Genomic DNA, 67,987 nt, shown 5'->3' with positions numbered 1-67,987 from the left:
GGTTTTTAGCCTACCAGCTTCTTGTGTAATCTGGGGATCGCATCTTCATCTGAAGAGCACTTCAGGCAGTGGCAGCACTTGCACTGAGAAAAGTCAGACTTTGAAAATTCACTCAAGTATGCTCGAAATAAAATGGGTAAGAAGTGGAATTTATAAAGAAAATGCTCTGAAAATTGGCTTGGTGTGAGTGAGTTAAGATAATATTACAAGCCTGTCTGAATGTGCTTACAGTTTTGAGAAGGCAGCCAGGCTAAAACTGGGTGGAGGGGTGACCTGGTTTGAATCGGGGCCCCAAGATAATCACCTGCAGTGATCCTCGTGGAAATTAACAGTTGTTTGCACAGTGTCAGCCCATAAACTGTGCTTTATATGGCAGAATCCCTCAGTACTGGGGTTTTCCAATTCCAACAACATAATTTGGACTGAAGAGGTCTAGCTGGTACAGTGCTAACAGGGCTGTGATAAATGAGAAACCATCTGTGTGCTGTGTTCAAGCTTTCAGCAAGAGAATTCTCCTCTGACCTAAATAGGATTCCTGAAAAGAAACTTGTTTATTTCTAAATGGGTTCTAGCTTCATTCACTGGAGCATGTGTTTGTGTGTGCGTGCATGTTTTGTTTCCCTCGAAGGGTTCTCCATCTGCATAGGCAAGGATTTGCCAGGTCATATGTTTCTTTGTTTAATAGTAAGCCAACAGCAGCAGTGCTTGCTTCCAGTATGTCCTAAAGAGGAGGCTGGTGCACAGCCAGCTGTCAAGGATCTGTGGGGTTTACAGCTCTTGGGATCCCTCAAACTGTTGGGGTTCAGAAGGGTGGCTTTGGGTAACTCAGACTGGCTTTGAGCTTCACCCAGGTTGCAGAGATGTTACTAAGCATAGCGCATGTAGGACAGCAGCTTGTTGCTGAGAGCTGTTTTGTTCCTAGGTGTTTAATCCGTGTTGTTGGGCTCTGCTCTTCCCTTGGGGCAACAAATTCCATGAGGACTTGTGCACAGCATGTTTGCTGCCTCGTGCTTTAATTGCATGTCCTGCTGAACAGCAGCCCCTGAGCAGAGTCATTAGGCACAGATGTCTGTAACTAGCCAGATTTTGGATTGACCTTGCAAAAAGTGCCTTCTGGGACAAGAGTTTTTAATTTTTTTTATTAGACACGTGAATCCTTTTCTTTTTAAAGTCAGCTGAGCAAAATGTGGTCATCAGCATAGTTTTAAACTGCCTAAGCAGTGTTTTTCCAAAAAAAAAAAAAAATTAAAATAAAAGTTTGCAAGATGAAGAAGACATGTGTTTGAGCTGTTGCCTTATCTCTTTGCATGTCATTTATCCATCTGGCTGGCTGCTGCCCAAAGGAGCTTTCAAGGAGCAAAATGAAGAATGTGTCTATTCTGGCATCAGTTGCCCCTTGAGAAGTTTGTGTATTTTCCTTGTGGTTTCCTACAAAGCATCTGGGCTGGGAGTCACGTTGCCTAACTGCAGCTATGTTGGAGCAGGATGTCCAGTTGATAAATTACTTACAGAGAGTCCTTCTAGAGTCAACAAAAAGAGGGAGAGAGAAAGAGAGGTAAGAAATGACCTCAAGAGGTTTGAGTTGTCATTGAAATGATCATCTGCTTGTCCCAGGATGGATGTCTGGAGTGGAGGTGAGTGATGAGTGAAGGGTGCCTTCCTGGCTGTTCAGAAGTTGGAAGGGAGTGCTCTACATTGACATTGTGATCTACTGCAAAGTGGAGCAGAGCAGAAAACCAAGTCCTTTGGGCATGTGAGGCTGAGACATCAAAAAAGCTGAAGGGCTGCTGCTTTCTCACGTGACTTCTCTGTCGTGGTACAGCCAAGAAAAGCTGCCATGCTGCTAATTAGGGCTTCAAAGCCCATTTTTCTCCCATATACAGACCACGTGACAATAGTGCCTGGTTTTTCCTAAACAGAGTGAAATCAGTGATGTGTTTCAAGTCACATTCAGAATTAAATGTCCTTTTTAGTCAAGGCTCTCCCCTCTATAAGCTTCTCTCATTTGGCTTTGGGTACAAACCCCACAAGTGAGGGATGTCATCCTGCTGTTCCACGGGCCTACCCTTGGTCCAAGGGGGTTGAGCATTTCTCAAGGAAAATCAAAGCATTCCTCCTGTAAGCAAAACACGCTGTGATGTCCAAGATGCAATCAACTCAATGGGACTGTCAATGCAACAGCTGCTGGACTTTCAAACGGGTCTGTGAGTCGTTCCCTTCATTTAAGGTCTTCTAATTTATGTCTCCTTCCTCCAGGTGACCCCACTTGGTCTCCTCACTCCTCTGCTCCATCACTGGCAGTTAAGCCTTTACAACGAGGCTCACGTTTCTCTTGCAGTCACTAAATTCAGCAAGTGTTTACCAAGAGGTTCTTAAAATCAGGAGGCTCTGCAGCACTGAGTACATGAGGAAGAGAGGGGACCCATCAGTGAGAGCTATGACCTCTCACCCTGCTCTGCATTCTCTAAATCTAGCAGCCTTCTTGCTCCCTCTTTCACAGAGTCAGTGAATCAAAGAATGGCTTGGGTTGGAAGAGACCTCAACAATCATCTAGTTCCAACCCTCCTTGCCACAGGCAGCTCATTAGTAAGATGAAGGCTGGCTAGAGAGCACGGATGGGAGCAATGATGGTAGTTTCCCAGAAACATTTGATTGTGTCATGGGGAACATCCATGTCCCCAGCTGCACATTTCTTGGCAGAACCTTGAACGTGGCAGCAAGAAATATTTTGGATGGGGGGTAGTTGGAAAAGCTGAAACGAGTTTCCAATGCTTCTTCACAGGAGGTGCCCATCATTATTACATGAAGGAGCTGAAAAAATGGACAAATGCAGCACACCAGGAGCGCGTGCAATGAGTGGATGCTGAAACTGTAAATGGTTAGGTGATGGAAAGATGGAAGAAATGTCCTCGGGTTTGCACCTTACAGGTTGACCGTTTTTCCCTTCCTCTGTCCGTCCTTGGGGTGACACCACTGGTTTCTCCTCGGTGTTGCAACGATTTTCAGCCGCACGGCGTCACAAACCGAGGGAAGGTGATTCTGTGCTGCCATCTCGTGGCTAAAAAAAGACTTCTCGAGGCTCAGCCCTAATGCACAGAAACATAGACGTGTCGGTCGTCAGGGGGTTCTGTTTCTGGTCGGTGAAGATGAAGGGCCCAAAAACAGATGATGAATCATGGAACCGTTAAGTTTGGAAAAGATCAAAGATCATCAAGTCCAGCCCCGACCCATCCCCACCATGCCCATAACCATGTTCCTCAGTGCCACATCTCCGTGGTTCTGGATCACCTCCAGAGATGGTGTCTCCACCGCCTCCCTGGGCAGCCTGTTCCTACTCTGGGGTATCTGAGAACAGAGCTGGAAAGCAAATAAAAGATGCTGGATGATTTCCCATCTCTCAGAACCCATATCTGTGAGATTTTTTGGCAGTACTGCAGGCTCCATGGGGGCCTAGTGCCAGTTTCTTGGTGTCTTGGGCAATGGTAATCTTCACCTGCTTGACCCGCAAGTCCCAAGGTTGGCATCACTGCATGTCTGGCATGATCCCTTGTAGATATAATAGCAATAACCCTGCAGCATTGGAGGGTCCAATGGTGATGTGCTGAGTTTGTCAGATTTCCCTGCGTTGTGGGACGTGTGAGAGCTGGAGGATCCCTATGAATCTATTCCCTTTTGGGAAATACTCTATGATTCTATGGTTTTCTCGTGGGTTGCATGGGTGACTTCCACAGGGCAATGTGCAAAGTGTTTGGCAAATGAACACTGCTGAATGGTAAAGCAGCAGCATGAGGAGTGCTGCAAAAGCTGGAGGAATTGATTCTGTGATTTATGGGGGGTGGAGATGGCAAAATAAATACATTGGCAGAGTGAAGCGTGCATTGTTTGGCTGGGCAGAAGTGAGGGCTGAGCCAGAGTGCGTCCAGGGAGGGCTTTGCAGGTGCTCAGGGTGAGGATGAGGAGGACTTGGGGCTTTTATGAGTGTTGTGGGTGAGTGGCAGAGCCGGGAGAGTGAGCACAGAACTATCAGAATGGGAATGTACCAATATTTTCTAAAGTGCTCTGCCGAAAGTCACCAGTTGAGGGCCGTAAATCTCCAGGAAAACCTCAGTGTGGGGAAGCCAGTGCAAAATTCTCCCTCCCTGTCCTGGCGCACACCATCTGAAACAAAGCTGGAAGCAATGAGGTTCCCTGCTTAACTGACAAGCCAACTTCCATGTCTGAAATGGTGCTCCAGACCTGAGGATAATATCTGATAATACCAGGCACCTGCTTGTGCTCATCAGTATGCCTCCAAATCATTGTTTATTCCAGATCATGCTGCTGTCTTCTGTTTTCATTGGATTCTTCACCCAGGCTGAGATGTGTTGTGACCCTCTGTTGCTGTGACTTCCACAAGCTGGCAGCTGTGCTCCTCTCCCTTCCTGCACTGCTGCCCTTTTGATCCACACCAGAGAATCAGAGGGTGGTTTGAGGTGGAAGGGACCCTTAAAGGCCATCTGGTCCGACCCGCCTGCAATGAACAGAGGCACTCACAGCTCCATCAGGTGCTCAGAGCCCCATCCAGCCTGACCTTGGGTGTCTGCAGCAACCTCCAGCAGTCACTGACAGAGATCTGCTAGGACATCCGTGACCTTGTGCTTCCGTCTTCAACTTTTGGGATGCTTCAGTAATACGGTTGCTCTGGGCTTGGTTCAATTTACAGTCAGAAAAAGGGCCTTGAGCAAGGACGTTGGTTTGGGGTGATTTCTGGAGATGTGGCACTGAGGGATGTGGTTGTGGGCATGGTGATGGTGGGTTGGGGTTGGATTTGGTGATCTTAGACCTCTTTCTCATCTCTCATGGTTCTGTGATTCTGTGATTTTGAAAGGAAGGGTGAAAGTGTACAGCCAGCTTTCTTCCTTCAAGGAAGCTCCTTTTGTCTCATTATGTCTGACATACTTAATATCTCCTTTGCTGGGAGAGATTTGATCCATCCCTCTAATTTCTGCCACCCTTTCAATTAAAACCTCAGTTGAATCCCCATGTAGCAGCCTCTGGTGGCACTGCTGGGAAGGGCTGGGTGATTTTCAGTGGCTGAGCCAAAGGAAACTTTCCTGCTATGACTATTGAGCAGCAAAACTTTGCCATCCTTAAAGACAGGGGATATCAAGCTGCCTGCTGTCACAATTGGCTTTAAATGGGACAGGCTTTCAGCACAATCAGGTTGGAGGAACGGAGGCTTTTTCCTGTAATGCATTTTTATTCCAGGTTTAATTTTAGGCTGAGTGTCTCCTCTGCCTGAATCACAACACGGCTTATTGTATGGCTCTTTTAACCAGGGAAGACTTCCCATAAATCCATCTTCTGTCCTGCAAGGCCTCATTTCCAGGTGGAAAAGCTGTATATGAAATAACACAAAGCCCCACTTTGTGAAAAGTGCCAAGGTGTTCCCACCTTCAAATAACTATTACTCTCCGATAATCTGCACGGAAATGAGAAGCAGTGGGGTGAGAAGATAGATAGCCAGAATATAGATAACAATGCGTCAGAGATGGATGGAAAAGTTGGATTTGGATAAAGTGACCCTTTAATTATCTAGGCCTGCACTCTGAGTCACAGTGTTATTTGTTTGAAGTGAAAACTCTTGGTATATATATATCTCTATATATTGTACTCTTCATGTATGCACTCTTTATAGATATATATTTTATAAATATAAGATTACAATGACAATAACGTAGTTCCAATTATGAATTATAATTGCAATATACATACACAATATACTGCCAGGGTTCTCCTGGGACTGCCAGCACAGAATCACAGAATTTCAGGTGTTGAAGGGGTTTCAAAAGGTTATTGAGTCCAACCCCACTACTAAAGCCTACAGTAGGTTGCACAGGTCGACATCCAAATGAGCCTTGAATATATCCATAGGACAACCTATGTCATTACAGAGCCCCTAAAGCAGCTGCATGACCCTGAACTAATCAGGTCAGCTCCAAAATGCAGTGGTATTGGGTGGACTGTTGGACTACATGATCTTGTTGGTCCTTTCCAACCTTGTGATTCTATGATTCTATGAAACTCATTTTCTTCCAGGTCATCTTTCCAAATCTCATGGTAGCTGTGTACTCTCCACCTTCCTCCCTATTCCGTTCAGCCTGAGCATGTCACTGCATCCTTGCCATGCAGTAGAGTCACTGCAGCCACACTTGTTGCTTCAGGGCAAGTATTTCCACTGGGAAATGCAAGGATGGGAAACAAGGAGCTTTGCTCAGCCAAGTGAGGCTCATTGATGTATACCTTGAAAGCTGAGACGTAGGCCTACAGCAGCCCACCTCAACTGGGGACATGGGTTAGTGGGCATGGTTGGACTTGTTGATTTTAGGCAGAAGAATTAAAGAACTCTCTGCCCAGACAGAGTTTATTAGATTTGTGCAAATCACTGTGTATCTACCAAATTTTGAGTTTCCCCCAATGACTTACCCAATTCTTTCCTTGAGGGGAAAATTTGAGCATTGCAGACTCATAGAGATGCTTTCTCTTACTCTCTGGTGTACCTCAAAGTGACTGGAAATGGGAGAAAGTGGGTTTTGAGAGCTCTTTTAATGTCATTAAGACAACAACAACAACAAAATCAACACAACGCACAACAGAATTCCTTCTAATCTACACAGCCCTTTGTAGTTGTTGGACAAAGACTGTATTTCCCTGAAGATCATAAAATGTAAATTATTTATGGGGAGTTTCTAAAAGTAAGCCCCAAGTACAGAAATTGTTTCACTGCAGAAGCTTACAGTAAACTGCTTGATTCTGTTTCAGTATGGAAGGTGGAATACACAGACCATATACATATCATAGAATCATAGAATAACGTGAGTTAGAAGAGATCCATAAGGATCACTGAGTCCTGGCTTCCTCTGGATCCATGGGCTTCCATATGAAGGATGAAGGTAGCTGAGATGGAAAACAACTTTCAAAAAGTACTCTCTTTCCGATCGTTCCTGAGTCAATGGTAGTTGAAACATTGCCCCATACAAATATTTCAACATGGATTCCAGATATCAGCTGGCTCACACTAGAATTTCCCTGCTTGATAGAACTTGAACTTTTGATTTTAGAGTAAAATAGGATAGGGGCAGACAAGAGAGCTCTCTGTCCCTGTAGGCTGTTGGAGAGAAACCCAGCCATGAACTGTAAAATGTCATTTAACTTGTCACAGGAGGACTTTCCTGGGTGCACCTGGCCAGACATTATAAAGCAGTTTAATAGGACGTGATTGACTTAGTAAGGAAAAGATCATAGTCTCATAGAATCATTAAAGTTGGAAAGGCCCACTAAGATCATCAGGTCCAACCATATGCAAGGACTGGGATATAGGGAAGGATACATTTGTACTCAAAAAGCCTTAAGGTGTGACTGGGGGAATTACAGCTCATCCTTCTTTATGATTGTCCTGGGGAAATTAGGTTGAAATGATATTTAAAAACGGGACAATGAGATTCAGAGAGATAGCTGATGATGGGAGAGCATGGGCCCACTGGCTCACAAGGAGGAGCTGTGACTCAATGGCCATGCCAGGAAAATGGTGGCTGAAGGAGACCTGCTCCACATTGTATATTTGAATATCCAGAAGGTTTCTAACCAGGTCAGAGTAAAGGCCCTCCAGAGGAAGGTTAGAGGTTGCAGAATGAGTGGGAAACTGTTCTTGTGGCTCTGAAGTTGTCCTAGGAGAAAGTAAAGAGAAGGATTAAAAAGGCAGTTATGGTACAGTTGGTGCTCAGTCCCACCCGTGCTGTGCTGGTTAATGTGCTGATACATGGTTTGCAAAGAGAGGCAGATGGATCTGCTGATGGCACAGAGTTAATTTAGGTATTCAAAAGCAAGGAGGAGCTCCAGTAATGCATAAACAAGCCAAGGGAATTCACAGCATAACAGGGGAGACTAAGCCCTGCTAAGCTAATGCAGAAGAAAGGAGAAATCAAGCAAATCATGCACAGGACAGGATTCTCAGATAACCTGTGTCTGCTCAAAAGTGACACTTCTGCATCAGAACAGACAGTTCAATACAAACCTGTTTTCACTCTTTAATTGCAGTCAAGAAAGCCAACAAAACAGCAGGTTTTATAAAAAGTGGGATGCTGACTAATGCTGATAGGGCCTTCATATAAAAATCAATGAGTAGTCTTAAAAAAAAAAAGCCAAAGTCATTCAGTCTTAGCTGATATCTGGGGCATAGAGAGATTGGAGTCTCAGGGAGAGACTAGAAGACATTTCCAGTATTTACAACACAAATTAGGGTAGATTTTGCAAAAGCATATGAAATAATGCAGATTGTTTAATGCCATGTGAGGCTGAAGACCACAAGAGGGATGGGAGATGGTTGTTCTGCAGATTTTTGTTCTGTGGTTATGTTTTTCTTCATTTGTTTGTTGTTACCATATCCCCACCGTTCTGTCATGGTAGAACTCCAGATGGGCACTGGAGATGGTGCTTCCTTGGATCCCCATGGTTTTGTTTGCCTCAAGTGCTGCTGTGACCAAATGAGACTTAAACATTTTATCTGTCCCTTTCCCAGATAGTCAGAACCATCTCAGCTTTGTCCCTTCGTTTAGAATGACCTCATCCATGGGTTTGGGCCCATGGGTATGATGAAAATGTTGAAATTGCTCTAATATACCTGGGGAATTCAACCCAGTGAGGTAACTTGGGCTTATTTGTTCTGTCCATGCCCTGTTAGGTCTTCAACAGATCCTTCAGTGGCACGTAGGACCCAAGATCCCAGATCCCAGCACCACTCACCTCTGGTCTCTTCACACCTCTTGGTTGGACTCCATTGCCATGAGGGCTGCAGCTGTCAATCCTACAAAATGTAATGAATTCTTCTGGGTAAACCACATAATGGGTCTGAGACATGTGGTGAGCAGGAGTTGACATCTTTATTACAGTAAAGGTGAAGTTAGACTGTGTGCAGGAAAAAGGGATATGGGAGTGAGATTTCTTTTTCCCCAGTCTCTACATGGATGAAGGATATTCACACAGGATGGCTTTGATTGGAAGAGACCTTAAAGTTCATAGAGTTCCAACCCTCTGCCACGAGCTGGTTGCCCCCGACCAGATCAGGCTGCTCAGGGCACCATCCAGGCCTTGAATGCTTCCAATCTGACCACTGTCGAGATCTGTAAAGGGAATAGTGAGAGAAATACTGATGGGATTCATCACACTTCTTGTTCAGAAAGAGATCAGGAATGGCCAGAACCAAGAGAGGCAAAGCACGAGGGGAGATGAGCTGCAGGATCAGTGGACTTGAACAGAGGAATGCTTATTGACAACCACTCAGGATAGTAGGAGTAACTGCGTGATTTATATTTATTTCCTGTAGAGTGGATTTTACCATCTTAGAGCAGAACATTTTGTGGTTAAGAGCTGCATTTTGGGCCTTTATTGAAGTTCAGCTATTTCAAATCAGAGCAATAGCCTTTCAGTAACTGCAGCAATTTTCTTCTTAGCTCAGAGTCATTAAGGAGGAGGATAAAAAGAAGAGGAAGAATGTGATAGATGAAATTATGTACCTCAGCAGTATGAACAATTGATGTCACACGAGTTGTGTTAGATTGGCACCATTGGAGTGGGAGATAATGGAAAATAAAACACTGCCATTTGAATCCAAGACAAGAAGGGAACTGAGGGTCTTGGAGCTACAAAGCCAAGGTGTACGAGGTCACGACACCAGAGCCCTCAGAAATGGGATAACTGATGAAAGGAGCAATGCTTGTGATTCAAGAATGGCCCATGGGTCTGGAACCAGCTCAGGGCACTGCGAAAGGGCAACACATGGTTAACGAGTTAGTAACACTAATGAAAGTGTTTTTCAGAACTGGGCTCAGCTTGGGACTAAGAAGGCAGAGGTGTAGTGCCCATGTGAGCTGATCCCTGCCCTAGCACAGCTGAGTGAATAGTTTGTGTTTACCTATCTTGAAAGCAATGATTTCCAAAGAGAAAAAAATAGGGAGAATTTATGGAGGAAAAGAGAGAGAAAAACAACTTTTTGTAAATAGCCGTGTACATACCTTTATAAGAGCTAGAAAATATGACTGTGCTTTTATCATAAACTTCAGCTGCAATAAATAGACCATTTTATGTATCCACTGGGGAGGTCTGATGAAGATGAATTAGCATAAAAGTGACTCAATCTCCCTATGTCTAGATTTCTCTGATTACACTCCATTTGTTTTCTGCTTATAATGACAAGCTACTTTCAGTCATCAGCAATGTTAGCACACAATTTTTTTTTCCTAGCTGATGATATTTACATGTCTTTTGTTTTGGAAGGAGTTCAGAGGAATCCGAAAAAAGGCTGGCATTTTTTGGTTAACTTTGAGTTTGAATATCAGGAGGAAGTTCTTCTCCAAAAGAGTGGTGATGCACTGGCACAGACTCTCCGGGGAGTGGGGCAGTCACCATCCCTGGAGGTGGTCAAGATCTGCGGAGATGTGGCACGATACAGTCAGTGGGCATGGTGGGGATGGGTTGGGCTTGGACTTGGTGATCTTAGAGCTGTTTTCCAACTTCAGTACTTCTGTGATTCTACGATTCTCCATTATCTGGTTACATTCCTCTCCTCTCCCCTGGAATTCTCTGTATTGTTAGTCTCAAATAGCAAATATCAGGGTATTAGGGTGGGAACATCCACCCCTTGGTCATATATTGCTTGACCTTGGTTCCTGCTTTGTCACTGGCCCTCCTGTTCGACCTTAGGAGGACATCTAGAATGAAGCAACAGGGACTACGATTTCCCTTGATATACACGAATCAAAACCAGGACTTGACCTTATATTGTGAAAGTTTTTGACATTCTGGACAGCAGCTAATATTTCTCAGTGGTGTATCTTTAAAAAATACACCCAGCCAACTCCGAGGCTGCTGGAGGGGTGTGTGTATGGCCACACTGCAGCTTCAGCTGTTTTCTCCATGGCTTCCATAGCTTCTAATCATGACCTCCTGTTGCTTCTCCCTCGAACAAAAGGATTGCTGCAGAGCTCTGCCCTCGGCTTGTCATGCAAAAAAGGTGGATTTCCTCACTGGGTTTAGCCCAGCACAACTGGCAGCCTGCAGAAAAAGCCAATCCCGAAGAGAAGACCCGTAAGCTTTGCACATATGTGTTCTGTTTTGCACAGAATTATAGGTTTGAGGAATAAATAGCAGTAGAGGACTCTGTTTTCAGACCTAATTCAATGCTGGGACTGCCTCAAGGCTTGCTCAGAGTGCTCAGGATCCCGTTCTATCATTTCAAACATCTCCAGTAATGAAGGGGGCACAGCTTCTTTGACCTCTGGCTAAGGGCTCAGATGCTCTTGCAGGGAATATATTTTTCCTTAATATCTAAAAGGAATTTCCTTGTTCCACATAAAGCCCATCGTCTCCCATGTTTTCCCTCTCTAACTGCAGTTGGGTGTACTTCACCTATGGTGTATAGATCATCATGTTCAACCTCACCACCTCTTCTACAGTGAAGGATTCCTATCCTATTTAGCCTGTCTGAAGTTTTTTTTTTTCCAGACCTCTGGTCATTAATTCTCTCCCCTTGAACTTTTCTGAGTCTATTATATCTTTCATCAGAGTCTGTGGCCTTAGTTAACATGACTGTTTCAATTCTCATTCCACCAGGGATATCATTAAGTGCATAATATCATCATGTGCGTGGCACGATGATATTTTTCCTTTATTCTCAGTTCTTTTCCTAATAATTCCTAACAATGTTCTGGCCTTTTTGACCATTGCTGGGTACAGAGCTGAGGTTCTCATTTCAGCTATTCACAAAGATTCATCATCTCTTTGCTGAATGCTAATGACTGCTTTTGAGTGCATGACCACGTATGCATAGTTTTTTCCTCATCTATATCATTTTGCTCTCATTAGAGCTATATTCATCACCTGGCAATGCAATATCATGAGATCTCTTCCACAGGCATTTAAAATTACTGTTGACTACCCTGAATAATGAGGGATAACTACCAACATGTTTACATCTTTCCCCAGATCTCTTTGGAATACTGTGACCAGTATGGGCTCTGTATAAATAAGCTTATTCCCAGTTATGGTTTGGGGAAATATGAAAAAACAAAATCCATAGCTGCACTAGGTAACGAGTACCTAATGTGTCTTAAAAATATTACAGCCCCTGCACCTCTTTAAAAGGCAATAACTGACAGGGGGAACAGGAACCAAAATAAATGGAGAAAGATTTGGAAATATCTTTAAACGAATTTGGAATCTCTCAGCTGAGTGCTGCTGAACAAAGGAAAAAAGGGTTTCTTGCACTGCAGCTCAGTGTGAGAGAGGCTCTTGGTTTGAGAGTCTTAGATCAAAAAGAGCAGCAAAAACACTATCAATTGTTTTAAAATAAAAGGAAAAAAGATAATAAGATTTATCCTTCACATTTGTAGAAATCATAAATAATTTGGGAAGGGAAGGGAAGGGAAGGGAAGGGAAGGGAAGGGAAGGGAAGGGAAGGGAAGGGAAGGGAAGGGAAGGGAAGGGAAGGGAAGGGAAGGGAAGGGAAGGGAAGGGAAGGGAAGGGAAGGGAAGGGAAGGGAAGGGAAGGAAGAGAGAAGAAGAGAAGAGAGAAGAGAAATCTTTGCATTGAGGTTCATTTGGGTCAGCAGCAGGAGGTTCAGCACAGTTTTCTCCTTTCACCAAAACAGGTGCAATATCTAGGCAATATTTTAAACTCAGCAGGAATTGCCAGGCAGAAAAATGTAGACCAAGCAGTTTATTATGATAAATTAACCTGACCTCCTCTATAGAAAGAACAGGAGAACAAATTTTTGCATCAAGCCCATTATTTCTTCCTGAGCTAAAACACACATTCTAGAATTATTATTTTTTTTTACTCTCTCCAAAATTTTGCATGTTAAAACCTCACACATTGATGGAAACCCTTATTATTTATTTAATTTTTCAGGATTATTATGTTAAGCTCCAAAGTCCACTGAATCTGGCAACCCTTATCAGAAGTATTTACAGAGAAATACTCGAGTTCTTCAGCTTTTTGTAAGTGCAGTTTCAAAGAAAGGAAAGCTAAAGAAAGAATGTTGATTCTTCGCATGAAATGTTGAGTCTTAAACTTGTCACATCAAGTCAAAAGCATCATCTTTGTTTAAAACTCTTTCTTAATTTTGTCAGGACCATTTGGATCCTGAATTTGAATCTAATCCTATCCTCCGTGATCCTCAAAGTTCCTTCATTCATAATTTCTTTAGTTTTCATAATCACAGTCTCTACTATATTGCCTATGTCCAGATTAAAAATAGAGCCCAGAGCAGGACCTGGGACAGCGGTCCTTATGGATCACCTGAAGGCTCCTGAGGAATCTGGGTCAATTTTGTTTATATCCAAATGTTCTAAAGCTGGTTCTTTCTGAGCTATGGACTTACCATTGGTTCTGCATTCAGCTGGCAATAGTTTGAACCTAATTACATTTTCTTGTTCTGTGATACTGTCATATGAAACACAGAACTGTTGAAGTCAATGTAGTTGACTCGTCATCTGCTCTATGTACAGGGCAGGTTTCCTCCTTCTAGAAATACTTACATTGTTTAGTTGCAGTTTGTTTTCCACAACTGTACTGGTTGTTTCCATGTATCTGCTGGTACAGGATTAGAATTTGTGTTGCTTTTTTTTTTCCCTGTGAATTTAACTTTAGTTATTGATAGTACATTTGTGTATGCTGGTGTGGGGTCCCTTACTTAGGACTCCCCTAGGCCTGTAGAGCTTTGCTCCCAAGGTTTTTAAGCTGGAGATGTGGTTAATATCCATAGTGCAGTTCACGATGGATGACCAATTCACAAGACTAGAAAAAATCTTTTTCTAATGCCTAATGCATAGAGTAGGGAAGAGAAAATGAGAACCAGTTCAGAATGTAGAATGGTTTGGCTCAAAGGTAACTGAGAGCCCAGATTGCCACCACCTTCAGCAAGACCCATCCTATCTGAAATAACACTCAAGACAAATATTTGTCTGAACTCTAGTGATGAAGGCACCACATCCATTCTGGTTAACTAATTTCATGAATGGATTATTAGAAAAATCTTTGCTGACTTTTTGTGTCATTGAAATGGTGATTCAACGACTTAGGAAGATATGGGACACAGCCTGGGTTTGAAGTTTGTCCTATACAGAGGCCAAGAGAGCATAAACAAGTATTCAAAGTATAAAAATTATACTCATTTATGTGTTTCTATGTGATCTCTGTAGACTTTTCTATTTATACATATTCATAAATGTAATTCCATAAGAAAACATATCTATATTCTGTCATGCCTGCAAAGACTATAGTTTTGTGTAAGCCTAAAATAGGTTAGAAATAAAAGTGCCACAGCAGTAAAAGTTAAATTGGATCTGTACTATGAATCATCAGTTGAAAAAAGTTGTAGTAATAAACATGCATAAAACAATGGCAGTTTACTCACAGATTAGCATCAGTGCTGTCAAGATAGCGAGACTTTTAAACCCACAAATTGCTGTAATAAAAACAGGGTAACTCAAGGACATTTCCTCTCTCCCATATTTCTTGTGAAATTTCAATCTGTGCCAAGGCAACTTGTAAATGACAAATAGCTTTCCAGATAACTTAATGTAACTGTAGTTTCACTGTGCCAGTGTGATGCCCTAGCCAATGTAAAGCTGGGCTTTGGGCTTTTGTGGGTCTTTTATTTTATTTTTATTTTTTATTTTTTATTATTTTTTATTTTTTATTTTTTTGCATTCATCTCAGGTGTCTTTGAAAGTCTACAACTGAAAACTCAATTTCACAAGGAGAAATTGTAAAGCTATTCTTACAACCATGCCACCTCCTGAAGCCTTCTAGCCATGGACACGGCTAGGATTTGGGACCTTCTCTTTGTGAAAAAACATCCTACCACAAAACAACTCAAATTTCTGATCCATGTGTTATTCTATTAGCTTTTGTAGCACCAACAGATCTGCTAGGAGACAGCAACAGGGATTAATCAGGCAGTTTCACATCTCTGAGCAGTGGGATACAATTCAATTTCAGTAAGAATTCAGAGTTGAGTATGGAGCCTTGAGCTTTCTTCTCCATCCACAAAAGATCATCTATGGAGGAACAAAGAGATAATATCAATCACACAAGCTGGACTTGATTTATTTTTTGGTGAAATACCTGGATGCTTGCTTTAAAGTCTGATTGACATGGTTGCATCTGTTCTCTGACCCCACCATAGGCAGAACCCATTCATTGCATCAGTTTTTTAAACGTAAGAGAGACAAGAGAAGAAAGTTCAGCAATTTTCAAACTGTGAGAAACATCCTGCTTGGGACTGCATTATGAACAGGAACTGGGAGAGTTGGGAATAATAAAAGGAAGACAATGTTTCCAGAAAATGCACAGACAAAAAATTTATGCCTACTCCCCAGCCTTCAAATCACGAGATGCCTGTTATCCACTAGGACTGTACGAAAGAAATCTTTTAAGTTAGCTAAGCTTGGCTTATTGAAGTGAACAAAACTGAACATTTTGCTCTAAGACCCTTTTTTTTATTGTGCTGTGGGATTTCTAGATGGGTTACTATCTGACTTTTTCCCATTCCACTGGGGACTCTGCCTCCCAGGATGCCATAGAGATTGGATGTGGTTTGTCCTCCAGGACAGATGTTGCTTTGAATTTTTATGATACAGAGAACCACAATAAATGTCTTGTGTTCCTCGGGGGAAAAGGGGAAATAGAACTTTGTTTTCTGTGTGCTCTTTGCCCAGTATTTACTTCTGCTCCAGCTTATGCCTTTTAATATGAGCCTGCAACCATTCTGCACAATATGTTTTATGTCCTAATTCCTAGTGCCCTAGGTCTCCATAATGGAGTTTAGACTTCTGGTTCATACTTGGACACCTAACTGTAATGGAGTTGTCTTCATCCATGAGCTGATTCTCATGGAAGCTACCCAAGCAGAGCAAATATAACTGAAAAATGTTTATGTCACTTCACATGATCTACATCTCCATGGAGGGGTATTTAGATGACTGAAAATGGGAAAGAAGTAAACACCACTGCATCTATGGCTTAAGTTACTTTGGAAATCTCTGGGCAGCTCCCAGCTCCAGCAACAATCCTGTCCTCTGCGGAAAGGTTTTCAATGCCAGTCTGTTCAAGGGCTGAATTTTAATTTCTGAATGGCATTCAGCAGTAGAAGTTTTACTGTGAGGATCTAAACACAGCGATGGCAAAATTGTATGACATTGTTGACCTAATGTACGTAGAGGACTAACTCTGACTTTTCTCTCTACATGTTCACTTTGCCCTGTGGGCAGAGAAATAAAGAAACTGCAGTATGGATGGGCTAAATAATGTCCAAATAAAGAGGGCATACAAATACCTATATCAGTCTGGGTCTTTCTTGCTGGGTAACTTGTTCTCTGACAGTAGGAACTTTGTCAGGAATAAAGGTGAAGAAAAACTTAAAGTGATATTACTTGAAACATTCTCCCAGCTGGTAGCAATCTCCACCTCAGGGATTTTTTGGATCAGAGATTATATAAATGCTTCCAAAAGCCCTTGATAGACTTCTCTATCATGAAAGCACCTAATTACTATTCTAACCCCTATAAACTTTTGGCAGACTCAGTGTCTTCTTGTGATGAGTTCCGCAATGTAAGTATGTGCTGTGTGAAGAATTATCTCACTTAGTTCATTTTGAGAATTGGATTTGATGTCACTTAGTTCTTGTATTATGAGAAATGGTGAACAATCATCCATATTTGTCTTCTCCCTGACACTCCTGATTTTATCATCCTCTGTCATGTTATTCCTCAGTCATTTATGTTTTCCAGGAACATGCACTTTATTTTAATTGTTCTTCAGATAGAAACTCTGCCGTATCTTTGGACATATTTGTCAGCCTTTTCTGAACCCTTTCTAAACCAATTCTACCCATTTTGAACTAGTCTAATCAGAATATACAATAACCAAATTAGAGATTCATCATAGATTTATTTAGAGGTGAAAAGCTGCTTTTTAGGTTGTTCTTCAACTCTTTCCCAGAAGTCCTTACTATTTACTCTTCTCCTGTTACTGCCATCAGATATTAACCCGATGGTTTCATCTTGCATCCCCTTTTGGTTTTCCTGTTTGCCTTCCCTTTACAGTGTCTAGGTTCCCCACATATCCCAACCTCCACAAATCCTCAGCAGCATTTCCATCAAGATCTTCCAAGAGCTCTGCTGTGGCTGTCAGATTTTCCCCAGTGATGTTCCCATCTTTATTGGTGCCAGGCTCAGGGTGAAGGTAGTTCTGTGTGTATAAAGAGAATGGTGTAGAGGCAGAACCACCTGGGTTTGGCCACTGACAAGTACAGAAAGACAGGGACCTTGGGACAAAAGCTTAGGAGTGGGAGCTGAAGGAGGTTATGCTTATATTTTTGGGGACTCTTTGTGTGGTCCAGATCACAGATCTCACAGCCTGATGTGTTTTATTATCTTATCTGGCCTTGGAAAAGTCCATACCCAAACTCATGGTTGTGTTTGTACTTTCAAAACAGTTCCAGGCTCACCCCAGCTTTAGCTCCAGCTCACTGGGAACCAAATCCAGCAGCTCACCAAATGCTGTCTCAAATGCTGACACATCCATCACAGTCCTAGAAGGCTGAATGAAGATATACATGGTCTTTTAAGGGTTGCAATGATATGAAATGGCTGAATCAGACTGGGAGAGAGGCTGGACCAGTATCACTCTGTACTACAAAACCCTGACCCCTGACTATGTTTTAGTTACACAGGGCATACAATGCTCTCCATGGATTAAACTTGAGGTGAAGAAGAATGCCCAGCCCAGCACTGTGGTTCTGACTCTGAAGACTCATTCAGTCCTTGTGACTATGGCATGGGTCTTGCTCATCATGCCCATCATCAAAGTCAGCTAACACTTTCCTCCTAGAATCCTAGCAGGGCAGCAACCTGGCTTGTCAGTCATGCAGAAAAGAAGGAAGTCCCTTTAGAGAAATGAGAGTGGCATAAGCCAAGAGCATCTTTGCTGCAGGTTTACCAAAGGACATGGCATCTGTTTCCTTCCTCGGTATCAGCCTAACTCAACCACACACAAGCACAACCAGAATACATAGGTCAGTCATGACAATCTTGTCCTGGAGCTGTTGAGCTGCAGTCAGAGAGCTGTTTCTGAAGGACAAACAGCCTTGGGCTGTGTTCACTATTTCTGGTGTACTGCTGTTGGGTGTTTTCAGAGCTGTTTCTTCCTTCACTGCATTTTCAGTCTCTGTTATATGAAGATGCCCTAAAGTTCTGTGGGGCAGTTATTTTGTGTCCTATACTTGTTCTCCCCTTTGGGATTTCCAGCTCAGTGAACTTCCCATGATAGCCAGCCATGAGGAACTGCTGCCTGGTATCATCAGGACTCATTTTGTGAAATGAACTACCTAGAGTGAAGCTGGAGCATGTGAAATGCTATTTTAGTTCACCATGTTTCTTTCGTGTGTGTGTGTGTGTGTGTGTGTGTGTGTGTGAGTGATGATGGAATTTGAACTTTAGAAGAAAAATGATTTCTTTTTCCTAGAGAAATCTTCAACAAGCTGAGATTTCAGTTTTCATTCAAAAATTCTTCTCTGATAGAAGTTCTTTCACTGGATCTTCCTACTGAGCATAATCATAGAATCATTAACATTGGAGTAAATCACTAAGATCATCAAGTCCAACCATCAACCTATCCCCACCATGTCCACTAAAACACGTCCCCTCAGTGCCACACCTAATCTTGCCTTGGACATCTCCAGGGATGGTGACTCCATTACCTTTCCTCTTGAAGAAGAAATGTTTCCTAGCCCCTAATCTGAACCTCCCCTGGAGCAACTTAACACCATTGCTACCTGTGAGAAGAGGCCGACACTCAAGTCACTACAGTCTCCTTTCAGGAAGTTGTAGAGAGAAATAATGTCTCCCCTGAGCCACTTCTTCAGACTGAATAATCCCAGCCAGACTAAGCAATCCCATAAACAACTCAAATCTCATAAATCATGCAAATCCCACAAACTGTGCAATAGTTTTCCCTCTTCTTGCTCTCCTTCATTCCCATGGGTCATGGCTGCATCCACATCCCTCCTGCTACAGGAAGTACCTGGGAGAATGCATGGCTTGGTCCAACTCCTTTATCCTTATGTGGCATGAGGCAGACAACATTCTCCTCTGACTTGCTGTTGTCATAAATTCTTGTGTGTGGGAATGCTAATCCTTGTGGAATTAAAAAAAAAGTCTTTGTGAAAAAAACAGTGGCTGGTGGTATACAGGTTTTACTTCTTCCCTCCCTCATCCCCTACAACCTCTGTTTTAAAAATCAGACACGGCAACATTTCACAACGATGTTTTAGACAGGTTTGTGCATGTATTTGGTACAAATAAACAAAAATATGTGCATTCTGTTTCATAGAGCTTACACCAATCCAACATTATTTGAACCACAAAACAGAAATACTCTGGCTAATAAATATGTCTGGGGATGAAAAATAAAAATCTATACATAAAAAATGTCTGCTAAAGAAAATGTACACTTATATACACACTGTAAACAATAGTAATGCAACCCAACTTCTGTCCAGCTCAGTCTGACATTGACCTTCCTTCTTCCTCAGATGGGACTCATGAGAGTCTACTGCTCTTCACCATTCAACACTCGACTCATTGAAGCAGCAAGCTCTGACGATGCAATAATGGCACAAAGCCAGTGCAGTGAGGTGATTGCTACTGGATAACAAAGGGATGAGTGCTTTGGGAAATGGCCTGCTTGGAAAATTTGGAGAAATGAGGTCTTATCCTCAGCTGGTCACACCCCTTGTTGGTCCACAAAAATCAGTGGGATCAGATAAAATTTATCTCCTGAAGTCTGAGCTCAGTTTTTCCAAGCTTGGAGTTTAATGGAATCAGAGGGAAATGCACAAGCTTAAATGCTTAGGTCACATTTCATACCACATTGTCCTTTTTCCCTTGGAGCACAGGCAGACCCAGTCTCCCCTAAATGAGGGTGTACAGAATCCAGTCCCAATATGGATTCTTCTGATGCAATATCCTAAATGAAAAGAGTGCTCTGGCCTAGGTGAGAAATGAGTATTTTCTCTTAATGCAGAGTACTGGAACTCAAGATTTTTCTTACAGCACCTTGTAGAGTATCTTCTGGGGCCTGATTAAACACCCATAGCTGCAATGAGGGAAAGTAAATGGGCCAGAGTGTGGGCATTGTTGTACGTGTATGCATATGTGTGCTTAAACAGATTTCATCCTCCTTTTCTATCCTTTAAGTCTTTAAAAGATTGGGATTGAGAGGCAGAAGAACTTCAGAATAGTCCTTCTTTCCCTTCTCTATATATTACATATGCAAAAGTAATAAAGAGTGTATGTTTATCAGTATGGCCACGGAGGAGCACATTACTCAGTGCTATGGGTGTCTGGCTGGATTCCCACTGAGGCTGCGCAGCAGCACTGAGGCAGATCTGCTCCTGAGCATCAGAAAGCATCTAATGGCAAATGCCCATTTTCCCCTTTCATAGGCAGCAATGCATTTATGGGTTCAGTGTAAGTGCAGTGCTGCCCGTTTGACTTGATGAAGTTAATGGCTGGGAGGAAAATATTTGGTCAAAATCTGCAGTAATTCATCCAGTTCAGAGTCCATTGCATTGAGTAAAGGGCAGAAGGGTACTATGGGTTCTGGGACAGGGTCTACTCTGGGTGTCATCTCTCAGCATGGGATTAGATCTCCTTTAAAGCAGATGAACAGCAGAAAGGAAGTCACATTCTCCATGCCATGCCTGGGAGCTCTTCATCTCTTTTGACAGCCATACTTAAGATGATTAGGTGGATGTGCAGGAGGCATGTTCACAAATGACTCCTGGAAAGGTTTGGGGGACAGTGCTGATGTGGATGAGTTTCCATCCAGGATGTACTCAGCATTGTCTCCACTCTTGATCTTCATGTTCCCATTCTTAATTCACCTTCAGATTCAGATTTTGCCTCCACCACCTATGTGTCTCTGCCCATGGCTAAATCTTATAGTCATTATTTGTGGAAACTCTTAGGCTTGTTGACAATCTGAAACTTGATAAAAACAATGCCTAGAATAAATGGCAAGGCAAGGTTATCTGAGCAGTTCAGCTTGGGGTCTGTGAGCTTGGAAGTGGGCTATCCTGTCCCAACTCCATCCTCCCTGAGGTCCTGGGAGGTGACCATGGTGCCTTCCTGAGGAAAGGGGACTGTGAGATTGTGAACAGGGCAAAATAAAACCCCAAACCCTTAAGAACACAGCTTTTGTCCACACTAATCAAGGGTAAATGCTGCTAAGGCTTTGATGTGTCAGGAACAAGTGAAGCTGCCTGGGAAAAGAGTCATGAGCATAAAGTAATTGAATCATCTGGGTTGGAAAAGGCATTCATGAATACCAAGTTCCACCATCAACCTGACTGAGTCCCATCACTGAGCTATGTCCCTTAGTGCCACATCCATCTCTTAAATACCTCCAAGGATGGGGACTCCCCCACTTCCCTGGAGTGCCTGTTCCAGTGCTTGACCACCCTCCCCATGAAGATATCCTTCCTAATATCCAATCCATAACTTCCTGGTGCAGTGTGACTGTTTCCTCATGTTCCAGTATGATCCTGACTGGGGAGATGATGCATCCATGTGAGTATCCACTGCACATCAGCTCCATTTAAGTTCTGGTTCTTATGAGTAATGGAAGCAGGCCCAACACACCTCTGCTGAGCCATAGCTCTGACTGAGTGTGGACATGAGCAAAGCACCTAGGATACATTTTTACTCAGTGCTGTTTGACATAAACAGCATGTGAGAGTAAGAAAGGGAAAGAAAAAGACTGGGCATGGCCAACATCAAAAGAAGTTGCCTTCTCTGTGTCACATCAGGATGCTTGCTGGAACAAGGTGGGCTCTGTGTTTTTTCACTGAAAAGAGAAATGAGAAATGAGTCACTGGTTGGAATTAGAGAAGAAAGACCGGCACATCCACTGGATCAGTGTATACATCTGGACTGTTCCTCTGTCCTATAATCAGGTGACACGATGGCTGGAAGCCTCTGGGCATTGCAGACATCATGGCTGAGAGACAAGATTCCACAGCCCTGCTTGGGAGTACTGCTTTTTGCTCACCCAGGCAGAGGGCTGGTCCAGAGCTCCTGTTGAGACTCATAGCCCTGCAAGCTCCCAACCCTGTTGTCTAAGGGAACAGCTGCCAGCTCCTGCCAGCATCTATTCTGGATGCCGCCTCTGAATGGAAATGTTATCATGTGTACTAAGGCAGAGTTGGCACCTTTTGGGGTTCAATTCTTCCAGTAGTGTTGTTTTTAAGGCAAAGGAGATATCTTGTTTTCCCTTAATTTGACAGCTTCCTCCGAAGTACAAGATAACCATCTCATTTGAGGAAACAGGCCTTTTCTGAAGGCCGTATCCACCCCACACTTCCCCCTCTTGCCACAGCTCATTACAATGGGATATTCTACTGGCTCTTATTTGAGGGACCCATAATCCCATAGAAGGGATAGGCATCTCTATGGATGACACTCCTAAAACCTTTGGGCAACTGCATTTTATACCTGATTGCTGCTTCCAGTCTGCCTGAAAGACCCACAGATGGTACCCCTTTGTGTTTCTGCAAGATACCACTAAAGAAACCATTGACACCTGTCCCAGTGGCTTCAAATATCTGTTTCTCTCAGCCCACAGCAGTCTGTTAAATCATAGGTTTGATAGTCAATGGTTTCCATAAAGTCATGAGGGATTCCAATAGAGACAGACTCCACCTCTGTCTTGTAGGTGGCTGTCACTCCTCCTTTGCTGGACCCCCCTCGGATTTTGTTAGAAAGGCTGTTCATCTTCTCTTTCAGCTGGGTGGATGCTGGTTTCTGGAAAGGAGTGAGCATTTTCCAGCCCTTGAAGCTGAGTGTTCGTCTCTTGCTAGCTCTCTCCTGCAAGGAGGAGTTAAATATGAACGAGCTGTTCAGGGTGCTAATCCTGGGCCTCAGGTCTGTCTCAGAGTCCCTCACGGAGCTGTTCACTGAGGCCCCTCGCCAGTGGTGGTCGTAGACACGCCAGATGGGCCGTCTTCTGCGGTGGCATTGGCACTTGAGCAGCCGGATGAATGCCCGCTTGAACTCCTTGCTGGAGCAGGGGTAGATGATGGGGTTCACACAGCTGTTGAAGTATCCCAGCCAGAAGATGACCTTGAAGACCATTTCTGAAGGCTTCAGAGATGGGAAGAAAGAACCTTGGAAAAGACGGGAAGAAATAAGGTTAGCAGAAGTGGAAGGACATGGCAGCACAGTGTAGCAAGGCTGGTGGACAGTCATTTCTTGGAAGGTGAGCCCTGAAAGAAAGCTGGAGGTGTGTTTCTGGTATTAGGTCCTTGTCGTGCAAAGTTATTGCTACCGAAGAGAAGATCTGGGCACTACAGTACTGGAAACCATAGAACATGAAGATGGATAATACTATGTCCTTGACCGGAGCCTCCCAGGCTCCACTGCAACAGGGCTTGTATCACTGCCCTGCTGTGAGCTGATGCAGGAGAGCCAAATCCATGAGTCATCTTCCACATCTCGAAAACGAGATGCTTTCTGAGATCCTATAGCAGTGTCTGAGGGTATCATTTTGGGGATAAGATTCAATGGTATGGGCAGGTAGACCCCGAAGACCACCCAGTTCTAAACCCCTCTGCAGGCAGGGTTGTCCACCACTGATTCAGGCACTAGGTCAGGTTGCCCAAGGTCCCATCCAACCCTGAACATCACTTCTGCGATGAAAGTTCCCACTGGTTTTCCTGAAAAAAGCTGAAGTTTTCTTTGCAGCCAGAAGATGTCAGTGTTGCTCCCATATGGCCCCATCCCTTAGCATTACCCACTCAGATCCGAAATAACTTTCTGACTCAGCCTTAATTTCTTTTAATTTTAGCTCTGGATGACAAATCATGTCACCATGTGACTGAGCGTTAATTTGTATTTTAGTAAATAACATTAGCTCTGGATATCATTATTATTTTCCCTGTGCTCAAAAGCCTGGTGTCAAAACAGTCAAACAAGTGCCAGATATTCAGGACTGAGTCTCTGAACTTCCACAGACTGCATTTAAATTCCCCACATTGCTTTTCATTTTTAATTTTAATTTTTTTTTTTTTATAGGGAAAAAAAATCATCCAGGAAACTCAGAGCTCTGATTTCAGCAAAGCTTTCTTACATCTGTCCATCCAACAATGCAGAGTTTGTGGCCAGACTCAGTCTGTAATGGGGGCTCAGTAGGATGTGTGGTCTCATACACAGCGGGGTATGTGGGCTATCCCATCACAGAGATATCTCAGCATTTTCTGATGATTAGAGAAGGGAAAGAACACACACAGATGTATGAATTAAATATCTGCCAAAGGCCAACTCAAGCCATAGGGCTGGAGCACATGTTGGCTGTCAGTATGTGCTGGGGGTGGCACTCAGTAAGGATAGCAAGCAGGCCTGGTGTCCCTGTGCTGAAAAGACCTGGGGCTGTCATGGAGATGAAAGGCATTTTCAGAGTAATGAGCAGCTCCCGGTGGTGTAGTCCATGGTTTCAAACAGAGTGATTGTGCTGGGGTTTGCAGAAGCCTTGCCCCTGCTGCGGCTGCATTTGAGTAAAGGATTTTATTCCTTCTGGGACAGTGCTGGGTTTAGAGGTTTATTGGCTGCTTGACTCACAACACTGAATTCTAACCACAGAAACACCATGCCAGAGTTTTTAGACCCCAGCAGTGCTCCTTCATTCCCCAGCCACCTGGGCTTTCAGTCTTCGCCTTCTCTTGCACCCCCAGCTACCCCAAGGATCGTGATGTAATAACTCCATCCTGATGCAACATGGACCAGTGGTAGGTTTCTAAGATCAACACCAATTCCTATCCTTAATTTCAGGTCTTGGCAGCAATGGGTGGGTGCATTTCCTGCTGGACTCACCCATGTTCCACCCTGATGAGATCCAACCCCCAGGACCGTGGGTTCCCTGGCTTTCAGCCCTGCAGTAGTACCTTACACTATGCAGTCTTGACTCTGCCATAGCTTGCTGTGAGCAAGGGGGGCCAAGACAGGCAAAGAAATCCTTGAAGCATGAAATCTCACTCATATTCTTATCAAGGAAGAGGTTCTGTGCCTCAGTTTACCCTCTGGAAGAGGAAGACAACTGCCATCATCTCTTTCCCAGTATTACTGTGAAGCCTGTTTGCAGTGTGCACTCAGAGGAACCATGGCTTTATGCAGAATACTTTTTGTTGTTGTTGTTTTAATTGAGAAAGAGGAAAAGAAAATAAAAAGCAATGGTAACAAAGAAGATGAAAGAAGTGGATCTTTAGAAATGAAGCTTGTAATTACTGCTTGAGCTAGGCTACTTAAGAGATTGGTGTTTGCTTAAACAGCCTACTGGCTGTTAAAATAATAATTTATATCCAGCATTTAGTACTTCATTGCACAATGCAGTTTCTGTGCTATGTTCTTTGTTTTAGCATCCAGATTGTAAATGCACAAACCACAATTTCCCTGTATTTCAACTCTGGCTGGTGTTCACCCCCTAGGACCTTGTGTACATCTGAAGACAAGGGGCTCATTACCATCGTCATTACCATGCAAATAAGCATCCCCGTTGGAAGAGGCGTGTACTGTGTGCATCCATGGTTTCCTCTTTTAATCACACTGGGATGAACAGAACTGGGCAGGGAGTCCCCAGAATAGCTCTCTGGCTGGTAATCTTGTGTATGTCTTGGTAAGAACAGGGAAGCAGCTTTTCAGAAAGAGTTTTTGGGGTCTTGTTTAGGAGAAAAAAAATAATAATGACGGGAATTAGATTTTTTCTTTGTACCTATAATCACTCAATTACATTTTGATAGACAGAAAGTTTATGAATTGGGCTGTGTACTGGGGACTGTATAGGAACATGGATCATAGAGTCATGGAATCATTAAAGTTGGAAAAGACCTCTAAGATCCCCAAATCCAGCCCCAACACGTCCCCAACACGCCCATTGACCATGTGCCTCAGTGCCACGTCTCCATGTTCTTGACCACCTCCAGGAATGGTGACTCCACCATTTCCCCGGACAGAAATGTTGCTGGGATGCCTGAAATGTCCATTAAGTTCATAGTCACCTAAAATGCTTAGGAAAAAGTCAGATGCTTCCATGGTCTAGAAATAGAAAAAGGGAACAAAATGTCAGCAATGGGAGATGATACATTAGCACTTGGGCTTCAAAACTTAGTGCATATTTGGATGATCTAACTGCCAAAACATCAAAAATATAACAAGGCAATATCAAAGGCAGGACATAGATCCCAAATGTTTTAGGACCTGTGTCACAGCACTATTTTTGAATCTTGTTTGCATCTCGGTGGAGGATGCTCCCAGGCAGGGTGGGATGCAGAGCTTCATCTTCCATTGCCTGGTCAAGAAAGTTCTGTGCAGATGCGAATGAGGACTTTGTTTTCTCCTATTGCATATACATATTTGTGTAATAATGCTCCTGAGGGGGTAGTTGAAAGTCTTTTTTGAATTTTAGTTCATAAAGCATTTATGAGCATGAAGCTCATTGTGGGCTCTCCTGGACACAGTCGTTTTCTTTCTTTTCTTCCAGCCTCATACAAAGTAGATTAATTAAATTTGTCCCAAAGCAATTGTGAATTGTCAGTTTCCACTTATTACACAGCTTGCACTTCTCCTTGTTGGATTTCTGTGAAGAATAGTATTACTGATGTGGTATGGGGCAATGAGCTGGATATCAGTAAAGACTTCTGACTATGTGTGGGTCCGGGAGCCTAAAGTTCTGGACAGACTTTTACGACCTTCTCCTCCATCCACTGTCAAGAACTTCCTCTGGTCATCTGTAGGCATATCAGTGTTTGTAGAGGGTTAACATCTTCCTGCAACTGGTGGCATATCTTGGGGTGATGGGGGAGTTCACTGCCTTCCTAGGATGGATCCAAGAGCTGCTTAGCGAAGGGAGGAGAACAGTATGTTCACAGTGACTCTAGCATTTTCCCTGGAGGATGATGGCGTTAGGATATTGAGTGGAATTCCTCAGGCCTGTGAGCCTTCCAGCTGTGGCCCGACCCCATAAACAAGCTGCAGATAAGCAATAGCTTCTGTCACGCCAATGAAAACCCTGGTAAGCTGCTTGTGTGCATCTCTGCATGTAGGCATGTCTGTTTGTTTGAACTTTGGCACACTGATCCTGCTGGGAAGAAAAGCTTGGAGAAACTACCCCTTTCCTACCCATAGCTGACATTCTTGGCAGCATTGTTTTGTTCCATACTGGTGGTTGGATAGGCTCTTTCTGGAGAGCTTCAACAATGCCAAAGCCCATGACGTATGCATCTGGAATACAAGGTCCCTGTGGCAGAGAGGACAATATGCAATGTGGTGGGGCTCAGGGAACTCTTGTGGTAGGGCTGATGGCAGAAGAAAAGTTGCAAAGATGGAAGATGCCATCCATGGGGGTTTCTAGGAGCTCTGGAGAACCTCGGTGCTTTCAGTAGCCATATCAAATTTGAGAACTGACTGTGGTTTCCCCATAAGCAGGTGAATAATGATGCATCAGAACCTTATTCTTGTAATTTACTGATGTAATCCAAACATGTCCTCTCTGGGCTGTGGTTTGCTCAGTGATGTGGTTGATGCCCTGTTTCTGAAGACTATTAAAGCGAGGCTGGATCAAGCCCCAGACAGCCTGATCTAGCTGTGTTGTCCCTGTTTGTTGCAGGGAAGTTGAACTAAATGACCTTTGAAGGTCCCTTCCAACTCTAAGGATTCTATGATTTTATGATATCTGCTAAGCTTTCCTCTAAGTTACACCAAATCAGTAGAAATTTGGCTGAAATTGTCCTTTTTTTTTCCTCTCGGAGCTCTCACTCGGGCTCTTCCCGAAGCAAACTTGTGAATATGGACCACCAAGGCAAGCCTTTGCCATGAGAATCTTTCCAAGAAAATTTGCCTGCTATCTAACTCATCTATCTAAGCTTAGGCATATAAAAGTGTCCCAAGGCTCCTCTTGCACTCAATGGCTTAGTTGACAGTGCAAATGCTATAGATGGAGTAATCCATCTCATTGTGAACTATTAGCCCATACTGGCCAGGTGGATCATTCTCAGTTTCCTCCAACTGGACCTAAACTCTTAGCTCATGGGGAGATACCACATTATATAAAGGCAGATCAAGGTGACTTGGGATGAATTTCATTCTTAGTGTCATTGGTATCTCCTGGTCTCCTGTCTTAGGAAGTCTTGCAGTCTTTCCATGCATTAGTTTCCCTCCTGACTCCCATCATTGGGACTGTTTTCTCAACAGACCTCCCATAGTGACAAAGGCTGGCTCGGTGAAGAGTCACACACACACATTTGCCCAGGGAAATGCTGGAGTCGCTGTCTCTGGAGACTTCAAGACAAGGGTAGATGTGGCACAGAGGGACATAGTGGGAATGGTGGGAATGAATTGGCAGTTGGACTAGATGAGATCTGAGGTCCTTTCCAACCTTAATGATTCTATGATCAGCAATGATAGGATCTAGCAACAGAAACCTATCTTGTCCGAAGTGCTAATTTGCTTAGAGTGCTCCAGCTCAATCCCTTCAGATACATCTCATCCAGGCCACAGTTTACTCCATAGATTGCTCTCAAAAGGCCACCAGGACTTCACTGTGAAGTCCCCCAGCAATGCTGCAGCATGCTCTGTAGCCTTAATCATTTACATATGCCTTTATGCCACATCACAGGGCATACAATGCAAAGCATCTGTTTAAGACTGAAGATCCACTTTGGTGGGCTGTTCTTCCAGAGACCCACAACTCCTGCAAGAGATTAATTATTTTGAAGGACCTCTGGGAAAATGCATGGGGCCTAGGAGAGGCTTTGGGCCAGAGACTACGAAGTACAGGATCATAGAATATCCTGAGTGGGAGGGCACCCATAAAGATCATCATCTTATGCTCATGTTTCCACACAGGACCACCTCAAACGCAAGCTCTAAGTCTGAGAGCATTGTCCAAAAACTCCAAAAGCTCCAGCAGTTCAGGGCTGTGCTCACTGACCTTGTTATCTTATTCCATGCTCACTGCCCTCTGGGGCAGATCCTTTCCCTGACTCCCACCCAACCATCCCCTGATGTCAATCCATGCCATTCCTTTGGATCCTGTCACTGTCACCAGAGTGCAGAGATCAAGTTTTCAAAGTAATGTACAATGAGAACAGGTCTGGACCCAGTATAGCATGAGAAGGCACTGATGCTTTGTTTGGGGCCACACAACTAAAAGCAGAAGAAGACAATCTCCAGAAAGATCTTATGTTGTTAGCATTCTTATTCCAAGGAACGGGACACCCCATGCTAGCACCATGCAAAAAGATTCATTAACTTGAACTGAATGTAGTGCTTTCCATCTTTAATTAGGGATCTATAAAGATGAATGTCTTGCACAAGATAATAAAGGAATGATTAATTTACCCTTAGGGACTATGGCCTGATGCTGCACAGAGTTTGCTCTAAAGATGTATTGAGTCTTGAGTCTGTAGAAAAGGCAAGAGTGGATTCCCATCCATGATTTCCAGCTCTGTGGCCCTGTGGCATGATTATAAAACCATCCATTTAAAGTATTTCTGTCAGCAGGATTAGAGTTTTTCCCTACTTCCTGATATCTAACAGGAGCTTTGTGGACCTAAATTGGACAGAGCCAGGCAGAGCAAAGGCAGAGAGATTCTGAAAACGTATCTGGGGTTGAATGCTGCAAACCAAGATCATTTCTCAATTTTTAAAGCTTTGAAAAGTGGTTAAGAGAACATTTTTGCAAGAGAATGAGGAGCAGGACTGAATGTCTGCTTCATATTTTGTAGAAAACAGTGTTGACCCATTTGCTGTCTCATGCCTGCAATGAAGTCAGGACCTGGATTACTGTTGACCATCAATCCCAGGTCACCCGATGAACTTGCCATCAGAAGTACGTAGGAGGATAGGTTTTAAAAATGAGTCACAGGATTAATAAAAAGACAAAGATGTTGGCTTTTTTTTTTTTTTTCAACTGGCTCCTAGTACAGACTCCCTTACAAGTAATATTTTTGCAGCATCTATAATGCTTGGGAAAGATAGATGTATATCCAACTGCCTATTCCTTAATGATTCACAAAGAACAGCCTGACTCCAGCCCCAAAGGGAACTTTAAAATAAACCCTAAAATTATGAGACTCAGCAAAAGGACGTAAATAAAATTAGGAAAATAAAACAAAACAAAACAAAACAGAAATACGTCTGAAAGACTCACCAATTTGGCAAATCCAAAGGGAAATATAAGGAAGAGTTTTATTTGCTTGATGTAAATGAGGAAAAATAACAATAATGAGTCTCCAGAGAGAAAGAAGAAGTCAGGGTAACTGAGTTGCATGTCAAGAGCTCATCTTTGACAATTGGAATTCACTTGCTGATATTACAGCAAGCACAGCAGAGACCACAGTGAAATTCTTGCCTGCATGGTTAAACAGAGGAAACAAGCTTGGAGCAGCCTCTGAAAAGAAAATTTCCATCTGGCTCGGGATCTGAATGAACACAATGACCACGTGGTGTTGCTAGGTTCACTCCAGGGCAATTCAAAAATCATTGTGTTATTCAGAGAGGAGCACACCCGTGGCTCTCTGTTGTGCAAGTGCTGGAGCATCTTGAGCACGATGGTCTTGCTGCATCTGAGCCTGGCAATCTCTTCTGTGCACGATAACATCTCGAACACACTTTCGGGTAATGCAGCCAGTATGACCATCCCGTGGGGGAGGGAAGGATTTATGGACAAGCTTTGTAAAGCAGGAGTAGACATGGCCTTGGAAGTGGAGCACTGCGAGTTTTGTTTGTTGGACTAGATGACACTTAAAGGTCCCTTCCAACTCAAACAATTCCATAATTCTATGACTCTATGGACAAAACTCCAACTGCAGGCACAAATAATTGAAAGATGCTATTTACTCAAGGCCTGTGTGAGCAATCGGATAGCATCATGTGTATGATGCCCATCTGTAAAAATTCTCAGCCATGGATAACACTGTCCTAAACCTCTGGCTTGCATGAAATGCTGTTCTGGTGTTCCATAACACCAAGCTGCATGTGGTTAACAGCCTGCCAGCTATGTCCTTAACTTCCTTACATTTGCATTGCTGTCTCACAGGTGTTGTTGGTTAAAGATAGGAGGTATATGGAATTTTTATCATCCCATTATGTCTTCCTTGGCTTACTCATACAACTGGTGATAAGCAGCTGTGATCCTGATATTTCCCAAGGAAAAAAAAAAAAGCATAATATGGGAAGTCAGTATGAGGCTACGTTCAGTGTGGGGTTGGTCAGGAATATATGCTACATATTCCAGTCCATTCAGCCCACCTGCAAAAGGAGGTGTTTGTTTCTAACAAAAATTTTCTACTTCTTTGCATTCCCAACTGGCTTCCATTGGCAATCCAATGGATCTATTTCTTAGCCTTTGTCAGCAGAGGCTGCCAATAGTCTTCACACTAATGTAACATAGGATCAATATTAGGAAGTATTGTATGACCTATTTAGTGGACCATTCTAAAAAATCGACAAGAATTTATAACCATCAGTACTGTCATTTAGATAGATGAAAATATAGTACAAAGGTGGCTGCCAACTCAATTAAATGCGTACTGAACTAAGACTAATGCACAGTAATGAAGGGAGAGAGATGATGAAAATGATTCTGGAGGGATCTACTAAAGATTCATCACAATAATCTACTTGAGGAAACCTGAGATACTACCATGAATGAAGTGATGACAAACTTCCCAACAAGGTGGGTAAATCAGTAGACACACTGCATGACTTAGCTCTCTGATAACTTGTTTGATGGATATGTTTCATGGAATGTCACCAAAGATGTTTGGAAATAGAATGCAAAAATGTTCCTTCAGCCCTTGCCACAAAGCTTTGTTCTTCAGCATCTGTAAATGGTGAATCAGTGTAGTACAGGGCTTTAAGCTGGTTCTTCTCCAGCTTTTCCGAACCAGAAGCAGTTAATCCTCATCACTTTTTGTAGACTGTCTGGCTCCCTTTTTATCCATTTTTCCATTAACGATTTATCAAGATTTCATGGACCATCAAGGTCTGGAGGCCACAACCTAGAAACTACTGTTCTAGACTATTGGTTCTTGCATTTATTGGTAATGCTATGGCTCTTTGCGTGAAGTGCTGCAACTGACTTTCTCTATGCAAATCCTTTTATCAGTGTTGAGTGTTTTCATAAAACTTCATTTGCAAATAATTATTGTCCCTCTGTGGGTTCCACAAACAGAAGCCTGGCTTCGACCCATCTCCAAGACAAAATATCCGTTTTCTATCAAATTGTCTCCTTCAGTATTGTCAAAACCATTGAGAGTGTGTATTTTTTTTCCACTAAATAGAAAGCTTGGGAAATCCTGGAGAAAAGAAATGGAGAAGATTGATTCCCAAGCAAGTCATCCGAGTCTTGGAAAAATCACTGTGTTTGCTGGGTCGGTCCCAAGACTACTCTTTGTTTTTCCAACTCAGAAGTTCTTTTCTCTGCACTTGGTTTTCTAAGAATGTGAACTCACCCGCCCCGTCCTGTTTACAAGCTCGTAAATATGTAGATCAGATTTGGCTGCGGGGTAGGCTTTGGAAGGGCTGAATCCTGCTGGGAACACATGGCATTTTATGTACACTAAGGCCAGATCTGAGCTGCACAAAGGAAAATGTCAATTTTTCACCGGGCCCAACCCAGAAAAAATTCTCCCCTAGAGCAAAAATTGTGAGTCCTGACTTTAACTTACAGCGTGCAGTGAGAAGCCATCACCTTGAGTGGGTAGGCATCACCAGGACACAAACAGAGAAGAGATGATTGACCTAAAAGGTGAAAAACTGTTTTCACCTGACTGTTTGTGATGCTTATGGCTCCAAGCATGGAGAACTTGGTAGTGGCAGCATGCCAACGTTTGGAAAATGCGCTATTGAAGGAGGTGTGGGAGCTTCCTTAGCGCGTTTCCACTGTGCCAGTCCCAAGGACATTCTGTTTATATCAGAATTGAGCAGACAGCACGTCACCAGCCATAGAGCCTGGCACAGCACCACTTGCAGCCCGTGTCCCTTCTCGGAGTCACTGGCCGTGAAAGATGCTGAACAGCATCCTCCAGAGAGCTGTGAGCTGTGATGTCATGGAGGAAAGGGTGGGGAAGAAAGGCTGGGGGAGGCTAGTATTTTCAGCTTTCATGAAAAACCAGGACCGGTTGTGTGGGCTCAGGAGGGGTTATTCAAGACCAGCCAGCCAAATTCTTGTTTCTTGTCAAACTTGGTGTGGAAAATCCTACACATGCCCGGTTTCCGCACCAAGCTCCAAGGCACGGCCCTTCTGCAGTTAGACTGTGTGGCAAAATCTGCAATTATTCACTGCTTGCTGTTCTTTCCGACTTTATTTTTCTGACAAGAAGGAAAACTTTATAAAAAGTTTGCATTTTCTTTTTCTCCCCAGCCTGAAATTATTCTGTGGAGATAGCAAAAAGCTGCTCTGTATCACCCAACCCTAAACACCAACTTTCAGCTGATATCAAGCTCTAAAAATATTACACTCCCCAAGCAGACTTTTTTTACCCCCCAGAAAACAATGGGTCACTGTAACGGGGCTCCAAAAATACCACAGAAATGCTGATAACAACATCCTCATCACTCCCAACAGTTCCTGAAGGCCTTTACTCAGAGGGATAAGTTCTCACGTGTAGAGCCACAAAGGACACCCCACAGTCCTTTCTTCTTGCTCACGTGGTGAGGATCATGTCATCTCTCTGATATGACTGGCTGTGCATCTCTTATCTGGTTATTTAGCAGTGTTGGGTTTAAGCCCTATTTCTGGGTAAAGTCAACAGGGACAGAGTGAAGGATCAGATTCTGACTGAAGGGCACTCATGCTGTTAGCAGGGACCCTGGAAAGAGTTTGGTCTGGACTTGGTGCAAGATGGACAACAGAGCCAAGGGATGTTTGTGCATGTTGATCCTGGTTTGGGACAGTTTAACAGCAGCACTAAGCATGTAGGGAATGCATTTATCCTCTATCCATTTCATTTGCCAGTGTTGTGTTGAGGTTGGACTTGATGATCCCTGGAGGTCCCATCCAACCTTTATGATTCAGTGACTAGGGGACCACACTTAGTGCTTTGTGGGAAAACCAGTTCACAAATGGGTGTGCAATAATGTCACAACCTGTCAGTGGAAAGGAGTGACAAGCCCAGAAATCCCAGATGATCATTTTCTTTTCTCACTTGAAACACACATCTGGACGTCATGGCTGAGTAGAAAGTAAAATGACATAAAACACAAAAAAATGGCTATATAGTTGACCTAACAGCAAAGCCAAACCTGGGACCAGTGCTGAGACGCTGGGAAGAATTATAATGGCAGTCCAATCATCATCAAGGTTGTTTTGTTCAAGGTTTATAGCCACAGGGAGTCTTAAGGAGCCTTTTTTGGGGGACCTTGACACACTGCCTGGTTTAAATGCCTGCACAGGGCAATGATATCTTTGCTGAGAGAAGATGAGTGTCTCAGAGAGCCTCATTACTGTGATGAGGCTCATTCTCCACTGACATGTTCCCACTCTGCCTCTGCCCTATCTCTACTTTTTTAATCTCTGATTCTGAGGGGAAAAGTTGGAAATTTGCATTCAATTTCCATTGCAATTTGTGTACATCCCATGAGATATCCACCTGCCTCTCTCTCGCCTTCTCACCAGATAAATAAGCCGTTTTGCAGCCCCTGCTCATCATTCACTGCTGAAAAGTAATAGCTGTGGGATCTAGGGTGCCTGCCCTGATGTGTCTTTGACTCTTAATTAACTCTTAGATGTGCAAATTTTGCATACTGACTTCTTGTTCCAGGGAACTAACCCTAAGTGGACTTTCCACCCCTCCTTAGGAAAGTGCAGTTTTCATGGACAGTCCCTGTCAAGAATGGTGTTAACCCAGATAATTATTATGTCCTCTTCTTCTGTCATCATGGAATTGCCATCTTCCTCTCATGAGACATTTTATTTGACGAATAAAGAACCATGCCATGTACACTTCCCTTTACTTGAGGACTTCCACCAGCAGTGTTATCTAAAGGCAAAGAATCTGGGTGCCCAATGGGGAGCTCCCAGTGTGTCCCCAAGGCTTGATGGTCTTTGAGCAGAAGTCACTTGTGTGCTTTGTGCAACAGATCTGCCCCTGGATAGAGACACTGCATTTGCTCTGAGACAAGACCCAGCTTCCCTACAACACAGATCCTTCTTGTTCCTGCATCCAGCATATGGGAGACATCCAAGGTCAGGCAGGACAGGGCTCTGAGCACCTGATGGAGCTGTGGGTGTCCCTGATCATTGCAGGGAGTTGGACCAGATGGACTTAAAGGGTCAATTCCAGCTCAAGCCACTCTGTGATTCTATGTTAAAATTTCTGAATGTGAGCAAAAGCACAACACTGCCTCAGATCCTCAAGCCTTTAGGACATAAGCTGTTAGGACATAAGCCCTCAAGCCCTCTGCTCATCAGATCCTGAGCAGAGGCACAGGTAGAAACTTTCTGTAGCTCCAGATTTTCACTCTGCTCCTACAGATCACCTTCAGATATTCAAAACACTGAAAAGAGCAGTTTTGCTGGCGGCTGGAACCATCTGCCTCAGTGTTTCTTTAGGACTATCAACTTGTACCCAAATAGCTTGTAATAGTGGGTGAAGCTGAGTCACCTGATGGTCCCTGGCATAAATGTTACGATACAGATTTCAAGAATATTTACACTTTGAGCTCTCATTCAATTCATGGCCGTCGTGCATGAAAAAAAGACATCCTGATGAACAGGAGGATTTTTTCCTCCCTGTTTCAATCCCAGCCTCACATACAGTAGTGATATTGTCAGTTCAGGAGGAGAGTTCTTGCTCCCCCCTCCACCCCAAAGAGCAGCACATGGGAACATTTTGGTGAAATGGTTCTTCAGAGAAATACATTTCTTTCCAGTAACAGTTGATGACATGATCTTGCAGCTACCTCCCTCACAGAAAGGCTGTCAAGGCTGTTGGCAAAAAGACATGTGCGATCCACCTCGGAGCAGTGATTCATGGAGTGTTAGTAATAATAACAAAAACTCGGATCATAAACAAGCCAAGAAAAGGAACAGATGAACCAGACCAAAGAAGAGTGAAAAATGGAGGGAGCTCTTATGGAAAACCATGTTCCATTTCGGTGCCTGCAATGCAGAATCGATGCCGAGGAGATGGAAAATGCTCTGAGGAGCTCTATGAGATGATGCAAAGGTCTGGAAATCTTGACTTAGAGCATGAAATTAATGGAGTGTGATCTATTGGCATTATCCAAGAGAAATTGAAGCAGCTTGCTCATGCATTGCAGTGACATACAGGGGAAGCCATTTCTGATAGCAAATGACTTTTTAATCCAGCCAAAGGCAGTAGAAAAGCTTAATGGCTTGAATTTATAGCTAGATAAATTTACATTGGAAGGAAAGCAATCATTTTTAGTAACAATGATATAAAGAAACTGGAAAAAACCAAAACAAAACAAAAAACCAAGACTAGAGACATTGGTTCTCCATTATTTGCAGTCCTGAGTGTCTTTCTAAGAAAAAACAGGTTTTTGAATAATGGGGTGAATTGAAGAAGTTATTGAACAAGGTGCTTGTGTCATCAGTAAATCACAGCAAACAGAACCTTCTAGCCTTGCAAACTGTGACTAACATTAGAAAACTCCATTCCAGAATGAGGTGGGACCTGAATATAAGTATAAAAACTGCCACGTCACTGAGGGTCTCCAGATACAGTAAGTGCAATAACTGTCTGAGAATAGCATGTCTGCTCCAAAAAATGATGGAAGTGGGAATAGCAGTGGGCTTTATTCCCCTCTGCGACATCCTTCCCTGTGTTTGACATGCACATATGCTGTGATGTCTACATTTCCGTGCATTTGCTCTTAATTAGAGGGACTGACAATGAGTCAAGCCTCTGTGTCAAGAGGTTTAATTGAGTGTAATCAAGGTTTTGCTTCTTGGGGATCATGTCAACGTTAAATTAATTACAATGAGCTGCAATGCTGGTATTTGAAAACAGTCAGGCTCTTTGCACTCTCACACCCAGAGCTAAGATCTTTTGGTATGCCAGTAATTGCCCATAGCAAACAAAGCTGGGAAGAAACAAGCACCACAGAGTGCTCTCTGGGCTCTTCCTCTCAAAAGAATGGCTGTCACTTGTTGGCACTGATGGCAATGTTTGCACATCCCTTTGGATACCATCAGCAGAGACCAGAGGCAGCTTCCAACAGGTTCATGCTGGTTCCTGCAGCATTACAGCTGCATTTCTTGTGCTGATGAGGAAATCAGCACATCATACACTAGCACTGTTGGGCAGATCTGGAGACTCAGGGCACTGGTGAGAGCAGCCTGGGATATCATTGCACTGTGCCATCTGGTACCTGATCTTCTGCTCTTCTTTAGGGACTCACAGCCCATTGGGAATGGGGATAAGGTCCTCTGGAGGCACCGAGGGAGCAGATTGTTGTTGCAGTGTTCAGTGGAAATGGGTTTTTCTAATAATATCCCTATCTCCTGACCTCTACCAGATTGCTCCTTACCCAACCTTATTTCCTTTGCTTTTTGAACCCTGTTCAATGCATGCTGTCTGCTGAGAGTCTCAAAAGTGGAATTAGCTGGCCTGAAACCAGCCTAAGTCTTCAAGGTAAGCCACAATAGGAAGGTATCACAGATTCTTTGATGTTCCCCTAGAAATGTACTATTTTCCCTTCAGGAGGATTTCTCAGCCCCTTGAAGAAAGAAGAAACAGGTTGAAAGTGTGAACATGAGTGTGGAAGAGCAGTGTCTGAGACTTGAGCTTCATATATCCTTGGGAGGGATGTGGTCATAAGACTACAAGAGATGGGGATGACTCTTATTTCAGGGAGTATCTTGGAAAGCATTGCAAAGAAATGTATTTTCCTTGGTACTAGATCTCCAGCTGGAGATGCAGTGCTGGTTGGATGGATGGTAGAATGAGGAGGGGAGCACAAGGATGTGAAAAACTGTGCTTGCTTCTCAACAATCTTCCTTTCTAGGAGTCTGATCCTCAGGTCACCCTGGCAGGATCTCTCTCTGTGGCCACTGAACCCATTTCTGGGAGAAGCAGATTCTTATGCTGAGGAGCCATCTGCAGCTCTAAGAGGCTTTGTAAAGTTATACCAGAGCCTGGCTTGACCTCTTCTCTACTGCCTGACAAGCAATCATGGCTCATCAGTGCCTTAATAAATATGCTTTATAGCAAGTGTACCTTGGATGTTGAACGCTCTGTTGGGCTAAGCATGATAATGACACACAGAGTGACCTCCAGACATTTGTCACTAGACAAAAGCAGATAAATCCCCTGATTCCAGCTCTTCCAATCATGCCTATGCTGATGGCTGCTATCTCCCAATTACATATCAGGCCATGTAGCATCACACAGAGAGACCACACTTCTCAGCATATGCTTTGACTTCAGAAGTGCATGACCCAAGATAGCAGGGAACGAGGGTAGTAATTACTGTTTGCAGCCAGAAGTTCCTTGGATGATTAAAAAAACCATTATGCTTCTCTAACTAAACCACATTCTTGAAACCAAATGGTCTTGGTGTGCATGGAATGGAGGGGATGAAGGAAATCATTTGAGCCGCTGTGCTTCTATGGGGGTCCCATCATGAGGCATGGCATTTCAACCTCATGTATCTGGAGGTGAAGACTTCCAAAGCACTGCAGAGGATTTCTGGACTCCCCCATTTTACTTGGAATGCTCAAATCACTCCATCCACAGATGAATTTTCCATGATAGTATAGCTAATTTTGTTCCAAACACTACACATAACCACGTGGCTACCTAAGGGCTAACTTACAACCAGAATTTTCACCACTCCATTGCAACCTACTTCTCACAGCCCGTGAAATCTATGTGATTCCCCACTTAGAAGTACATGGGGAGGTGCTGTATTTGACTCTCCTCTGGAAAGTAAAGGAGTAAGCTGTTCAGCAGATGTGACCTTACTCCATGCTTAGGGAATAACATGGACAGATGTTTGATGCTGCTTCAGTAAAGGAATGGGATTATCAGCTGAGAGTTCTTCCTTGCTAATGCCCATCTTCTAAACTAACTCATACCATGAGACAATCAGCCTCAGGGAAAGGATGCTCATATCTATATTGTGTGTAGGGACACTCCTAGGAGAAAAAAGAGCCATTTACAAAGACTGGGGAAGAAGAGGCAAGCTTTGCAAAAGCTGGAATTATTCAGAAGGAGTTGAATTTAGAGTCAGTTTTCAATATATAGTGTAACTTGCACTGCTGGTGAACTTTAGAGCTTTTTCCTCAATGGTAACCTGTATCTAACAGATCTTCAATGACACAGGCACTACTTGAAATATATGAGGTGACAAAAGCAGATGTACACTGGAACCAATTTTGTAGTGTCAGGGCAACCAGGAATTCCCGAGTAAGGGAAATACTCACAGAATCATAGAATGGTTTTGGATTGGAGGAATGGATTTGAAATGGATTGGAGGAGACCTTTCAGGTCACCAAGTTCCCCTCCAGACACCTCTCACCTCCCTCTAGACCAGGTTGCTCAAAGCCCCATCCAGCCTGACTCTGAATGCTTCCAGGAAGGGGGCATTCACAACTTCACTGGACAACCTGTTTCAGGCCAAATCCAGCTTCTCTGACCTGAAGTAAAGGGAGGGAATAGATCATATCTTAAGATAATTTCCAGCCTTGGTCATCTATATTTCTATGAAGCCAATGACACAAATCCCCATGATTTTAATGTGAAAAGATGGGATTTTAAGAACCAGCTTTTGCAGAGTGTCAGTGCATGCTTAGAAGCAATGTTCTCTGGAAATCCAGATGTCTGGTTTGTGGGAAATTTCAGTCTGATATTTTCTTTCTTCCCAAAACAGAAAGCAATAAAAAAATTAATGAAAATTTCCGATGAACTATAAATTAAAAAGAAATAAACAAATTCCAAGAACCTCCAATGCTCAATGTTGTTTACAAGCGATGGATCTCTGCAACCCTGAGAACTACCAGCTGAGGCAGAAATGCTTATTAATCTGTGGAGACAGTCATGCCAACAGCCAGACACAACTTGACAGATGTACACCACTGGGCAGACTCCCTCTTCTCAAGTCTTCCCAGTCTTGGCATTCAGAAGATGTAAAGTTCTTGCCCAGATGTATTCCCCAGGCTTTCCATAGTTTGAGCATAATGGGAGATCAGAGAATGGAAGTCATGTAGTCTGTAGCTTTTTCAAGCTGGAGTATCCTAATATCTCCAAAATTAACATGTTGGTACCAGGGAACCTCAAAGCACTAGAAAGCTCACTCTGGAGCCAAGGTACTCAAGGCTTCCAGGTTACTTGTGTTGAATCCAGGAGTTTTCACTGGGTTAGTACAGAACTGCCAAGATTTTCAGCCTGCTGGTTGCATGGTAAGAAAACCATGGGAACCTGGCATGAGAGTGCTGCCCTGGAGCTACCAGTAGAGACTGAAGTAGAGGTTGTTAAACCTGGAACATTTCCACCTAGTTTTCCAACTGGCATTTCCCAATGAAACCCTCCTTTGTCGGCCAGAGTCCACATGCACTACTTGGGAATCTCCTGAGTTCCTGCTTAAATGCTTCCCCTGAAGGGAGTTTATTAGCAGGAGGAGGATTGACTTTTCACACGGTCTAGTAGTGATAAGACAAGGGGGAATGGCTTTAAGCTAGAAGGAGGGAAATTTAGGTTGTATGTTAGTAAGAAATTCTCTACTCAGAGTGCAGTGAGGAAGAGAAGCTGTGGATGCCCCATCCTTGAAAGTGTTCAAAGCCAGACTGGACGCGACCTTGGGCAATCTGATCTGGTGGGGGACAGCCTTCTTCACAGAATGGGGATTGGAACTGGATGGTCTGTATGGTCCCTTCCAACCCAAGCCATTCTGTGATTGATTCTCTCATGGTCTGATTCTATGACTCTCTTACTTTGTGTAATTTCAGCCAGGAGAATGATTTGTGCTTCACAGGTGTGCAGAAGGCTGAATCCGCACCCCAGATAATATGAGAAGATCAAAAGGGAATGGTTTGCTTTTCCTGATATTGGCACTGCAGAGTGCAAAGACTTCTGCCATGGCTGCATAAAGGAAGGAGGGGTGTTGAGGTTGCACAAATACATATTTTCTCCAGTTATAACTTCTGCCTACTGGTTTTCTTTTCTTGTTTCTAACTCCTCCTTCCTCACTTACGTACCACACATACTTCCTAGCAATTCAATACAGAAAGATGCCAATCAATCACCCGCAGACAGTTAAGCTGCCAATTTTGTACCCAGAATAGCTATTTTCAGCTTTGCAAGTGGAAATATATGCAGGTCTGACCAACGTGCTTGTGCTTTGCAGCAGCGTGGATGCCATCAGACCTCTGAGCACTGCAGCTCTGACTGTTGTAAAAGGCTATACTTCCACTTCCAACCATGCTGGGTTGCACACAGAATTAAGCTGTTGATTTGGAAGAAGAGAACTGAGGTAAGCATTAGCAAACTAAGGTTTGTCACTCTTATGATTGCTGATGAGAAGGGAGGTTAAAATGCTTCTGTGCCAAGGCAATTTTGGTTTTCATTTGAAGAGAGACCTTTCAGTTGTTGAAGACTAGAACATGCCTTAACAAACAGACAATATTTTTCAGATTATCTTAGGGCAAAATTCCCCACCTGAGCTCTCAATTAAGGTAACCTCTGCTTCCCTGAAAAATTAAAGCACTGATACACGCTGCTGAATTGCAGAACATCCTACAGTGACTCTGTGGAGGTGATAGGAAAGGGAGCATGACTTCCCTCTAAGCCATATTCTCCTGGTCACAGAAATGACAGTCTCTCTGGCCCTTGCACTGGGCTATTGGAACAAGAAGAGGAAGAACTTCGGTGACATGAGATATTCCCTTGAGCACTGGCTGACAAATGTGCACAGAATTCATCCTCAGAGAAGCAGATAACCATTGGACCAACTGGGAGATTTCTCCCCAGGGTGAAGGTGCTCTCTGCTCTCCTCACTCTCTGGTACACTCATGTCATCCACATCTTCTGTCCATTCCTTTTGACCTCCCCTAGCTTGGCTCCCACAGAGACCTCCCTGAGGAACAAGGACCCCTGGTATCAATTAGCTGCACAAGACAGAAGGTCATCACCTTCTCTTTGATGCCTTGGCACAGAGAAATCCCTGGATGCTCACTTCGAGAGTGAGGAAATGGTGCAATCTGTGGATGGACTCTGCAGATAAAGTCAGGGCTCCCAGGGGAAACTGAGGAACTCCAGGATCATGAACCTGCCCTTGTTCCTCATCTCTCATGGCAGAGATGTCCCAGCTATGGCCCACATTAAAAGGTGTGAGGGTGCAATGAATATTCAGAGCCCCAAAGAAGGATTTTTAGATAACATGGAAGAACTTGGCTATGTGGCTGAGCATGACCAACAACATTCACCAACAACCGGGGCATGGTGCAGTATGAACAGATGAATCTGGAGGATGACAACCTGCTCCCTGCTTGTGCAGGATTTCTTTGGGGTGTACCTTGAGCCCTCCCTAAGTTTTCCTGTCCACAAGAGCAGTGGAACTGGGTCATTTCTATACACAGAGTGCTTTGTAGATAGAACTTGAGGTTGAATAAGTTTCTAGTGGTATGACAGTGGGCAAGGTCCCAAGACACGGAAGGGGACATGTTTTACTGCAAAGCATCTGTTCCCTGAACTATTCCTCCACTGGGGTCTTCAGCTGTTTCTCAATGGGAAACATCTGTTTCCTCCCTGTAGCTTGCCTGTGGCACACTCCACAGTGGTCTGGTCCCATTTCTCCCCCTTCTCTCCCCTGAGTATCCATGGTGCAGACGATGTGCTCACAATCCCCTTCAGCCAACACAGCACCATACCAAGCTGTCCCTGTCACAGAGCTTGGAGTATGCTGCTTTCCTTGGCCCCCGATACTGCTTCCACAGCCAAGGGCATGTTCAACTTGTGAGCCAAGAATGTCAGACTGACCCCTCCTGCCTGGGATTTGAGAGAGCTCAAGGGTGATTATTCTTTTAAGGACATCCTTTCTCGCTCTGCCACTAGGAGTCCTTTGAAAGAGACTGCTTACAGTAATTCTGGAATAGACAGATCAACAAAGGTAGATTCCAGCCTGGCACTTGTTCTCCAAAGGGAAACTGAAAATTGGGTATGATTAGGAAATGTCATGGTTGTCCATAGCAATGCCGTATGTCCACTTCACTCTCCAGTATTCTTAATCCCTTTATACACAGAGATTCCCAAGTGTTTTCCAAGCAGTACCAGGATATCTCTCTTGACACCACTCTCATGCAGCCTGCCAGAAAACAAAACAAAACTAACAAAAAGAAAAACCCATATCTGATGAGAACAGGGGGAAAAATATATTGGTTGGCTGTTTCATTCACTGAGAAGCGTGAAGATTGGGTTTAGGGGAGACATTGCAAATATTCGTGTAGGACATACTCGTAAAAGTGTTTTGGGCACAGCAGTTGAGAGAGGAATTAGATGTGAAAGTCAAATGCAGAGTTTCGTTCTTGAACCATTTATAAAGAAAACTTTTCTTTTGAGGTCAGGGAACAGGAATGCCAAAGCATGTCGTATTGGAATGAATATTTCATTTTAGAAACAAAATCAAGCCTAATCAGAACAAAAAATGAAATATGACATCGTGGACCAATTTGAAATACAGTTTAATTTTCTTTGGATGACCTTCTTTCACTAGATCCCAAACCTGCTGCTAAAAGACCATCACCAACCTTCAGGATCTCCCTTGGGTAGTTTAGTTACATCATTAACAAACTTTTTTTTGCTGAAAACACGCACATTTTTTTCTGCGTGACTCTCTTCTGTGCATCTGCTGTGGGTCACTTGTGTTATCCTAATGGTGGGCATTTGCACAGTTAAGCTCTAAAAACCATGAAATGAGAAGCTACCATTTTGCTATAGGAGTTCCAGCTCTTGGATGCTCAGGGATGCTGCTGCAGTAAAATAGGCTTCTATTAGTAGGAATAACAAATGAAATGTTCCCAAATGATCACATTCTTGTATTCGCTATTTTGTTTGTTTGTCTGTTTTTGTTCATTGTTAATGGCAACAAACAGCTCAGTTTGCTTTTCATTTGTAGGCTTTTCTGTGTGGTTTTGCAAGCATTCCCAAATGTAATAGAAACATCTGTCTGTTGGGATGCTTTTCACTCCTTACCAGTACTGGAGTGATAGAGGCACGGCTTAGCACCGATGTCAACCGTGGTGTCCTTTGGCTCTGCCAAAGTCTGCAAGACTCAAACTCCAGTTTACCTATCCAAACCTGCAAAAATATCTTTTTCATGTAAGGAATGAAAGGGAACTACAAGAAATTAAGATAACCAAGAGGAGAATGAAGTCAAGCGAAAACTTTCTCAAGCTGAAACTTTCTTGAGTGGCCACCCTAGCAACAAGTCAGGTGAAGGAGTCATTCAAGGTTGAATGGAAACAGCACTTCTGGAGGAATGTAGGCATGGGAGGATGGGGCTGTGTGGCCAGGTATAAACACAGGGTTACCAGGGGTAGCAAGACATTCCTAAATCCAAGGAAGGCTTTTGACCCTGAGATTCTTTGCTCTCTCTTCTGATGGAGCAAAAGCTTTCCCTTTCGCTTGGGTGCTGGATGCTGCTGAAGGTACATGAGCACTGGTATTGCAGGGAGTTAGCATTAGTGCAGCCCAGGCTAGCTCCCAGTGCCAGTCCACTTGAGAACTTTACTAATGGATTACTTGATGGGAAAAGATGGGAGAAATCAGATTCTGAAATCACATGCTGCTGACCCAACCTTTCTTTCCTTTCAGAAATGATTTCTCCTGGACTGTCACACTTCAAATGCAAATGGTTTTGAATAAAATTACTGGAATGGACTGCCCAGAGGTGGAATCACCATCCTTGGAGGCTTTCAAGAAAAAGGTAGATGTCATACTGAGGGACACAGTTTAGAGGGCACAGTAGCAATGGTTTGATGGTTGGACCTGATGATCTTAGCAGTGTTTCCCAGGCTTAATGACATTATGGTTCTATGAAACCCTCTTGAAGCCTGGCAAACTGCTGCATCCTCAGAGCACAGATTATTTCTAGGCTGGGAGTGGCAAGAAATAGATATGGGGAAAGAAATATTGACTCCCATATCATTTTTCTGAGGTGCTTGACCCAGTCACTATGGTGACCATGATGACTCACATCTGACAGCAAAGCAGCATTCTTAATCTGCATTTCAGCACTGCCTGAAAATGTCTCATGGCTTTGAGATGTGCCTCCAGCAGTGGCCTGGGGAGCTGTTTTCAGCTGATTTTGGCAGGTGAGTCCTTTGGAGAGCCTCTTATGAAGTGGAATGGCAGTGAACAGGACCAGCTCACGAAATGAACCATCTGGTACAATCCTGAGCACATACTTAGAGGCAGAAGGTGACATCTATTTGTTTGTTCATACACTCTTCATTAGTGATCTCTGTGCCATAATTAAATCCCAATGTTGACCTAACAGAGCATCAAACACCATGGCTGCATGGTGTCATTTGCAAAGGACAGCCACCAACAGACTGAAGGCTGTTACCTTCTGCAACTCTCCTCCAGATGGAAGGTGTGATCTCATAGAAATATAGAATAGTTTGAGTTGGAAGGGACCTTTAAAGACCATCTGATCCAACTCCCTGCAAAGAACAGGGACACCCACAGCTCCATCAGGTGCTCAGAGCCACATCCTGCCTGACCTTGAGGGTCTCCAGGGATGCACTATCCACCACCTCTTTGAGCAACCTGTTCTAGGACCTCATCACCCTTCCTGTAAAGAACTTTTTCCTTACATCCAGCCTAAATCTCTCTTCTTTTAGTCTGAAACCAAATGCCATTGCCATTGCTAACAGTAACATTACCACAAAGTACTGCTTGCCCAGAGACTCCTTGGGTCTGTGCTTTTTTGAAGGATTGAATGTGAAGTTGATCATGGGCACAGAGTATGTTCTAAATGCATCCAGATTACCTGTGATCTTCTAAAGAAGAGGAAATCCAATTGGACCAGTGGAAGAACATGAGTGATAAAAGCAAAAGGAAGCCCATTAGGACAGATGAGTTTTAGTTTGTTCAGTGCAGCAAAACAGGGGCTGTAAGGGAAGAAGACATTTGACCCCCTGTCTGCTAAGGGGAGAAATCCAAAGAGAGAACAGAATCACATGAGAAAAAGGTGATATGGTGAAAAAAAATCGAAACGATTACAGATGAGGCATGGATATATTCCTGCTGCAAGCAGTAAATTTTCTTACACTTGGGAGATGTAAGATCCAGAATGGCCTCCCCAAAGCATTGGCAACAAAGGCCATGGAATGGGACATGCATGAATTTCTACATTTGATTTTGAATGGGATTATACAACATAGTGATCTGCAGGAGCAATCACTCTTTTCCACAGCTGCCTGTAGTCTGTACACACCAGAACAAAGTATGGACAGGAGGAGAACAAGTGAAGGGAAGATGATGAGCAACAAAGGAAGAAGGTACCTGAGGGACTACCAAAGCACTCGGTGGGACTGTGGACTTGATCTGACTATATGCCTTTCAAAGACTTGTCTGAATTCTGCTGAGAGTCAGTCTGTCCTGCTTGGGGCGGAAAGTGCCTCTTTTTGGAGCAAATGATTTTTGTTCAGTCCATTAGGCTGCTAATTTAATGACCTGAGGTTTCTCCATGTGTACGCTGAGGGATATGCAGCAGAAGTGTGGAGAGTGAAGGAACAGACCTTTTCCATCTGGATTTGTGGAATAAATTGAGACGGTCACATTCAACATAAACAATCTCCACTCAGCCCCCTACCCTCACTTCCTTTAACTCAAAGAGCCTCAGGCATAGGGAAAGTTCTGTTTTCAGTGCAAATGCTTTCCCTTGTCCTATCATTGCAGCAGAAAAATGAAACCACCCACGTCCTAGTTCCCCTGAACTTTAGGGGGATCCATCCTGTAGGAGAGCAGTGGCCACACTGCCTGCTGGGGCCATCAAGGAATGCTAATGAAACCCAGGAGGAGCCTGCACATCCTGAGTGCTGTTTTGTGATCTGCTTCTCATGTCATGTAGTACACACGTAGTGAGTATGTACACATGTAGTGAGTATGAGCAAGTGAGCAAAGACTAAAAGCTGTGATGGGACAAGCTTTGTTCACATGAGAGAATAGCACGGCCTTACTAAAAGCATATCTCCTCAGTGGTGAAGCTAAACCCACCACTGACAAGTGTCTCCATATTCTCCATCTTTGTTGGCCAAATGGGTCCTAGTTGCCCAGACTGGTGCACAAGTGATGGAGCCTACAAGAGAAACAGGCAGATCACACCAGCAAAATAACTGAGATGCTCTTCTCCCGGACTCAGCACTCCTTTCAAATACTTCTATACATTTTTCTACTTTTCCTGAACTGAAACATTAGGAGTGGCATTTAGTGCTTGACAGCAATGCAACTTGACTCTTCATGGATACACTGTATTAGAGGAAAGCAGCAGTGACTTATTTGTTTTTAAGACTCAGCTTCAGAATTAGCAGGGCTCTCTCTAGGTCTTGTCTTTCACTCAATCTCTCCATAAATTTGCTTATCATCTTGGACATCCATCTTAAGGAACAAAATTGCACTCCACCTCTGGTTAGTGCTCTCACTCTCTAGACTCGCATGGACAATAGTGGGAGATGGTAGGATTGCAGAATCATAGAACCATATTGTGGCTTGGGTTGGAAGAGACCTCAAAGATCATCTAGTTCCAATCTTCTTGCTGCAGTGAGACATCTGGATCACCCACAGACACCTACTCATAGACAGCCATATGTAGATGTCTTCACCTGTGAGTCTGGTCCCATCTATCTCATTCCTTATCTGCAAACTGGCAACAATTACACGCCTTATTTATCAAATAGATGAGAAGGGGAGTAATGGAAAGGAGATATTCATGGAAGGGAACTCAAGGAGAGAGTGGGGTGGGCTGGGAGGTGATCAGATGCAAGGGGAATGGGGCTCTTCTCTCTGATTTCCTTCGTAGGATAGCAGAAGCTATCTACCAACATCTACACAGCTATTTTCGATTACTTTGCCTGAATGCTGGAAAAATAGCAGTCTTCCTATGTTGATCCAGCCTTCCATGCCTCTACATGCTCAGCTCTTTGAGAGGACAACACTGTGAAATTCCTATGATGTGCAGTGGTTCTGTTTTGTTTCCCCAAGTTCTCCCTGCAATATGGAGGGAGGCAGACAGGCCCATGGCATACTGCCTGCTCTCCTTCACAGCACATCCTCACAGCTTTCCTGTGGAAAGCATTCCGGGAACAGAAATAGCTCATGGCTATAAAACTTTTCTGGTGCTGTTTGACAAGTGTCTCAAAGAGAAATAGACTGTAAAGGCAGAGGTTCAAGAGCTGGCACCTATTTTGAATGCAGGCCCTCCTCTGTCTGCATTTATGAGAGGTTGGTGAGCAGCTGGTGGTGTCTTCATCCTTGTGTCATGTCATGTCTGTGTGACCTTCCAAATTGCATTTCTGAAATTATGTGTGGGTAGGAGTGCACATCAGATCATCCACCTGAAACTCAGATGAGAGTGCTCCCACCCAGGGCAAGAAATAGCACCAGTGACAGGTCTAACAGTTGATTTAGGGCCTTGAAGGTGGTTCTGATCCCCTGGGCTTTAGTTTCCCTCACCTTGGCCCATCCTGGCACAAAGAGATGGCAGTGTCTGACTCTGGACCATCCTTCTGCTGCAGAGAGAATGCCCATCCCTGTATTGGTCACCCTGATTTATATCCCTCCTGGCTCATTGCCGTGGGGAGAGACCACGACATGAGGATCGCCCCATTTCTCATTGCTTCTATGCCACTTATCACCCTTTCATTTTTCTTTTTTTTTTGGCTTTAGACATTAATTTCCTTCTGAAATTTCTCTGCGAGCTTTCCCATATCTAAATGGTTTCACAAAGTTCATAGATTCCACACTGGAACCAATTTCAGGGCAGCATCCCTGTCAAAGGCTGGGGCTGCCTTCTTTTGTAGCAGGGGCTGCCTGTGGCTCAGTCAGACTTTGCATAATCAGTCCTTACATGGGAGAACTCCTGCAGAGCCTCCCCACATATTTTTTTCCCCATTATGGACATCATTTGCCATATGTCCCTTGTCAGTGCCATCTTGGCTCTTGAGACCTTACATTGCCACTGTTCTGCAAGGAAATGTAGCCAGAATGTTTGGACCTCTTTTATCCAGGAGATCAGAGAATCTAGAATCACAGAATTCCCCAATTAAAAAGGACCCATAAGGATCATCAAATCCAACCCCTGGCTGCAAACAGGACGACCATGTGATCTGCTGTAGCCTTTATCTTGTAGGGAAAATCACAAACCCTAGTAGCTACAATGAATACACAAACTGCTGAGCAGAAGAGGGGCAGTTCTGATTGCAGGCACTGAACGTAGTAGATACACCAAGCTGTTCATGCCCACATGGCTTAAGGAGGCTTTTAGGGCAGGTCTGTGTTGGACAGCCTGGCTGGGGATAGCCCTGTCCTTGTTCTCTCCTGCTGGTCCCCTTTCACTGAGTGTCATAAATGCACCCACTGCGAGGAAAGGGACACGCAGCTTGGACTTGATCAGGGCACAGATTTCTCACTGCAGAGATCCCTTGCAATTTTTATTATTATTTTTTTTTCTAGCTACTGGACATGGGTAAAACTAAAATTTGCATCTCAGAGGCCTCAATGACAGAGCTGTGAATTGCTTCGGGTTGGAAACTTCCCGGGTGGAGGAAATGCCCTCTCTTTAGTGAGCTGACAGTTGGGTTTCTGCCACCAGACCTGGTGGTTCTCTGGCTCTGCTCCAGATGCATTAGCTGAGGAGAACTCTTAGAGAAAGGCTATTCATTAGGAGCAGCTAAACAGCCATATCCTGTTCCAGCCACTCCAGTAAATCCATCCATCCCTGGGCTAATCACACCCATAAATTATGGTGCAAGAAGTACAGTCTTCTGTTTCAGCATGATGATTTTTAGGCAGAGTTATAAAAGAGAAAGTAGGACAGGCAGAAGTGGCTGACTGGTGTGTCAGCAATGCTGGAGAGTTACCAAATGATTCTAGTAGGTCTGTAAGCAATGCCTCAGTATCCCTAGCCCTGAATGATGATGAACTGTGTTGTTTCCTTCCCTAAGGCCACCTGTGCATATTCTCCTTGTTCCTGTGTAGCCCTTTGAACTGTAGAGCTGTCACCACTGAGACAAGTTTGTCCCCAGCATACATTGTGTGAGAGACTCTGAATTTTACCTCTGCCAGGTCTCCTCATGAGCCTGGAGTGCAGATGGTCAATGACACTAGTGAATACCCACCACATCATTTTTGCACTGCTGTGGCAACAAGTTGCTCTGGAGGAAATAGAAAAGGGGTTGTGTAAACAACGTTTGGGGTTGTGTGTTCAGTTACAGGTATGAAGGGTTCAGAACTCTCTGGATGGAAAGAGCTTGTAAAGGCAAAGAAGAGGTGCTCATAACTCAGTGTCCCTAATGGCACTTCAAAGGAAATATTTACAGCAAATACCAATGGTGATTAACTGCCAAATCAGAAAGCATTTCTCCCATGGAAGCATCCAGCTGCTGAGCTTTAATACTGAAGGAATTCCTCATGAACTCACTCACTTGCAAATCCTCAAACCCTCCCAGCCACAATCAGTGTAATAGCAGGTATGTAAGCAAAAGCGAGACCATAAATGACATTTGGCACTTGGAAACACTCCTGTGAGGTTTGAGCATTGGGAGAGAGAGGAGACAGCTCAGCAAGCCCTCTGGTTTTGGGTTGCCTTGAAGCCCTATGATCTCAGAACTGATGGAGAGGAGAACTGCTCCCAGAGATGTGCTCGCTGGCCTCACTGCATCCCATACCAAATGCTCTTCCACCTAATCCCCTCATCACATTCCACTTCTCCATCTCCATTTCCTTCACCCAAATTAATGAACTCCTGTGAATGAGGGGCTCCACCTCAGTGACAGAGGAATGGCTGTCCTGACCTCATGGCTGCAGGAGAACCTTGTTTCTTCAGACAACACCTATCCTCATCAGTATTGCTTGAATTTGTGGGTTTATCTTAAAAACATGTTAAGTGTATACTGGTTTCCAAACACTTTATCCTACAACCTATGTAATACAACTTCTAAATGAACAGTACTAAAATGGCAAATTTAAAGACTCAAAGGATAGACAAAGTCAAAGTGCAAGCACATTTACAAAACTTCAGTTTCTAGTTTAGTTTCAAGTTTAAAGAGTTTTAACTTAAGAATTTTTCACTAGTCTCTCTGCAGTGTCCCTGCCATGCCAGCTCCAAGGAGAATTGGATTCTTAGTTGAGTAATAGTTCAACGAAACTATTTAGCATCTCCTCACTGGTTAATATGTGGCTCCTTGCTTTATAAATCACCCTACTCAGCCCTGCTCTGATGACAGAATGATTTATTTCCTCGTGTATTTATGAAGGTACTTATCTCAGTGACAAACACATATATATTTCTTAACATATATATATGTATCTTTAGGAAGACAAAGCTGCCTTAGAACCATTTTACCATCCTAGCAACAGTACAATTTGAAAATATGTCTTCATTTAGGATGTGGAGTCCTGAGCCCTTGGTCTTACAGCCCTTGGTGCTTTTGAGGTCAGAAGGTTTCGTGTTTCTGTTTTAGTTAGGAACATTAGGATGAGACGAACTGCAGCCTAAAAATACACCTTCTGCAGTATTGCCTATTTAGAAAACTGAGGAGCAATGGGCTGAAGAGAGCACTGTTGGCATCCAAAGCCAACAGTGGGAATGGAAAACTTTCCCTAATAAATATGACACTAGAATGTAGGACTTTATTTGAGAGGAGTCCAGTAATCTCAGTAGGTACTATCAGCCCTATCTACCTTACCTAGAATAAAGCACAGTAATGCTATCATGTAAAAATCCTGAATAATTGATTTGCATTGCTTCCTGAGAAAAAATGCATTCAGTTTTCAAAAAACCTTGAGCAAAACTGATGTATGCATTCATTAAAGTGAATGCAGCTCTAATTAAAGCCTAAAGGTAGTACGAACATTTTACAACAGAATTTCCTATCATGACATGGTTGCTAAGATCTAGTTAATGCTGTTCATTGTGATAAAACCAATTAAAAACAAGCTGGTTGAGGGAGATTAAGCAGCTGCCTTGCATGATCATGACAAAGAGTAATTTTTGCTACATCCCATTAACCAGTTCATGAGAATTAATGAGTAAATATTTATCCAGATATGAATTAATGTAGATAGATCAGGGTAATTGAAAGCTGCTTCCTATAATATCTTGGGCAAAGATTTGTGTGTTTAAGTATAATAAACCATTCAAACTCAGCTTAATACAAATGCATTTAATGTCACGTTGCATACTTTCCTATTGGTTCTAAAATTCCTGTTGAGAGAATTTGTAGCATTCTGCCCACTGAATCACAGTAGCTTTAAATTTTTCAAAATCTCTTTTTTTTTTTCCCTGTTTGGGGTACATCCATTATAGTAACTGCCTCCAGATGCGTCAAGGCACAGTGATATAAAAACAGACATTTGGTTCTAAATAGTTTTATTTAGTGGAGCAGTGGGTGGAATGGAAGCACAGTAACCCCATATATAGACCATGGGAGATCTGGGTCCTATTCTCAGTCACTTCATTGAGTCACTACTCTACTTTGGCCAAGCAGGGAAGAGCATATGTTTAAACTTGGGTGCCCAAGTTGTGATTTGAGGTCCAGATTGCTGCATCTCTTGTAACAAGGCAGAAAAAATGTATTACAAACATCCATCTGTCTCCAGCCTTCTACATAGTGTGATGGGCAGAAAGAGCCATGCACTCATTTGGGCTCCAAACAATAATTTTTGCTTGCAATTCCATAGCATCATAGAATCTTTAAGTTTGGAAAAGATCTCTAAAATCATCAAGTCCGGTCATCAAGACCACAGCACAAAACCACGTCACTCAGTGCAACAAACTGTTTTATATTATCTTCAGGTAGATGCAAATCACTCATAGTCAATGGGGTGTGCACACCCAGACACTCCCATGTGTCCCACTGCCTTACCCAACATGCACATCCCAGATATCATGCCACACAAAATGAAATTCTGGTAGGCTGCAACAAAGCGTGGTTTAAGGTCAAGTAATCTTTCCCTGAGACAGGTAGATGGGATGGAAGGTCTGTCCATCCCCCATGATTTAACTAATTCATTCTAATGTGGTATGAATCCATTTGATGGAAAAATCATATGGTGGAAAGCAGATGAGAAGAATTTTCTCTTTAGCCTGGGTGGTGTCCAGTAAATCAAATTGGAGCCTGGCACTGAACAGATTTTGAGCCTCTGGGTCTATATTTTGCTGGCATTTTTAAGGAACGTATGGTTCCTATGGCTCAGGATCAATGGGGAACACTTGGCAGATGGAATGGTCCCTTGCTATTGCTCTGCTTTCAGTCTTATTTGATGCTTTGATTCCAGTTCATCACAATATCCAGTCAAAAATCCTTTTCAGGTCAAAGCAGCCATCCTTCCATCCTTTGCTTTTTCCATGCCAATTCTTTCACTTCCACCATGACTCAGAATATTTCAGGAGATACAAAGCATTGTCCTTACAACCAAAGTATCTAACTGTGTATTTTTTATCCTCCTCCTCTCAAATTCCACTTTAGTTCAGGTACATCTGAGCACAGCAGAATTAAAGAAGTTTGCTTTTCTGTGGAAATGTGTGTTTTTAGTTAAATTTTTTTTTTTGTGTCTAAAAAGGAGCAGAATTCACTCTGCAATCGTAGAATCGAATCAAAGAATCATTAAGGCTGGAAAAGATCTCAAAGGTCATCAGATCCAACCACCAACCCATCAATCTTCCTTCCACGGGGAAGGGTACGTAAGTTTCCACTCATTTGCCTATCTGCCCATTTTAATGAAACTTGGGGGAATTTAATACACTGGAGACCTTTAGCACTTTCTTAAATGTGACTGAGATTGATGAAAGAGTTCAGTAGAGGGTGGGGAAAGGTTGACATGCACATAGGCATAGAACGATGATATAAGCACTGTTTTTCCTTAGGAAAATATGCTAAATGCTCTTCTACTAGAATAGAGTTAGATTCTCCTACCAGAACAGACTCAGTCTCATCTGAAATATGCTTCTACCCACACTGTACTCCCTATTATTTATTTTACAAATTAGTTTCCAAAATATGAACAATGCTATGCCCCTGTGAGCCCATCTTCTGCAAAATATTTTGTGAAAGGACATCTGCCCTCTGCAAAACAGTATCTACAAAAGTAATTTTGTTTTGGCTTGAAGAAAACTTGGTTTAACCCAGTTTATGTACCTGCCTTTAATTCATGATGAAAAGAAAAAAAAACAACAGGATACTATTTTTCTAGACAAATGTAAGTTAAGGATTTTTCTTGTACTGAGGGATCCCTCAAGTCATTCCTTGTCTGAGTAAGCTGCTGCTTGATGGGGGACAGGGTGAAGGGATCCTTAGATTGTTGACTTTGGCCTTGCATAGCACTTGCTGCGGGTGTTGTGTGTTTCTCACACTGGCTTTGATTTTATGAAATCATTAAGGTTTGAAAAGACCTCTGGGATCATGAAGTCCAAACATCAACCCATCACAACCATGTCCACTAACCATGTCCCTCAAAACCAAATCCGAAGAATAACAAACATGGGAAACTATCAACCAGACAGGACTACTCTTGTTAAAAACTGAGGAGGTACCATCCCAGCTACATACTTGATCCCAAGGGATGGTTGTTCCTCTTGGATGCTCCTTGGGTGATGATGAAGAAAGGTTTTGCCTTCACTTCTGTGGTCCCAGCTGGGGTCCCAGTTGGGATCTTTTTATGCCCCCTAGACACTGAATGGGAAGTAGGGCTGTATTCTCCTCCTTTTCTTACATATCTCTTCTTGCATCACACTGGAGAAAGGAGATAACTATCTACAGTGGTTGTATGGAGGATTCTGCTTCCTACAGCCATTGTGTAAATATCTACTGAGAGGACAGATTTAGCACCTAACTTTGTTTTTTATTAGCAGAAGAGACAACAAATTCTCTATGGTTATGTTTCTTAAAAGAGAGATCATGTGTAGATTGTCCAGTGCATAATAAAAGCTTGAGCTGATACAGCACTGAGCTTTTCCTCATGTGGGCATTTTGCATCCATTAAACTTCAAATTTGTCGGCTAGGTTATATCTCATGTCTCTATAGCTGAGATGGAGGAGGTACTGGTGAGACAACCAAAGGGACATCAGTTGTATTGTACAAAACACCCTTAAACACCTGTCCAGCATCTCTGAGAAACCTCTGGTTATGTTCCCTTGTCAGGTCTTTGCTAAGCAAATAGGCACCCTGGCATGAATCATAACCACCACACAAGATAACCAGACAAAGCAGCTTGGTAGAGGTCTACTACACACCCAGCAGAAGACACAGCCCATTAGAGCTGTCTTGTAATTAGGATTTCATCACTTGTTGAACAACCTGCAGCTTAAAAAATCTCATTAGCCATGCAAACCAGTAATTGTGTTAAAACTCCTGGAGATGGCATCTTATGCTTGGGGACATGTATCACAAACCCAAGAGCTAAATTACTCAGCTGATAAATAGACTGTGGAGGTATTTAGAAATGAGAGCTGATTTAAAGAAGCAGGTTTGCAGATTATTCAACCGTGGAGAAACGACTGAGACCACTCAGCACATACATAGGTTCTGTTACTTAAAATCTGTAGTAGTTTCTCAGCGCTGATGTGATAAATATTCATTTTGTTTAATTAAAGTGGAAGCTGAGCTGCAGAAAGATGCAAAGACGTGCACAGCCTAACATAGATGCTGGTGGCAGAGCCTGTTGCAGATGTTCTGATTACTCAGCCCACACTATGCATAGCTGGGAGGCTTTTCTCATCACTTATCCCCATTCAGGCAACAGTTGGTCAACAGTCAATGATAACTTCTTGCAAACTTGTGACAAAGAGAATAGGAAAGTCAAAATGTTTTGATGTTTTCAGAAGAAAATAGAGCACATTCGTTTCATTTTAATGTGATAGCTCATGTTGAAACATAGCTGAATGGTCACTTTGAAAATAAACTTCTATTCATCCTTTCCTTAAATTGGAACAATATGTTTAACTTCAAACAAAAGCGTTGTAAATTTCCAATCAGTGTTTCACTTTCATTACATTTATACATTGATAACATTTCCAGTTGGCTCCGAACACTTTCTAATGTTTGCCCAGCAAGCAACTGCAAAGACCATTCCACTTAACCATCTACAATCTTCTCCCTAAAGAGAATTGCTCAGTTTGCAATGAACTTCACTGATTTCTCTGAATTTCAGATCCACCTCCTGAGCTGTGAAATCAGAGATTGGTTTTTGCAGAAGTTTCTGTTCTCCTCCTAGGTAGCATTAAATGATTAGCCCACTTGAATCGGAAAATGCAATTAATAAAAGGGGGGTGAAATCAAAGGCAGCATACTTTGTAGTCACAAAATAAATGAACTTCTGCTGTGTTTATATTCTGCACATAATACGGCAGGAAGTAGAGATCAAAACTGTGTTTATAAAGAACTTGCACACTTGGAGGAAGAAAATGGGTTCACAGGAGGCACTTAAGGAATGAAGCCTGGATTTTTAGCTGGCGTAAATCAGCATTTTCCTTTTACTTCAGTGCAACAGTTGTGACTTAGAGAATTGCAGGAGCTGGTTCAAGGGTTTCAAGGGAGGACATGACATTAAAAAATATATTTATATCTATGCAAAACACTACAAAAATCTCCCAGTATCGAAAGAAAAACTGAGGTATTCTCAGATTTTGGGATTTATAGATATAGAAGCTTAACACAGCCTGAGCTAAGCCACCAATGTCCTTGCTCACACTCTGGGTGAAAACTCTGCAAAGCTTGAGAGTGTTTCCCTACTCGGACACAAGTAGTGTGGTGGACTGTGGGACACAAAGTTCCCACCCAGCAGTGTGATAGATCTTCCTTGCTTTGCTGAGCTCTGTGCAAAACCCACTGTTCACATTCAGAAGTTATTTTAAGACTTTTGCTTTCTCCCCTGATTTAGCTACATCACTCCAGATGATTAATCTGATTCCTTGAGTTGACGACTGCTATCCTATGAGACAGTGGTGAAAAGCTCTGGCTTCCCTGCACTTCATGAGCCATGTGTTGTGTTTGTGCTGGAAGGAGACTTGTCAAAACTTTAGGGCACAACCTGGCAGACAGCCCCAACAGAGAACCTATAGCCAGGAGCTGAGAATTCCTCCATGGGAGGAGGAACACCGAAAGTCATCACCAGTCAAGGTAAATCCTGGTCCTGCTCCAGGTCCCAACACAACATCAGCATCCTGAGAAGTGAGCATAGCTCATGTTTCAGCCTCTGACATAGCATCATAGAATCCTTAAGGTTTGAAAAGACCTCCAGCATCACCACCCATCCACCTATCCCCACTATGCCATGCCCACGATGCCATGTCCCTTGGAGTGTTAAACTTCCCTCATCTCCAGCATCATGACCAGTTCCCAGCTGGGGTGGGAGCCCTGAGCACACAGAGGCAGATCAGAAGCCCTTCCCAAAACTGGGGTGAAGGGAAAACGGGGACAGAACTGTAAAGCTGTTGGGAGCTGTTATACTATAATTACAGCCTGTTCAATAAAGAGATGTTTCCTGCCTCCCCAGCCTGAACTTCATTAATTAAAGTGCTGAATACAGAATAAATTAATTAAACCAATTCTTTTTTTTTTCATTGCTATTTTATCTAGTGGCTGCATACTTTGATGGATTATGTGTCTCCGATTAATAAATACTGAACAAGTGTTAATTAACTGGATTAATTCACGTCTGGTTTCTTGAGCCATATGTTACCTTTCCCTCATCTCCACACATAGGTTGTGTCCTGAAAGTTCATTCCAAGGAGTAAGACCCCAGGGGCTCTGGCTGGGACAGGGGACAGGGTCACTTACCAAAAGGCAGGACGAAGAAGAAGGGGAACCAACAGAGGATGAAAACGCCCACAACGATGGCAAGAGTCTTGGCTGCCTTTTTCTCACGGGAGAACTTGAGGAGCCGCACAGAGAGGGAGCTCCTGAAGTTGTGTCCCTTGCTCCTGGTGCTGGAGAGAGGCTCCTCCAGTACGCTGCGGCAGTGGATGCGCAGTACCACCTCCATGGATTTATTCCTCTCCTTCTTGACCCCTGCCTCCAAGCTCCGGGTTGTCCTCCTGGCCACCACATAGATCCTGAAGTACATCACCAAGATGACCATGAGGGGAAGGTAGAAGGAGAAAAGGGAGGAGAACAGGGCATAGCCTGGTTCTTCGGTGATGCTACAGATGCTCTCATCTGGTGGTGGTGGCTCCTTCCACCCCAGCAGAGGCCCAATGGAGATGACCATGGAGGAGAGCCAGACCACCACCAGGATGACCCCAGCCTTCCTCTCTGTCATGATGGTGGGATACTTGAGGGAATACTTGACCCCGATATACCTGTCCACGGAGATGATGCACAAGCTCATGATGGAGGCGGAGCAGCACAGCACGTCCACCGCTGCCCAGATGTTGCAGAAGATGCGTCCAAACACCCAAAAACCCAACACCTCCAAGGTGGCCGAGAAGGGCAGCACGGTGGTGCTGAGCAGCAGGTCGGCAATGGCCAGGTTGACGATGAAATAGTTGGTGACCGTCTGCAGGTGCCGGTTGCAAGCCACCGAGAGGATGACGAGGATGTTGCCCACGATGGCCGAGAGGATGAAGACAGCCAGGAAGACCCCGACGCCTACCGCCTGCACATCCAAGGCGAAAGTCAGCGTGGTGCCGTTGCCTTCGGGGGAATCCTCGCCTTGCAGCCCCCAGGACCGGTTGGCACCGTTCTGGCTGCTCTGTCCCGTCCTGTTCCCACTCAAGCTGCCATTGCTCAGCTCAGGGAAAGTCATCGTAAAAAAAGTCCGGGCTCCATGGAGGGCGAGGAGAAAGCGATGCCGAGGCTCAGCCCCCCCGGCATGATCCTCGCAGCCCCCTCCACGACTCGCTCAGCACCTCGCCCCAAAAACTGGGGCAAGGTCTGCCTCCCCCTAGCCGGGATGGAAGGACGGACGGAGGAGGGATGGAGGGATCTCCCAGCCCTCTTCAAGCCGGATTGCGGTGCCCCCCTCCCCGTGACGGCCCTGCCGCCGTCCCACCGGGGGGGGCAGCGAGGACGGGGCCCCCCCGCTGCCCTCGCATGCTCCGGGGCTGCGCTGGGGCAGCGGCTGAGCAGCTCTCGGTTGTCTCCGTTCGCTTTCCCCGCTCGGTCGAGAGAGCTCCGGGAGGGGCGAAGGGAGGGAAGGAGGGGTGGGCCGGTCCGAGGGGTGTCAGGTGGAGGAGGAGGAGGAGGAGGAGGTGAAAGAGGAGGAGGAGGCGGCGCGGCTCTACGGGGCGAGGCGAACCCCGGGGCAGGGCAAAGCCGGTAGCACAGCCCGAAGGGAGGCGAAGGGATTGGGGGGGGACAGGCACCCACCCGCGGGAACAGGACCCACTCGGGTGGAGGCGCCCACTCGCGGCGACAGGACCCCACTCAGGGGTGGAGGGGAACGGGGTGGGATAGGAACCCCCAAGGAACGGGCGCGCGTGGGAGAGTGGGGAAGCATCACACAGCGTGGGCTGGCAGCTGCGGGGAGAGAGGGAGCACGTTCGTGGGCATCACCGGTCGCCGCTCGGGGGTTCAGGCAGCGTTGGGATGCAGACGCCCCGGAATGGGGCAGCGCCCGGGGGCCGCCGTCCCGCCGCCCGCAGCCGCCAGGGAGCAGCAGAGCGCAGGGATTGCCCGGCAGCGAGGTCGGACATCCCTCTCCCCCCTTCTCCCCCAACACTCCCCCTCCAGGGGTCGTTGAGGTAGGTGTGGGGCAGAGTTGAGGATGTGGTACCCAATGGGCCACAGACCCGGTCTCTATATCCCGCCGGGAGGCTGTTGGGAAGGGATGGTGTGTCACCCGCATCTTCAGCATCCCGTTGGGAATATGCCCTGCAGGGTTGGCAGTCTTGCTCAGCCTTAGCGTGTCACCAGAATGATTCCCTGCAAGGCAGGAAACTCTCACCCTTCATTCACCATCTTCAGCATCCCACCAGAATGATGTCCTACAAGGTTGGTGTGTACCCCTCATCTCCAACATCCCACCAGAACAGTGCTCTTCAAATCTGGTGGGTCTCCTTACACACCCAGCACACAGGACTTGCAGCAAGCATCCTTGCCAGCACTGTTCCTCCCCCTCAGCTGCTCCAGCCCAGGCATTCTGCCTAGTTTGTGAGCATGCTGCCCCTTGTTCATCCCTTGTAACAGCAGAAGGGTTGATCGATTTCATGCATTCAGCAACAGCAGCTTTGTGATTGGCAGCTCTGTGTTCACAGCTTAACCCTGCTCCAGGACTTAGAAACAGCAGAGTATGATTAAAACATATATAGGCACACAGTTCTGGATAATTTAAACAGTGTGGTTATGGGTTGGCTTTTGTATTTTTTTTTTTCACTGATATAACCAGATCCTGTTTATTCTGGTTTCCTCCCAGTGACCCAACTCTCCTGCTTCCATACATTGTGATGAGGACTGACTCCAGAGTTGGACAGGGATTCTCCCTCGGCTGCTTTCTACTGTACACAGGAAATACTTCTTCTCTTGAGTGTGTTTACCCATGAGTTTTCAACTTTTCTTTCTCAACAAAAATAAAATTGCATTTAAAAAAGGCCCTTTAAAAAGAGCAGTTCAAGTAGATAGTGAGGTGATTTAACTAACAGAGCAGGGGATATGAGAGTTAACAAAAAACGATACTACGTAAATTCCCATATATTTTCCTTGATAATCACTGCAGGAAATGACATATTATTGATCTTCCTCATTTCTTTTTTGCACTCTTCTGACCCTTAAGATTTAACCCTCTTCCTACAGTTGGGTTTTTGACCTTGCTGGGAACAACCAGCAACTGGAACACACAAGTAATTGAGAGCAAATACTGTACCAGGAAAACATTCAGAAGGATGGTGTTGCCCTTTGCTTTAAAATGTTAATTAAAATAAAATCCAACACTCAGAGACCAAATTATTTATTTTCCTTATGCTTTGACGAAAACATGTCAACCAGCAAAATGAAGTATTGTTTCTTATTAGGATGCTAAACTCAGCAGGGGATGATTTCAACCCATGGAATTTTGTAGCTGTATCTCTGTAGCTACAAAGATTGCTGTCTACATAAACATATCTCAACTAATCTATGAGACACAGAAAGATAAAGAGAATGTGCATTTCTCCAAATTTAAGGCTGGACTGAGCTTCTCATGTAAAGCATGAGAAGATTTATGGTTGGAAAAGAAAGGTTTCTCACAAAAGACGTGCTAACAAATGCCAACAGAGTGAAGACTCCATTTAACCTGCATCTTTCCCTTTTTGGGTGAGCTCCCTCCTCTTGTCCCATTGCTCTTCAGCAGCCAGTGACAACTTGCCCATGTTGTTGGGACTTGACCCAGTAATTCATTAACCTCTTGGGGTTGTGTTGATGCCTTTCTCGTCCCAGTAAGAGAGAACACATCCTACGCCATCACCGTAGCTCAGCTAAGAGGCATCAACACTTTAAAATCCAGCTAACTCATTGCTTTCCACCTATCTCTTCTTTTCTGTCTAAACTGGGGCTGTTGCAGTTAATTTAAGCTCAGGACAGACAGGTTTTTACCAACTCACTTAAACTCAAATCCAAGTGCTTGTGTAGGTCTACATGGAAGAACAGAAGTGCCTCAGCTCTGTGCGATCTTGGGACATGGCCAATCTTTTGAGTTGGAGTTAGAAGGAGGTGCAGCTTTTTCTCCCCTTTCATAGAATCATGGGATCATGGAGTCATTAAGGTTGGAAAAGACCTCTAACATCATCAAATCCAACCGTGAAGCCATCACAACCATGTCCACTTTGACACGCTGTAGTCCAACCATCAAACATTGTCATCATGGCCACTTTGGCAGCTCTTTCCTCCTTTTACCTTCTGTCTGGGGTGGAGTTTTACCCTAGGACTTGAATTTCAGGCACAGGTAGCTCTGTGTTGCAATGTACATGGGACTTCTTAAACAAAAGTCACAAAAACCCTACGAACATGTTGTAATACACCACTGTAATTACATCTTGTGCCTGAGTCTTGTAAAGAGAAGGCAGTTTTTCAGTGCAGAAGACCACAGCTTAAAGCATTTTTGTCTGCATTTTCATGTATTCCAGATTTGCACTCACAGTGCTGTGCCCTCAGTGCACCTTTCCTCTGCGAAGGAGAACGAGATGTAGTGCAGCTGCCTGCAGCATCCCCTGGGTCCAGTGACTGGAGAGATGGATCCTGTTTTCATCATGCTGGAATTATAGTATTTAAGTGATTGCAGAGATGGGCATGACTTGTCATGGGCCAGCAATTCAATGATCCCCTGGGAAACGGGTCTGGTCTTTATTGCCATGTCCAGCTGGAGGCTGGTTGGCTTTTCTGATCCTCTGACCCCAGGGCTTCAAACATAATAAAACATGGGATAGAAGTGATTGTGAACGATGATTCAAACCTGTTCTGCTGTCTTGTTTGAAAGAAAAAAAATAAAAAGCACTAAAATTCTCAGATTATATCTCATGGTATCGCTCCCTGAACTATCTCAGCCACTGTCACATCAACACTATTGCTATTTTTTAATGCATTCATTAGTTTTCTGCCATATCTGTGAATGTGTCTTCTTGTTTGTTCCTTTGTCTGTTTTGTTTTATTTATTTATTTTTATTTTTTTATTTCTCTATTTGACCAGTGATCACCAGAGCACACATGGGAGGGCAATGGTGGCTCAAGCCCACCTACTGAAGATGGATTTGATTCTTCCAAATCCACCTCTTGCTGTGTCTTTCTTCTCCTGCAGCAGACTCCAGCGCCTTCTTATCTTCTCCAATAGAATGTCTTCCCTGACACAACAGACACTTTCTGTTTTTGCTGCTATTTCATGCCTTTTTGACAGCTGATGTGAAGACTAACTTCCAAATTTGTTAATTTTAGTTTAATTTTTGGGTGCCTAAAAAGAAAAAGACAGAGGGAAAAGAGAAAAATAAATAAACAAATAAATAAATAAAAGGAAAGGAGAAAGGTAACCAAGTACATTAACTTCTCTCTGGACATTAGTGCAATGAAGGCTCATGTACTGAGCCTGGTTGTGGTCAACAGGAAAGACAACCAGGAGTAGAAATCAGTTTTGATTCCTGAATGTGAGAGAAGTTCTTCACCCAAAATCTTAGACACAGGCTAACACAGTGAGCAGGAGCCAAGGAAGAAGAGTGGGCTCTTCTGTAAGGAGAAAAGCCCTGAATGCCATGCTAAAGCAGATAGGATCGACAGATAAAATAAGGAGATAAGCATGGTTAACAGAGCTGATTGAAGTGTTTGTTTCTTTAGTGGAAATGTTGATGTGTTCAAAATGAAGCATTCCATGGGGATGTTCTATTTTGTCTTTTGGTCTTTTAAGAGTCATAGAATAAAGCTCTTTAATACCAAGCAGAACATTTTCAGATTTGTTTTTTTCAAAATGGTTTTGGGATGGGGAAGGGGAAGAAATGAGCAAAATGTAAAACCAGTTACTTAAGAAATGGCAGACAGAATTAATGAGAACACTTGCTAATGGTCAGTTTAAAAAGAACAGTCAGTGATGTACAGAGTAAAAATAAATAATAGCACAAAAGATACATCAAAGCAAAGCTACATATACAAATAAAAGTGCTACAGAAGGTCAAAATTGCAATGAAAGTGTTCTCTATTACCACAGAAGAATATTTGTGCTGACAGTTTGTTTCTTTCAATAAATTCCCCGTTCTCCATTTGTATTTATTTGCCATCAGTATTTTTTCTAGCCAGGGAGAAACTCAGACCATCAGCTGCCCCAAATGGCAGGTATGGTAACAGCCCCTCTGATTTGTGAAAGTTTGCCTCCCATGGATTATAAAGAAAAGTGCCAAGAAGCAGCTTTGTAAAAAGGGTGCCAAACTTAGGCTTGGCTCACAAATAGAAGTTTTCATGATGTTGCTCCATCCCAGCAACCGTTAGACTGAGAAAGCCCTTGTCCCAAAACCTGCTGTTTAAATAAATGATGAATAAAAGAGATGTTTGGAGAAATGGTTGTCAGGAGCACTAGGAGGAGAGGAGAGGAAGGTTAGAAAAGTGTCCCAGGTTTTTGGCTTGAGGACTTCAAGGCCAAGTTGGATGGGGCCCTGGGCGACCTATCTGATGCCAGATCTAGTGATTGGTAACCCTGCCCACAGTGAGGAATGGAACATGATCTTTGAGGTCCCTTCCAACTCAAGTCATAATATGAAGCAGGGGACATGTGCCAAGTCTCTCTGGGCATGGTGACTATGTTTCTGAGCTCTGAGACATTCTGAGCTTGAAGAAAGGATATGGACAAAGCAAGGAAAAGAGAGAATCAGAATCATAGAATTGTTCAGGTTGGAAAAGACAATTCCAACCACAACCAAACTTTACTACCCTAACTCTAACAACCAACTGGAAAATCATGTCCCTGAACAACACATCCAAATGGATTTTAAACACGTTGAGGAATGATGACTCAACCACCTCTGTGGAAGTGTATTCCAGTGCTTAGCAAGCACCCAGTGCACAAGGTGACAGTGGGTGCTCATGGGGTTGCTCTGTCAGCAAGGCTGGGGCAGAAGGCTGAGCCAACCTATGATGTTCATCCAGTCCAAGAATGCTCTGCAGGGAGGATAGGGGTCTTACAATCACAGAATCACCAAATCATTAAGGTTGGAAAAGACCACTAAGGTCATCAAGCCAACTATCCAAATATTGGTTCCCTTTAAGCACAATACCCTAAATCCTTCTGGCAATCCAATTTGCATGACTAATATGTATAAATACAAATAAACATATACATGCATATAAATATGATATCTATAAATTCAACTTACATTGCAATTTCTTGTAGTAGCTTGGGTGAACTGAGATCTCCCAGCCTTCCATCTTTTAATTTAGCAGAAATAAATAAATAAAAAAATAGAAATCCATGGCATGGAAATGTCTGGCATAGTCTCAGGCTAAAATTAAACACCACAAACTGGGTTCTGTTCCTCAGATTTGCCTTCAGGAAGGAACATCAGAGTTACTTTGGCAGCTATTTTGCAATAGGGAAAAAGATCTGGGGTGACTGTATGTTCATTTATTATTCTTTTTGAATGTCACCCGAAATATTAGAGAATGAGGAATGAATATTAGGGTCATTTATTTACATGGCATTAATCAAGTTCACAGCCTAATTGGCCTCCTTGCTTCATGCCCCCCCTCAAGGTGAGTGTCACTAAAGGTGTGCTTGGAACAGGCTGCCCATGGATGAGGACATAGGACAGGTACCACCAAGAGGTCAGAGCCAACCATCCACATGCACACTGTGACCTTCCTGCTTATGGCAGTGACTTGGGGATGGCTCACTGTACAACCTCTGCTGGAAAACAAGCTCTCTTGCATTACTCTCTTCAGCCACCAGCTTTGTTTGTCTCTTGCAATTCAGTTCCCATTTGGTGTGTTGCTTTGTAATTTGGTTTTCTCTACAGTTTAACTCCATACTCCAATACAGAAGCCAAATTGTAAAGAGTGCAAATTGAGCTTGTATTCTGATAAAAGAACATGAATTTCTTGTCTCCATGAAATAATTACAAAGCAAATGGAGGGTAGGAAAAAAATGCAATGTATCCTTCCTTTGCCAGGTTTTAATGCCAAGAATGGCAACGCCTAATGAAGGCCTACTTCTATGGCCCCTTTCAACACAATTGAAGGTGTTCACTGTCACTCTGGGAACAAATTCTGACATCATTTCTCCCACCAAAAGAAAGGCACTATCCTGTTTTACATCTTCTGAGAGATCTGTCCCAACATATGGACATGCTGTCCAGCAGGCTTTCCTCTTCATCCAGCACAAATAAAATCCCTCCCAGCAGAGGCTGGCCTTGCCAATTCTGGTGACAAACACTGCCAGTCAGCCCAGGTTCTGACTGCTCACTGAGTGCCTATTCTCAAATGAGTTTTGGGAACCTCTGTGCTACCCGGAAGTGTGGATAGGCTAGAGTTAGCTCATCTACTTCTGTACCCACAATCTCAAAGACTTCTTGGGACTGTAGCATGGGTAAATTATGATCTCTTCCCCATGATTCTCTTTTTCATTCTGTTAAAATGTATCCCATTGCACAGGGAAAGCCTACTTCAACACCAAGAATGGGAGGAGGACATTGCTTAACCCCATGACCACATCATGATGACCAGCTCAGTCTTCTCTTTCCACGCAGTGCAAAGTAAGACATGCATATGTGACTCAGCTTGGCTCTTGCCAGTGTCCAAACTAAACCAATTAAGGGTGTCCCCGTGAATGATGACAACCCAATAATTTTCCAGCCTGGGAATATTGCCTTCAGTAAAGAGATTGCATTTGTACAAATACCCAGCGTTGTTAAAAGAAGAGCAAAATAACATCTCCTGCTGCTAGTCCAAAAATTGCAATGTGCTACACTACACAGTTAAAAGTGATAATGAACTTAGCAACAGGCACAGCAATGGACATGTAAAAGCATTAGCCAGATGTTTGCTTTTCACATGACGTGTAGTAGAGGCTTGTTCTCTGCCCTCAGGCTCTAAAGTTGCTACATGACTGCATCCTGATTTAGAAGACAACACTGCCTTTGTCTTGGCTAGCAAAAATGAGTAAACACTGCCAATAGCTCTCTAGTCTGGAGGTGAACCAGGTCAGCATAGCCCCTTTAAGATAAGTTTTGCTAAAGTAGTGACTGAACTGTTGAGGCTATGTAGATGGCAGCATCAGTTTCTTATTAGTTGTTCCCAAGTAGTTATGTGATCCTCATCACTGCAGTCAGTGCACTTGGCTTTCCAGCACATGGCTTTCTGTTATCAGGCAGAGCTATGGAGGAGAATGGGCAGTACTAAATATAAATGTGCCTTGCCTGGTACTCCAGAGAAATAGGTACTGCTTCTGGGGTCAGTGACTATATGCAGATGCTACAGAGTGAATGGGTGAACGCCCATCCAAGGATATAATTCACTTGATGACCTTTCTAGGTATAAGTGAGGTGCCTGAAATCAGACTTCCCTGCTGTTCACTGTATAGAAGTCCCTTCAGATAGGAAATGGCATGGAGCTGCTGTTCTCAGACTTCTTCACTGGTGGCAATGCTATGGGTATGAATCTTTCTGTGAATGAATTTACATGGGGGTAGGTAGGAAACCATGATGTGGTCAAAGAATCAAGGAATCATTAAGATTGGAATAGACCTCTAAAATCATCGAATCCAACCGTCACCACCATGTCCACTAAACTAAGGCAGACATACATGGTGTAACCTTACTCATGTCTGTGGCACATGGCTGCTCTCGAAGTCAGGTGGCCACCTTCTCTTCCTCTGTGATGCTGGGTGGACCTTTTACCCTGGTGTTTCTGATGCTGACACTTCAGAAAACCACTTGCTAATCGCATCATATTCTCTTTTCTTTAAGCTCCTGGAGTGCTAGGTGTCAAATCCAAACCCCATAGATTTGGTCAGGCTGAACCAGGCTCTGAGTAACCTGATCGAGCTGTAGATGTCCCTGTTCGTTGCAGGGGAGTTGGACTAGATGACCTGTAAGAATTTCTGCCAGCTCAAAAGATTATATGATTCTGTGATCCTGTGATAAATCTCTTCTTCCACTGGCAAATTACTATCCTCATTTACTGAGAACCTCCTTCAAATTATACCTCCCAGTCATGAGGTAATTTCAAAAGCATTTTACAAATTATCTCCACATTATAGGCAAAGAAACAAG

At 43.7% G+C, this 67,987-nt stretch overlaps 1 protein-coding gene across 1 annotated transcript; it reads right to left on the bottom strand.

Moving 5' to 3' along the window:
• Nucleotides 1-21,021: 21,021 nt before the first annotated feature.
• Nucleotides 21,022-59,315, bottom strand: ADRA1D (adrenoceptor alpha 1D). Its single transcript, XM_065735966.1, has 2 exons — nt 58,116-59,315; nt 21,022-23,264 (listed from the first exon to the last, which is right to left on the bottom strand). Exons 1-2 carry the CDS (start codon nt 59,080-59,082, stop codon nt 22,696-22,698), a joined length of 1,536 nt encoding a protein of 511 aa, XP_065592038.1. The 5' UTR covers nt 59,083-59,315; the 3' UTR covers nt 21,022-22,695.
• Nucleotides 59,316-67,987: the final 8,672 nt, after the last annotated feature.

The sequence above is a fragment of the Cyrtonyx montezumae genome, unplaced genomic scaffold (genome assembly GCF_038088225.1).
Source record: "Cyrtonyx montezumae isolate F1298 unplaced genomic scaffold, pur_monq_1.0 scaffold_2, whole genome shotgun sequence".
Lineage (NCBI taxonomy): Eukaryota > Metazoa > Chordata > Aves > Galliformes > Odontophoridae > Cyrtonyx > Cyrtonyx montezumae.
The sequence above is the reverse complement of the archived record's forward strand: the minus strand, read 5'-3'. Positions and strand labels throughout refer to the sequence as shown.

Coding starts and splice junctions, on each gene's coding strand:
- ADRA1D (XM_065735966.1), bottom strand. CDS start 59,082: ATGACTTTCCCTGAGCTGAGCAATGGCAGCTTGAGTGGGAACAGGACG. Junction 23,265..58,115: donor CTTCTTCGTCCTGCCTTTTG/GTAAGTGACCCT, acceptor GTCTTTTCCAAG/GTTCTTTCTTCCCATCTCTG.